Raw genomic sequence first — 72,089 nt, forward strand, 5'->3', positions numbered from 1 at the left:
TTGATTCTTTTAACCTTTGCTGATAACCTAAGGATCATCTTCATAATCTGATTCTGCTCTTTACAGCCGCACCCAATCTACAGTTATCCCCATGCAGGATTGGCCCTGCCTAAGCCGGCCAAGGCGGTCACCTTAGGCCTCAGATTTTAGAGGGACCCCCTGTTGTTTACAAAAACTATCTACTAACCCCCTCAAGTATAGAAACCATCATAATACCCCTAAATGTTTTTAAAAATATATCATATCACCCCCTTCCCGTTAGTTGACCATCTAAAATTAATGTCTTCTTATCACGTGACAGTCACGTGCACCATATACCCCAATATAATGACTAAATTACCCTTGTTATATGGAAATGACGAAATTACCCTTATATTTTGTTATCTAACCCACCTCCTCAGCTACATAACCTATCATTTAGTTAAGTTTTGTTATCTTCTTCCTATCTTTGTGTGAGGATTCCTCGATATCATAACAGTAAACGGTGGCAAGATCTCAGGTCTCTTCTCTTCCTTTCTTCTTATTGTTTGTCGTTTAAGTGGTATGAGGATTCCTCCATAGCAGCAGTAACAGAAGACATCTAATGGATTAAAAATCCCCCCAATTGATGGTTTGAAGCCATAATTTATCTATTGAAGTCCCCAATGAATGATTTGAAGCCCTAACTGATCTATTGAAATATCTTCATTGGTCTCTGAGTGTACAATGTCTTCATCGAATGTGTTCTTATACACATACATGGGAGATGTACTCAAATCTCTATACACGACACCCAAACTCTGATAAGCCAAGGTCAAGACTATCCTCCAAGACTCTTTCTGCAACAAAAAAAAAAAAAAAAGACACACACAATATGATTAGCAAAATCGAAATGGGTTTGTTCCAAAAAAAATCAAACTCCACAAAAATTAACACACACCCATCTCACCTTAACATGATTATGATAAAACCCACTTTCCAAATCCATGATGGGTTGTCTCATACCCCCAAAAAACCATTTTTTATCGTTAATTGAAGAGGGTCAACGAAGACTTATTTGTGAAAACACCCTCGGTAAACAACTTCAAAGAAATTCAACATTAATATACTAATAAAAGTATATCTCCAACTTGTATTTATTAGGAAATTAGATTGTTTACCGCAGATTATGTATATAGCAGTTCAACAACTACCAATTAAGAACAAACACGAAAAGCCACCACACCACAAAGTGCTTTAAAATGCACAGAGAAAGAGAGAGATGACTCAGAGGAGAGAGTGAGATGAGTTTCGTGGGGGTGATTTCTTCGTTTGCAGGTAATGGAGGATATGCATTCGATATATATATATATGTGTGTGTGTGTGTATATATGTGTATATATAATTCATATATAATTAAATAATTATAGTAATTATAATTACTATAATTATATTTAAATAAATATTAATATAATATCAAGGGCATTATTGTCATTTCGCAGACACTTAATGGTTTTGTAACGGAATGGGGACAATGTGATAGTTATGTTAGTTCAGGAGTTTTTTAATAATTGAGGGAGTTATATGTAGTTTTTGTAAACAACAAGCTTTTGTGATTTTAGCCCAAAAAAAAAAAAAAATACTCTATAATAAGTTAGGGCAAGTCTTTGTCGGCTTGGGCCTCAAATCTTAGAGGGCGTCAAAATTTAAGTTAGGGCAAGTTTCTCAGACGATATGATCTGCTTTGACACTCCGCCTCCGCTATTGCCTCAAGCTCAAGTGACATCGTGACAAAGTATGTTCATCCTTTCTCTCCTTTTGCATGAATCGATCTTTTTTGTTTCCTCTCCCCAAGTCCACTCTAGTCTCGCAACAGCAGCAACCATACCCCTATCCCTCGTAATTTTTTGCATTTTCATGTTCAATCCTACGAAAATTAAGCATCCCTTCTACAGGGCCGGCCCTGGCCCAAGGTGACCAAGGCTGTCGCCTTGGGCCTCAAATTTTAGAGGGCCTCAAATACCATAGAGGATGTAAAAAAAAAATTAAGTTCGGACAAGTCTTGGTCGCTTTGGGCCTCAAATTTTGAGGCCCAAATTTTGAGGCCCACAGGGGATGGGAAAAATATACGGAGTGTTAAGTAAGGGCACGTTTCAGAGGACACAAACTGCTTCGATACTCCGCAAGACGCAGCCTCCGCTATCGCCTCAGGTGACAAGGTATGTTCATCCTCTTTCTCTCTTTTTTCTCCTTTTGCATGAATCGATCTTTTATATATGTTTCTTTCTTTCGTTCATCTCATCATTTGATTTGTTCCAACTTTGGTTCGTTTGATTCGGGCCTTTACCTTTGTTCCAATAGTGAAAAGTAGCTTCCAAACTAGGGTTTTTTGTGTGTGTGTCACTGTGTGTGATGGCTATCAAAAGCTGAATGAATATATTATGGTTCTCTTAGTATTTTAATCAATGTGTGCCTTTCTACATGTGTCTTTCATGGCGATCGAGTCCATAATCTATGGCAGTCGACTTTTTTTTTTTTTTTTCCTCTCCCTAATTCCACTCCAATCTCACAACAGTAGCAATCATACCCCTTTTCCTCATAATTTTATGCATTTTCACATTCAATCCTACGAAAATTAAGGATCCCTTCTAGTGGGTTGAGCCGTTGAGGTCATAATTAACTTTTTCGATCTCTAAATTATGCTCATACTTAAAAGTGCCAAATTAAGGGTTTTTTTTTTTTTTTTTTTTAATTTTTTATATGAAGATACATACCACCATTATTGATGTTTTTTGAAGTTGACTCAGCTAGAATTTCAGTTAATAATACTGTCAAAGCACTTGCCATCAGAATGTACAAACACATGGAAATCAATAGCAGGCTTTAACAAAACAAAAGTTAATGGTTTTTTCTATTAATTTGCACAGGTCTTCTGTAGCAATGATCAATCAATCACTGCTACTAAAGTTGATTCCTCATCCTAAAATCAAGAAAGGGGTAATTGGCTCCCAAAAAAAACACACACAAAGTGTAGTTAATATAAAGAGTGAAAGACAAAACTATATATGATAGTGGATGCCACATATAACCTAAAAGTCCCACTACTTCTTCAACACTACAAGTTCAGTCTCCTATATATATATAGTCCCCTCATCTCCACATATTTTTGTCATCAGTAATCATCAAATTTTAGCAGCTATATAAACAATGAATGTAAAAAAGAAGCTGCAGTTTTCTGTTCCTCATTTCCACTTTTGGACTGTATTTTGGATACTCTGTTTTGTCTTCTCTTCTCTCCTCCAGATTCCAGTGAAAACTCCAGCCAGGAGATCATTCGACCAAGTAGCTGGATTTTAGATCTATATTTTTTATTATATTTATTGTATGATCGGCAATGCTTAGTTATTATTGTTTCTGTTTGATTCTCCATCTGTTTTATGTTCTCCATCCATTTTATGTTAATTGTGATCTTCTTTCACATGCTAGCAGGACAGTCTTCTTAGGATCTCGTGAGGTTATTTGCCTTGAACTTGAATCAAATCATTGCATATTGAGGTAATATATATTTTCTTTAAACCAAGCAAATTATTATTATTATTTTTTTGAAGTCTAGTTTTATGTTGATTATGGTTCCTGTTATTTAGATTTCAAGAGATTTCATTATGTCTACAAGAAAATTTGAATCTGGGCATGAAAAAAGAAAAAAAAAGAAGAAGAGAGAAGAATAATTGATTCAATCTCAAAAAGGAGATAATCTTAAGTTTTTGAGGGGCAATACACAAATAGAGAGTTTAGTTGAAGATTTGGTCAATGAACATGAAGATTTAATGAATGAAGATTATAATTATTAGTTAGTTGTCTTATGCACAATGCACATGTGCACAATTAAATTAGCTATAGAATTTGAAAACATCGTGTGAAAATTCCGCACTCTTATAATTTTTTTTTGCGTGTGTGAAACTTAAGGGCCTCACATTTGAAAGTTTGCCTCGGGCCTCTCAAAATATTTGGAATCTCAAGGCCGGCCCTGCCCTTCTAGTGGGTTGAGGATCTGAGGTAATAATTAACTTTTTCGATCTCTAAATTATGCTCATACTTAAAAGTGCCAAATTAAGGGGTTTTTATTTATTTATTTATTTTTTTATATGAAGATACGTACCACCATTATTGATGTTATTTGAAGTTGGCTCAGCTAGAATTTCAGTTAATAATATTGTCAGAGGCTTAAAGCACTTGCCATCAGAATGTACAAACACATGGAAATCAAGAGCAGGCTTTAACAATACAAAAGTTAATGGTTTTTTTTCTATTAATGGTTCATTCGACCAAACTGCTTGATTTTAGATTTTTTTTTTATATTATATTTATTGTATGAACAACAATGCTTTCCGTTTGATTTTCCATCCGTTTTATTTTGCTTTGATATAAAGTTGAATTTTGATATTTGTGACTAAGTTGTGTTGAATATTTGCTTTTAATATTTTTTTGATGTAAACTGGATCGTGCTCTTTTTAAAGCGCCAAGACCGGATTTTCTTTTGTGTGTTTTCAACATTAATGTATTTTATGTTCTTATCATCTCATTTTAATGAAAATTCCGCATTCTTATAAATTTTTTGTGCCATAGATTTATTGTTATTAGTTACCTATCTTATGCACACTGCATAGGCGCACAATTATATATTGGTGGTGATAGATTTATAGTTATTAGTTAATTGTTTTATGCAAACTACACAGGTGTGCAATTATTTATTGGTGGTGATAAAAATTTATAGTTATTAGTTAGTTGTCTTAAGCACAATGCAAAGGCGCACAATTATTTATTGGTGGTGATAGATTTATAGTAATTAGTTAGTTGTCTTATGCACACTGTACAGGCGCACAATTATTTGTTGGTGGTGATAAATTTATAGTTATTAGTTAATTGTGTTATGCACAATGCACAGGCGCACAATTATATTAGCTATAGAATTTGAAAACATCGTGTGAAAATTCCGAACTCGTATAATTTTTTTTTTGCGCGCGTGTGAAACTTAAGGGCCTCACATTAGAAAGTTCGCTTAGGGCTTCTCAAAATATTTGAAATCTCGGGGCCGACCCTGGCCCCATGCATTATTTGACAATGGCAGCGGAATGCAATAAATATTGGCTTGAATTTGCTCATTTCGCTATAGATTGGTTTCCAAAGTGTGCTTCAGTTCAGCTACCAGGATAGTGCCTTGCTCTTTATAAACAGGTGAGCCCTTCTAATGTTATTTTCTGTCCCCCCTTTTTGTGTTGAAAGTTCTATTTTACTTCCTTATTTTATTTATTTATATTAATTTTTTTTTTTTTTTTTTTGCCTATCATCAGTGTTTTGCAATCTTTGATGACCAAGTCAATGTTAAGAACAGTTCTTGCCTTTAAAGATGGAACCATTCCTCTTGTTCCTCCCAAATCAGAATGGCGTAGGGCACCCTATTTGGAGGATCATGATATGTTTTGGAACTCTATTGAACACTATTGTTTTGATCCTGATGTGGCAGAGAATCCTCTTCTAATGGGTCCTGAAGAAAAGTCGGACATTGTTAAAGTTGTTCCGAGCTCCATTCCTCGTCTATTGATCGAGCGGGGTGATTGTCCATACTCTTTTTTTGACCATGCAAGCCATGTGGTTACCAGTGTGGATTGGGAACTCTGGTGTAACCACATTTTAAAGAAACATTTGGCAACTCTGGCAAAGGCAGAAATTTTGCATGCTATAGTACTATTCTCTTTTTTATCTATTAAGCGAGATCTAGTAAGTTTGAATGTGCTATTTTCTCGCTGGTCTTCTGTGCATCATACTTTCTTGACACCCTGGGGAGAATTTTCACCGACAATAGAAGACGTGGCTGTACTATATCGACTTCCAATTTGTGGCTCTCAACCCATTGCGACCTTGGGTAGCTCTAAAGAGGATCAAGATATTACTGCTTACTTAGAAAAATGTGCGAAGGAAGCAATGAAGCAGGGCACTTGGTTTAAGGGCTCAACTCGTCTAAAAAAACAATCAAAAGTTGCGAGTCCAAAGTTGACTTACGCCTGTTGGTTTCGCTATTTTTATAAGGATTTAGAGAATGTGAAAAAAACTCGCATCAGTGGTCGATCCCGACAGAATGTTCATGGACCAGAGTATAACAAACAGTATGAACTGGCAGGATTTCTTGCTTATTGGTTGGATAGGTACATTTTTGAGGGACGTCCAGAGGATGGGTTATCACGTGAGGTATTTCCCTTGGCTGCAGTTCTATCTCGTGGTATTTCGCTGCCATTGGCTCCAATGTTTCTTGGTACTCTGTATGATCGTCTTGATACTGTTGTATCAGACTGTATTCGCTCAGTCGGTCGATATGATATCAGTACATTTGCGTCCTCTATGTTTTTATCGGTCTTTCTGTTTGAGAGATTTCCCAATTATGGGCCTTGTCCTTTAGAACTTAACGATACGGATAAAAATGGTTATCCTACTGACTATGGGCATGCGTCGCGATGGATGAATTTGGGTTCGATGAATAAAAACATTGGTGATTTCATTGACCAAGAAAATGAATTCATTTTTCGACCTTATACTACTGAGCGAAAGGGAATTAAGAGACCTTCTTTTTACTTTGAAGAATATCAAGTACTGACAAGGGATGAACAACTAACTCCTACACAACTTATGTTTGCTGTTATCGTAGCTGGGTTGCCATTGCCAGTATTTGGTGATTTGCCAATGCGAGTGACCTCTTATAGTCCTATGCGAGTTGCACGTCAATTGGGATTTGATCAAGGTATTCCTCGTAGTCCCATAAGTACTGAGGATGAGACTTTGTGTAATTTGGTGAACCGCTTTAAGGAGGACGGAGAACTGAAATTTGAGATCCCTTCAATGAGTCGGGTGGGAAAAATAACTTCATCCTATATGGGTTTTTTGGAAGAGACCCACATGCGGATTAAAGAATTTGTGCTAAGTGATCCTGTTATTTGTACCGAAGTAAAAGTGTTCAATAATGATGCTAGTCTGAAGTGTCCTGTACCTCGTGGTGTGCGTGGGAAGCCTTGTCGTTTTGCTAAAAGCGATGTCCCATGTAGTCGCAAACGGGCTGTTCATATTGACAATGTGGAGGAGCAAGAATTTGAAAGTTTTGCAAGTGATAATGAGTCTATTGCAAGAAGAGGATTAAGGGTAATAAAATATGTGTGTGTATATATATATATATGTATATTGTAAAAGTATGCTCTTCTGACAGAATGAATATTTCATTTACTTTTTCCAGGTGCGGGCAAAAACAGTTAATTATGCAGAAATTTCAGGAAGTGTGGAGGAGGAATCGGTGAGGAAAGGGTCCAAACCCATGTTTCTTTCTATTGAAGAAACACATGGTATTTGCACGGACAAAGCTGTTGATGAAGAGAGAACTGTTATGGAAGTCACAGAAACAGAGGCCCGTGGAGTGTCTCAACAAAATCATGTTGAAAGAGAAACAGAGGTATTAGAGATGGAGAGAACAACAGATGCGGCTGATGCAGTGTCAGTGTTGTTAACATTGCAATCATCGACCCATCACGAAAAAGAAATTACTCATGCAAAAGAGGTCAGAGAACAAGAAAAAAGCACACTTGAAAATATTGATGAAAATGTAAGGATTGAATATGTGGCACCGATTGATGGTGAAACCTTTAATATTCAAGATCAAGGTGTAGGCCATGACTTTGCATTGAATTTTTCCCAAGACAGTGGTTCAAATCTGATTGGTGAGCTTTGGTTTAGCAGTCCGGATTCAGAAACAAGGGCAATGATAAATGAATTTACCGTTGGTGGTGATGTAGCTACAGAATATCAAGCAGCTATGTCAGATGCTCCCAGACTTAATGTTCAAATTTTCGGTGGACCATCATCGCATGAACCAATGGAGACTTTGCCAGCGACATCGGTAGAATCGGTGCGGGTACAGGTTGAAGAGCCGAGCATTATCCATGTACAGACTCTTAGTGACAGTTCACATGATGTTGAAACATGCTTGAATCCTATAACCTGTAATCCTGGGGATACTGTGAAGTGGCAATCTTTTTTCTGCAGCTTCCGTAGTGTACAAATGTTGTCACGTATCCTTCAACTTCACCCCCAGACCTTTGTAAACTTCCATGTACAGGATCCAGAATTCCAGCGTGTGTTTCTAGATGCATTGGCAGACTTCCTAATTGTGCTGGATGGGAAAATTCTTGGTGATATTGATGAGAGCATTGTAAATAAAGTCAGAGGCCGAGTAGCAGACTGGCGGGGCATGGGGCTAGAGGTATCATGGTTAGAGAATCGTCTTGCTGATGTTCTATCCTCTTCAGAGGTCAGCAAAATGGAGAATTCATATGCACAACTCATGGCTAGACAGGAGTATGTTGACAGTGAGGTGAAAAAGGCACAAGTGTACCTGTCTGATTTAGAAAAAGAAAACACCCAATTGAAGGAAAAAATAGCTAAAATTTCCTTTGATTTGGTGCAAAGGAAGCGTGATCCACCTGTGCTTGCGTCAGACCTATTTTTCAAAACTATTCTATAAATTGAATAAGGTATCTTTAATTTAAATGACTGTAATACTTGAATCATTTTGTAAACGTTGCTTTTTGTGATCCTTCATTTGAAAACATATTTGCTGAATTTTATTCCATATGAAATTATGCACAGGTTGGCCTAATATACTCCTAGGATTGATGTGTGTATTTCACTTTACGTTTGTTTTGCCACGATCTTTTTTGCTGCTTCAACAAATTTCCCTGCTTTACCAGCACCGTTGCATCCCTTGTTTGCTTAACCTCAAACTCCAAGGGATGGTGAAATGTCGAAGCACCTTAGGAGTAATTAAACCTAGCAATTTTCTGTACTGTGGAAAGGGCAAAGGAAGGTAGCATTTGTTAATACTTCTGGCCTGTATATTTGTTCAAGTTTTTAGGAACTGCACCAATTTCAACATTTTTAACTTTGGATTCTACAAAAATGATAATTCTTTTGATATCTTATGGAATGCTCATCTTTTTGGGTATGGATTCAGGTTACATAATGTGTTTCCTTTAATTATGAAAAAAAAAAAGAAGTGTTTCCTTTACAATTTTCACCTTCTGTAGTATGGTAGTAGGCTCTATTGCTGACATGTTATGTAGATTCATTGCTTTGTTTAGCTTTGCATCTGAAATCTTTATATACAAACTTTTGCTGTGTATAATTTTTTATAGACTTGTGTGGCAAAACAATCATTCATTCTTCTCCCTTTTTGTGACCAGCATTAGCATTGTTCATCATAGAGTATCTGATTTTTCTATTGGTAGCAATTTTACAGTTTTGATTGCTGTGCGCTTTACTGTCAATTGCTTTGGCACCATCACTTTGATGTCAATGGTGTTCTTTCTATCTGAAATGTAGTGCCACTTCTTTTATGTATATTTATAGTTCTAAATTTCTAATATACCTCAGTGGCCTACATATCCCACAACCTCTTGTAATCGTAGCTGCATGGGAAAATTAACAAGAGGCAGCATAATATTTTTTATGTATGATTTAGGTGACCTACATTCATAGTTGTCGAAGCGCCGAAGGAGAGTAATATTCAATCTCAATTTTTTTTTATTCAACATTTTATTTTCCCAATTTAAGTGATTGGTCAAATAGGATTCCAAGTGAAAATTTAAAAAACAAAAAATTAGTTTTAAACTTAATCTTGTACCTAATTTGAACTACTTCATTAGAGTGAACTTTCAAATTATTTAATTGATTGGTCAAATATGTTGAATATTGCATTCAAGTAATTGATTTAGTTGACTTTTGCATCTTTATATATATTATTACATCTTTATTGGGTGGGTTCTTTTTTTTTTTTTCTTCAACGTGCGCCTTGCTTCAGTCGGGCGTGCGCCTCGCCTTGCGCCTCAGGCTCCAGGAGACCTTTGCGCTTTTGTGCGCCTTGAGCCTTTTACAACTATGACCTACATAGATAGTCAAATTTCTTTTTTATTTTGTATTACTTTTCACAATTAATATCACATTATATCAATATGAAATTTATATTGCTTCTCAATGCTTATTTAAATTCCTCTGAAGCAGCTGGGGATTTTCCCTTTTAGTTTATGACATTCAGTTTTTTCTGGAATTTCCTTAGGGGGTTCTGAGGTTGCATTATTTAACAGAGCTTTATTTAATGTGGTAAAATCATTTTTTTTTCCTTTTCTTTTTGCAGAATCTTGAGATTAAGAAAATCAATGATGAGAAGGTGGCCTCAATGGCAGCTCAGTTTGCAGCGGAAGCCACTCTTCGAAGGGTTCATGCTGCTCAAAAAGATGATGATATGCCTCCAATTGAAGCCATCCTTGCACCACTGGAGGCTGCGCTCAAGCTTGATTGGCAAGAGGTATTCTTTCTTTCCCGTCTTTGGACATAACGATGATCTTGTAGCTAAACAAAATTCCTTATAATTGATCAGGACCATTTATTCTATCATTGCTCTAATGTCTTGGTTGCCTCCAGATTGCAAAGCTGCAGGATGACAACAAAGCATTGGATCACCTCACAAAATCAAAAGAGGCTGCTTTAATTGAAGCTGAGAGGACAGTTCAGGTTGCCCTGGCTAAGGCTTCTATGGTTGATGATCTCCAGAATAAGAACCAAGAGTTGATGAAGCAGATAGAAATTTGCCAGGTGCTATGATAATGGTTGCAATTTCTCTTTTCAACACCATTAAATCTTTAGCCGTATAAGTTTCTGGTTAGTGTCTTATTAGCCTGGACTTGTACATCTAACATATGCATGTATCAGGAAGAAAATAAAATTTTGGATAAAATGCATCGCCAAATGGTTGCTGAGGTTGAGAAGCTTACCCAAACTGTACGTGAGCTTGAAGAGGCTGTACTTGCTGGTGGTGCAGCTGCAAATGCTGTGAGGGATTACCAGCGGAAAGTTCAAGAGATGAATGTAATGTGCCCTACACATTTGAAGCCTTAAGAGTTGTTTTCTTCTTACCTGTATTCGTCCTTTACTTGATATGGTTTGTAGATATAAGACAATCCTTAAAGTTGGAAGTATTTGTTTCTTTGTATTTTTAGGAGGAAAGAAAAACTCTTGACAGGGAGCTGGCTCGTGCAAAAGTAACAGCAAACAGGGTAGCGGTAGTGGTTGCTACTGAATGGAAAGATGCTAATGATAAAGTGATGCCTGTAAAACAATGGCTTGAAGAAAGAAGGTTCTTGCAGGCATATGCTAGTTTCTAATCAATTCTCATTTGAAACTTTTGAATTGATTTTGTTTTTCAGCAAAACTGTTTAGGTTTGGGTTCTCTTATTGCAGAAGTTTGTGAATGTAACCAAAACCTGCTGTTGCAGGGAGAGATGCAGCAACTCCGGGACAAGCTCTCTGTAGCTGAGCGAACTGCGAAATCCGAAGCACAGTTGAAAGTAATTATTTGGTTCTATAGCTGAGCTGTTTAATGATATCTTCTAGCCTGGTTTAATGTTATATTTTTTCTGTTTCACCTTCCAGGAAAAATACCAACTGCAGTTCAAAGTACTGGAAGAGACTTTGAGATCATCAAGCAATAACGGTCGGAGTAGGTTAGAAGGAAGAAGTGTAAGCAACGGTCGTCGCCAATCCGTGGGTGGAGCTGATAACATCTCCAAATTGACCTCCAGTGGCTTTTTACCTAAGAGATCACCATCCTTCCAGTTGAGATCTTCTCCGTCTTCTGGCACTAATTCAGTATTGAAGCATGCGAAAGGGACGTCAAAGTCATTTGATGGCGGCACACGCTCATTAGACCGGGGTAAAGTTCTCTTAAATGGGGTGGCTCCTAATTTCAATGACGGCCTGTCATGTGAGGGAACAAAGGACAGTGAGGTAAATACTACCTGGAAAGGTAGTCCAGATGAAAAACCCAATGAATTTTCAACAGTGGATGCAGAAGATATTGTTCCAGCGTTAATATATGACTTGCTACAAAAAGAGGTGATCTCTCTGAGGAAAGCTGGTCATGAGAAGGATCAATGCCTCAAAGACGAAGATGATGCTATTGAGGTTGATTTCTCGGCTTATTTGGTTAAATGTTTGATTATAAATATTAAATGTTTTGACTTATCAAAAAATAAATAAATAAATAAATGTTTGATTATGAATCTTGTTTTTAAGATGTTAGCGAAGAAGGTGGATACTTTGACAAAGGCAATGGAGGTTGAGGCCAAGAAGATGAGAAGGGAAGTAGCTGCCATGGAGGAGGAGGTAGCTGCGATGCGCGTGTAGAAAGAACATGAAAACAGGGCCAAACGATTTGGGAATACCAAGGGTCGCACGAACATTTCTCAGCTACTCATAGGAAGGTTTGTCTTCTTTTATCCTCTATCTGTTATATAGAAGCAGTAGTGCATACATGCATACTTGTACCTGTATCACTTGTACTGCAATGATTTGTCTTATATTGACCCCTGAGGATATCAATTTTGTTGCAAGTTTGCTTTATTAGTATTATTTGTTTATTGTTTTAAGTCTTCCCCCCCCCCACCCCTCCCTTTTTATTTTTTATTTTTTATTATTATTTTTTTAATCTATGCATCGGGGTTTCTCTTTGGTTTCCAATTCGCTGACATGATATCTATGTTTCCTTGACCCTTAATACTTGCATCAAATATGCTCCTTTTTATTTTCATTGCCATATGTTGAAAATTTCTTCCACTTTTGGTTTTAAAAACAGAAGCTTGCTGTACTTTGATTTGATGATCTCGTGCATGTCTTTGGCTTTTTATAAAACAAGTTTCTCTATGGAAAATGTAAGTGTGTATATACAAGGAAAATGTATTCCACCTTGTTAACGCAAGTCCAAATGCAGCCATCAAGTTTATGCAAACAATTAATTTATGGAGAATTATCCTTGTATGTTGACATATTGCTGTTATCATTTTTAAATACACTATATAAAGACTAAAATGCATGTATACGTCACATGCTCTTCACATGTTAAGATCATAATAAGTTAATGGTACTTGTAGCATTCATTGTATAATTATGTAGAAGTCTAGAAGAAGTTTGTGAACTTCATTTTCTAAGTTGTGCAATTTCTAAGATGACTTTAGGTACATGAATTTGTGGAGATATATATATATATATTGGGTAACAAATAATCAACCCATCTGGTAGCCTTTATTGTTTTTAAATATATATTATAAATAAGTTTCTACTCCTTTTTCACCTTTTAGATTTCCTTTTTTAATTAAAATTCTTTTCCAAGTGGAAACGTTCATATATGGTTTACAATTTTTCTTGATTGAAACTAGAAGAGAGAAGGGGGCGAAGCTAAGAGCAAAGCCAAGCAGGAGCACCATTGGGTGGTAGAAGAAAGAGTGGATCTCCACAAAAAAAAACGTCTATTTTTTTAATCTTACTAAATATCAGTGTTTTTTTCGTGTTTGAATCCTTCTGTATGTCTATTTTTTTACAATTTCTCTAAGTTGTTCCATCTTATTTAATAAATCTTACCATTAGTTATTTAAATTTTTTTATTATGTTTGTAAATTTTTAATGGGAATTACAGTTATTATGTAAACTGTAGGAACAGTAGGATGACATTGTGCATGTCAATAATTTTTACCATTTCTCTAAGTTATTTCATTTTATTTAATAAATCTTGTCGTTAGTTATTTACAGTTTTTTTGCATGTTTGAAAATTTTTAATGGGAATTTTAATTATTATGTAAATCAGGATGACTTTGACAATAGATGGTAACCAATGTGTTTTATTCAAAGTTTTAATCAATTTCAAATCTTCTTGTCCATGCATGGAGGTAAGAACGCTGAGATTTTAATGACGAAAATTACTTCAATATTTATTGATGAAAAAAAGTAACGATAAGGCTAAAGAAAACAAAAGGAAATTTTGTGGGTAGCATGGAATTGGTATTTTAAAATTGGAATTGCATAAAAATTAGTTTAAAGTAAACTCCTAGAAAAAAAAAAAAAAAAAAAAAAAAATTCTATGTTACCCAACATAACATCAATAATTATGTATAAAATGAAAATTATTGCAAATTTGCATATAGAAAAATGGTGATGACTGTTCACTTTTATGAAATTATATATATATATATATACTCTATTTAAAACTGTTTTTAAAAAATTAATTTTTGAAAATGCTTTATGTTTTATAATTTATTAAAAAAATTATTTTATTATTATTGATTTTACATTTGTCCTTATTTTTTGATTTTTTTTCCTTGCAGAATTTGATAGGATTAGGTTCGTCCAGTTTAGAGTAATCCTTGTGCATTTCAATTTTTTTACAATTTCTCTAAGTTGTTTGGTTTTACTTAGTAAATCTTATAGTTAGTTATTTATAGTTTTTTTTTTGCATGTTTGAAAATTCTTAATGGGAATTACAACTATTGTGTATATGCAAGATTTTATTGATTTTTCCTTCATCCTTATTTCTTTTTTTTTTTTTTTTTTTTTTTTTTTCTTGTAGAATTTGATGGATTAGGTTTGTCCAATTTAGGATTTTATATTAAATTCTTTTTTTTTTTTTTTTTTTTTTAATTATTGTTCTATTCTATTTGAGTATGAATATACATTTCTCTAAGTTGTTTAGTCTTATTTACTAAACCTTATTGTTAGATATTTATAGTTTTTTTTTTTTTTGCATGTTTGAAAATTCTTAATGGAAATTGCAATTATTATGTATATTATATGATTTTATTGATTTTACCTTTGTCCTTAATTCTTTAATTTTTTTCTTGTAGAATTTGATAAATTAGGTTAGTCCAGTTTGGGGTTTTTGATTAAGTTGTCCCCTTTTTTTTTTTTTTTCCTATCCTATTTGATTATGATTTATTGATTTTACTTTTGCCGTTATTTCTTGAAGTTTCAATTTAAAGAGAATTTTAGTTCTTTCTTATATTCTACTTGACTATGATTATATTTATTTTTTTATTTTTGAATTTGATGAAGGTTTTTAAGCAACTCAAAGATTAATATAATTACTATTCAAGAATTCATCGTTAAATTTTTTTGTTCCTTTTCTTATAGGTATGGTATATTCACGATCATGATTGAACCCAACCCATAAGTTCTCTGGTATTGTCCTTTTTCAATCACCCACGTAACAAAAAAAACTTTACAGTTTTATGTCTCAAAATTTCTAAAGCACTCTTTCTGGACATCTTATTAAAAGTTTTGATCATGCACGTGTCTTTTACTAGTGTGTGTGTGTCTATATATATATATATATATATAATGCATTTGCTGGCATAGTGGCATTTGCATATGTGGGCTCTTTAAGGGATAGCAACATTTCCAAAAGGCCAAGCCTGCAGCTTTCTCTCTATATAATTTATTATTATTATTAGTTGTAGATGGTAATGACGCTTTTTAATGATTTATTAGCACATTCTGAAGATCAATTTTAGTTAGTTCAGTTATACAACTTATACAGACTATGATTATTTTGAGATAAATGATAAATATGTGAATATAAATTCTTTAAAAATACAGTTTAACGTCTTTTTAAATCTCTCCCCTCTATATAACACATAGACATATTCATCAGTCCAATAAGATTTTATCATATTAATAATACTATTTGTACCTAAGTCTCAAACCTATTTTATCTGTTGCTTTTATGAAGTCCTCATTAACCTAACCCAAATATGTCTTCAAAAATAGTTCTATTCATAAAGAGAGATTAATGGGTCAAAGATGACAACAAAGCATTAGATTGCCTCACAAAATCAAAAGAGGCTGCTTTAATTGAAGCTGAGAGGACAGTTCAGGTTACCCTGTCTAAGGCTTCTATGGTTGATGATCTCCAGAATAAGAACCAAGAGTTGATGAAGCGGATAGAAATTTGCCAGGTACTATGACAATGGTTGCAATTTCTCTTTTCAACACCATTAAAGCTTTAGCCGTATAAGTTTCTGGTTAGTGTCTTGTTAGCCTGGACTTGTACATCTAAAATATGCATGTATCAGGAAGAAAATAAAATTTTGGATAAAAAGGTTGCTGAGGTTGAGAAGCTTCCCAAACTGTACGTGAGCTTGAGTACTTGCTGGTGGTGCTGCTACAAATGCTGTGAGGGATTACCAGCGGAAAGTTCAAGAGATGAATGTAATGTGCCCTACACATTTGAAGTCTTAAGAGTTGTTTTCTTCTTACCTGTATTCGTTCTTTACTTGATATGGTTTGTAGATATAAGACGATCCTCAAAGTTGGAAGTATTTGTTTCTTTGTATTTTTAGGAGGAAAGAAAAACTCTTGAGAGGGAGCTGGCTCGTGCAAAAGTAACAGCAAACAGGGTTGTGGTAGTGGTAGCTAATGAATGGAAAGATGCTAATGATAAAGTGATGCCTGTAAAACAATGGCTTGAAGAAAGAAGGTTCTTGCAGGTATATGCTAGTTTCTAATCAATTCTCATTTGAAACTTTTGAATTTGTTTTGTTTTTCACCAAAACTGTTTAGGTTTGGGTTCTCTTATTTCAGAAGTTAGTAAATGTAACCAATACCTGCTGTTGCAGGGAGAGATGCAGCAACTCCGGGACAAGCTCTCTGTAGCTGAGCGAACTGCAAAATCCGAAGCACAGTTGAAAGTAATTACTTGGTTCTATAGCTGAGCTGTTTAATGATATCTTCTAGCCTGGTTTAATGTTATATTTTTTCTGTTTCACCTTCCAGGAAAAATACCAACTGCAGCTCAAAGTACTAGAAGAGACTTTGAGATCATCAAGCAAGAACGGTCGGAGTATGTTAGAAGGAAGAAATGTAAGCAACGGTCGTCGCCAATCCCTGGGTGGAGCTGATAACATCTCCAAATTGACCTCCAATGGCTTTTTACCTAAGAGATCACCATCCTTCCAGTTGAGATCTTCTCCGTCTTCTGGCACTAATTCAGTATTGAAGCATGCGAAAGGGACGTCAAAGTCATTTGATGGCGGCACACGCTCATTAGACGGGTAAAGTTCTCTTAAATGGGGTGGCTCCTAATTTCAATGACGGCCTGCCATGTGAGGGAACAAAGGACAGTGAGGCAAGTACTACCTGGAAAGGTTGTCCAGATGATAAACCCAATGAATACTGTTGCAGCGTTAATATATGACTTTCTACAAAAAGAGGTAATCTCGCTGAGGAAAGCTGGTCATGAGAAGGATCAAAGCCTCAAAGACAAAGATGATGCTATTGAGGTTGATTTCTCGGCTTATTTGGTTAAATGTTTGATTGTGAATCTTAGATGTTTGATTATAAATATTATATGTTTTTACTTATCCAAAAAAAAAAAAAAAAAAAATTAAATGTTTGATTATGAATCTTGTTTTTAAGATGGTTAGCAAAGAAGGTAGATACTCTGACAAAGGCAATGGAGGTTGAGGCCAAGAAGATGAGAAGGGAAGTAGCTGCCATGGAGAAGGAGGTAGCTGCGATGCGCGTGGAGAAAGAACATGAAAACAGGGCCAAACGATTTGGGAATACCAAGGGTCCCACGAACAGTTCTCAGCTACTCATAGGAAGGTTTGTCTTCTTTTATCCTGTATATATTATATAGAAGCAGTAGTTCATACATGCACACTTGTACCTGTATCACTTGTACTGCAATGATTTGTCTTATATTGACCCTTGAGGATATCAATTTTGTTGCAAGTTTGCTTTATTGGTATTATTATTTCATTTTTCATCTTTAATGATGCATTTTGTTTATTGTTTTAAGTCCTCCACCCCACACCTCCCTTCTTTTTTTATTTTTAAATTCATGCATCGGGGTTTCTCTTTGGTTTCCAATTTGCTGACATGATATCTATGTTTCCTTGACCCTTAATACTTGCATCAAATATGCTCCTTTTTATTTTCATTGCGATATGTTGAAAATTTCTTCCACTTTTGGTTTTAAAAATAGATACTTGCTGTACTTTGATTTGATGATCTCTTGTGCATGTCTTTGGCTTTTTATAAAACAAGTTTCTCTATGGAAAATGTAAGTGTGTATATACAAGGAAATGTATGCCACCTTGTTCATGCAAGTCCAAATGCAGCCATCAAGTTTATGCAAACAATTAATTTATGGAGAGATGTTCTTATCCTTGTATGTTAAGGACATATTGCTGTTATCATTTTTAAATACACAATAAAAAGACTAAAATTCATGTATAAGACAAGCTAGATGCAATATGAGCAACATACTTATTAGAGTATTATGCGTCACATGCTCTTCACACGCTAAGATCATAATAAGTTAATGGTACTTGTAGCATTCATTGTATAATTATGTAGAAGTCTAGAAAAAGTTTGTGAACTTCATTTTCTAAGTTGTGCAATTTCTAAGATCACTTTAAGTGCATGAATTTGTGGATATATATATATATTGGGTATCAAAGAATCAGCCCACCTGGTAGCCACTTTGGACTTTTGGATAGTTTGCAAACTCCATATGCACGCAATCATCCGTAAACCACATGCATAGTCCTTACCTTCGGTGAGACTTGAATCAGAGACCTAAAGGGAGTGGGAGTACTCCCAAAGGTGCAGGCTAATTTGTGGATATGTTGACATGTCTTTGTTGTTGTTGTTGTTGTTGTTGGTTTTTATTTTTTTTTATTTTAAAATTTCGTGTCTGTGCATCCTCACGCTGGTTTGACTTTGAGAGCTGACGCTTAGTACAAAATAGAACCAAAGATTAGATCTGTGTCCAGTTCAGCTCTCTAGCAACCTTGTGTAGGTGGGATCAGTAGTGAATAATAGTATTTAATTGGGTGTGGTTTGTTGAAAATCTATATTATTAGCTGAGAAATCCATTTAAGAAATTTTTTTCTTACTTGACTGTTGAGCAATGACTGCAAGCAAAAACTTTAAATCCAGAGCCATGGTCAAAAAATATTTTTCAAGGAAAATGAGACATGCCTTGCACAAGTGCCTTTGCCAGTCTTTTGCTTGCGATTTTCATTACACAGCTTGATGGGTTATCCATTTGCGGTTTGTTTTTATTGGATAGGAGGCACACCAAATGGCAACCCACAGGCTGAGGCTGAGCTGGTGAATCAGGGTCATTTGCATTTTATTCTTCTGAGTTTCTATTTTATTATTATTATTATTATTTTTATTGAGGTATGTGTAACATTTGTCTTGGAATAGTAATATGCTGCTGAAGCAATTTCGAGTGCCGAAGTTCAGGATGTCGTTTAAGTTGGTTATTACTTGTATAAAGTTTCTCTGAATTAATGTATTCAAATGACTCCATTCATTCTCAAAGCTCGTGTACTGATCCATATAACTCCATTACATGGATTACTGCTTTTATTATTATTTTTACTGCTTTTGTTCAAACTCGTTAAATTTAAAACGTGAATTCTTTGTGCAGGAATGTAGCACGAAGTGGGATGACGCGCAGCACCCAGTAACAAGATGCCTCAGTTACAGCAGTTGTGAGTAATCTGCCTTGGCTCTGGCTTTGGTTCTTTTTCTTCCTCCCATCTATTCCTTATTTTCCACTTTTGTGGTTGAGTATAAGATTGTAACTAGCATGCTGATGATCGAATATTCTTCACTGAGTTTGTCAAGAAAGTAAAAAAGTCAAGGAAGAAAACTTGTGGACAAATTGGCATGCTTCTGACTTAGACTGTCCTTTATCCCTCTGCTTAGAATCAGCAATAAAGAAAATGGAGGATAAGTGAAGTTGAGCTAACCTTTTTTTGGCAGAATTTATTGGAGTGGCAGTGGTTGTGTTGTTGTATAGGTAGCTTGTTGGCATTCCCTTATGTTGCCTCTCATTTTACAGTCTATATTTGTTATCTGCAGCTAGTTTGATTGTCGTTGGTTCAGGTTTGTCAATATTCTTGTAATCATATAAAGATCATATTTGCAGAACACGAAAAAATAAAAAATATATTTTATCTAAAACAGAAACGTGGAAACAAACAAAGATTAAACCTAAATTGAGATCCAAGGTTGAATGAAGTATATGCAAATTAAATACTTTGGTTTTAATTTGAGTCAAAGATGTTAAAATAGTGAAGTTCGTCAATTCTTCTTACATTGCTATGATGTTGAGTCGGAGTCGGTAAAGTTGGACTCACATAAGATGTTGACGTGGATGATAGTAGAAGCAGCACGAAAGCTCTTTTAAACCCATTTCTTTTAATTCCTGCAACGACTTGGACTACGATCTATATTCTTTATCAAAAGAGAGGAGAGAGAAAGTAGAGAGAAGAGAAGAGTTATGGTAATGTTGATTCGGTCCGATATTCGTTCGGTGCTTTACATTGCGCCGTCCACTTTCCGTCACCCCCACCTCTCACTCCCACGCGGATTCGCCGCCGTCTTCCGGCCTCCGTTGTCGCCGAGGCTGACGGCGAAGTTCAGAGCTTTCTCTGAAAGTGGATTTAAAGGTGTTGTCGAGAAGGTACCGAACAAGCCTTCGATATGTACGGCCGATGAGCTTCATTACGTTTCCATCTCCAGCTCCAGCTCCAGCTCCAGCTCCGATTGGAGGCTCGCCCTCTGGCGATACACTCCTTGCCTTCAGGTTCTCTCTCTCTCGCACTTCTCTCTTACATAGATCCACATACTTGTACGTATGTATACATATGCACACACAAATGTGTGCTTGAGTGTGTAATTTATGGGAAAAAATATTGTGATTGTACTAATTTTGAACAAATAAATGTGTGCTTGAGTATGTAATTTATGGATAAAATTATTATAATTGTACTAATTTTGATTGAATGTTTAATTATAGGCTCCTCCGAGAAATCATCCCCTGTTGCTTTTGTCGGGTGTGGGAACTAATGCCATTGGATATGATCTCTCTCCCGAGGTTAGTTTACTTCTCTCTCCATATGTATACTTGTATCTATATAATTATATATGCACACACATGTAGTCCTGATAAAGGCTAGTTAGGCATAATGGGAGGAAGACTTTGGAACTTTGTATGAGTAACTTATCAAATTATTCATCAAACCAATTCTTCAAATACCGAAATCGAAAGGCAATAGTGATATGTGGGGACTCTTCTCTGTATTGTTGATTAACATATCGGAATCTGGTCTGCTATTTCATAGCTAGCTTTTAAATTGTATGATGATTTACTTTTTTGATACATATGTTGTCCTCTCTGCATATTAAGGGCATACATGTATGCATTTGATTACTCGTCTGCATTTTGTTTAATTATCGTGCCCTGATGGACATGTTTTTTGTGGAACCTGAGTTGTAGAGCTGTGTAATTTTCAATTTTCCACATGACTTCATCTTGCCCTTGAAAACTTCAGAGTTCAACTTTTGATAGGTCGGATAAAATCCTATGACTAGGCCCAAAAAAAAAAAAAAAGGTTTGACCAGGACCGCTTAATGTAGGCCTTTCATAAACTTATTCCCCCCAAAAAAAAAAAAAAACAAAACAACGCAGGTCTTTCATAGGATTACACGCCTTCAAATTGAAGCCTACATAAGAATACCTGTAAAGCTTCCCCAAGCTGTTCTCTAGTGCTCTGAATAGAGTCTTAGCTAAAAGAAGCCGTCCATTGATCTCGAGAATGGTGGCACATCTTTTTGTTGCATTCTTCTTTTTGATGCATAAGCTTCATTTGTATATGTGATTCTCCAATGTGACTTTCCAAAAGTCTCCTCATTACATAATCTAAATTCTAGCGTGCCACATGGGTCCATCAGAAGTGTGCTATCTGTCCCTTTTATTTTGAAAAGCTCCTGCTATCACATTTGGAGTTTGCTATAAACTTATCTAGTGAACTTGAAAATAGATTTTCTTTCCATAACAAAAATCCCTACAATGACTGTAAATTGCCAACGAGTAGTTCATAGGATAACTGGTTTTGCATGTTATCTTTTAATTGTTGTTTGACTGAAAACTGCTAGAACTTAGGTTGTAGAAGAACTGTATTGAGCACTTTTTCCTAATTGTCATCTTGCATTTCACAACATGATATTTCGACCATAAAAAATTGTAAGTATGTTATATTTGTCCGAATTAATTTGTGGGTCAATTGTATATTACTCCATATTCAATGGTATACTATGGCATCAAATTGTAACGTTGGCTGTAAAATTGATTTTCCCTATTGGGTTGCTAACGATTGATCTTTGTAGTCCTTGAGTAATAATACACAGAACTGAAGTTTGAATGAACTATATTTCTTTCATTCGTACTTCTACATAATTGTTCCTCATTCATATGCAATATTTCTGGAACTTGTCAATACACACACACCCACGCACATAATTTTAAATATTTTATTGTGTAATTTTCATGGACCAGTGAATATGTTGTTTTTCACTTTTTCTTATATATATATATATATATATATATTGCTTTTGAATAGTTTTGTATGTGTATATATATGTCCATTCATCATTCCTTATTAAAGGTTTGATTAATTATTTCAACACTTTCTAACATGTGATGTCCAAGCTAATCTTTGAAAATATCGAGATTCTGGTAGCAGTCGTGCATTTCCTTACTTTTAATTAAGCATGTTCATGTTTGATCAAACTTGGAAATTGTAACGATGTGATAGGATTGAGCTTGAAGAAGCTCAATCTTACAAATGTAAAGGTCAAACAGGAGATAACACCAATACATAGATGTAGTATGTCCTCAGAATACAAACTATATTTTAGCATGTTCAGCTTATTAAAGATAATTAAGTTATATTCATCTGGGTTTGGCTTGTGACTTTTAATAGTTGACTTAAAGTTCTTGTCATGATGACCAGATCTATTCCAATTCTTTTCATAGATCTTCTTGGCCCATGGTTCATCAATTGTTTCATTCCAATTCTCAATTATAGCTTATGTGATGCTTGCCTGTTGGGGCGTAATTGTACTATTTGTTTTGACTATATATGTTTTCAGTCTTCATTCGCCTGCTACATGTGTAGCCAAGGATTTGACACTTGGATTCTTGAAGTCCGAGGTGCTGGATTGAGGATGCAAGGAAATGGTTCCAAAGATATTGAGCAGTCTGCCTGTGCAATATCTGGGCAGATGGAAGCTGCTGCTGAAACTGCTACTTATGGAGCTTTTACTGAACAACAACAGCCAAACAATAGCGCCACTGCCTCAGTGTTATCTCAAGTTGTCAAAGGGGATCCAACAAGGATCCCAACACTATGGGATGAATCGAAACTGGTGATAAAATTGACAGAAACTTTTATGTGTCTGGCAGAAAGACTCTGTGGCTTTCTCAGTGAAGGTCAATTAAGGATTATATCTGCTCAATTATTTGATCAAATGTCGAGACTGTTAGAGGATTCTGATTTATATGATCGTTTTAATGAGATAAGGGGAAAGCTTTCCAGATTGTTGGAAGCAAGGCAAAACTCTGCTGCTGCTAGCTAAAATCAGAGATTTGAGTCAAAAGCTTGTAAATAGTATTGAAGAAGGTCAACGTTCTGTTTCACCTCAGTTGTCTGATCTGCAAGAGCGTTTTTCAACAATAGAAGATTTCCAGAAACAGCTGGACTTCATTGTCAAGTATGATTGGGACTTTGATCATTACTTAGAAGAGGACATTCCTGCTGTGGTGAGGTGACATTTATCCATGCTGGAAAAAAAGAAAAAAGAAAAAACAATAACTTTTATGTTACATAAACTGGTTATGCCCACCCTTCAAGTAATGTATTCATATCTTCAGTTTTTCATTACAGATTGAATATATAATGTCCCAAAGCAAACCAAAGGATGGCAAATTGCTTGCAATTGGACATTCCATGGGAGGCATCTTGCTGTATGCAATGTTGTCAAGATGTGGTAAGATGGCTTCATACCCCTATTAGATAATGGCATCACTTTCTATGTTTCATGATTCTGTGATTGTTTTTATTGATGACAGATAACATATATAGTTTGTTGTGCCTTTCAAAACAGTTATTTGTTCAGTAAGATTTGGGAATTTTATTTTCTCATTCTGGAAGCGTATGCTAGCTTCCTTGAGTTACTTAATTGATTGGTAGTATACTATGTCTGAAATCCGCTTTTTTCCGCCCTCCAATTTATTATTAGAATCGCTATAACCAGTTTCGGACCTGACAATTCATCTTTTTTTTCCCCTTCTTATATCATTGTTTGTTTTCTGATTGGTAGACAAATCTAGGAAGGGGCACCAAAGGGCTGCAATCAATAGACTGTTCCTCTCTCTGCCTCTCTCCCCTAAACATGCCCTTGCCTCGAATAAGATCCCCCAAATATACATACTAGAAGACTAATTGGATAGGTCTAAGCCTCTTTGGTCTTTCCACACATTACTGTCAGTACATTACACTATTCCATACAAAAGCTTGTGCTCACATTCAACAGCACCAATCAGCAGAAGATAAAACAACAACTAGATTAAAAACTAGAGTCAAAACTTCTGATAGATTGACAGCAAAAATATTGACTTTTTTAGCGCTAAGAATAAGAGATGCATCTAAATAGTGGTGTGACATCTAATCTAGCTCTGATGGATGCACTTGAGAAAAGAATAAAAAACAAAAAGAACTTGTGTTATGCAACCCATGAACATGTGATGTATGACCTTTTCCAATTCAAAATTGGTGACTACTTTGCCAATTCAAAATTGGTGACTTCACCCCTCTAACTAACTGGCTATTACATTCTCACTATATTTTTGAGTTGCATAGGTGAAAATCCAAAACTTCTTATTTGCCTAGACGTTGGGTTCTACCCTTACTATTTCGGGCTGGTTACATTAGTTTGCAATTTAGTTGTGTGTTGAAAACCTGAACGCATATCTTTGATTTGATCGGAGTGCGTCATATCTTCTCTGGCTACCTTGATGCACAATCTTTATGGTTTTCCTTCTCTTTCCATTAATCAGCTTGATTGTTGGTGGTGTTGTTGGTCTTCATTACACATCACCTGTCCATCTTAACCAAAGTTTCTCATCCTATATTCATGAAGGACACTTTTTTTTCCTTTTAAGTATATTTCACTAAAGACCCCAGAAAACAGGGATGTAATCTATCTACACATGAAGTATATAAAAGCTGTACACAAGATCAAGAGCAAAGGCTCATATTTTGTAAAATATATAAAATGATCTATTACTATGGGATACTACTCTACACTCTAGATGTACATTTTGTTTTCCGAAATGGATTTTATATTAAAAGAAAGTACAAGAGTACAATAGAGGGAAGGGAGCATACCTCTAAACTTAGCCTTGGAAATGGACTCCAGATGTACATTATTCTCAAAAGACTATGCTTCAATCCAGGAATTTGCATCTCAACCACTTCAGAGAAGTCCTATGTTTTCTTTATTTATTTATTTTTATTATTTTTTTCCCATTCAAATATGCCACATATGACAGAGCGCCATGTCCTGCACCTTGAAAAGTATTCGGTACCGTGGTAGTACCGAGAATGTAGTACCCGGCCAATGTGTTAGTTGCTATTTCCTATTATCAAGGGAAACAATGAATATTCATTAGCCGGGGGTACAACATAGTAGGTACCCCTGGGGTATTCAATATTTGAGAGAGAGATGTGATTGCTGAGAACATTTAATATAGGATTAGTGATGGAGCCGCTGTTAAATTATCTGATGACCCTTGGTGTGATGGTTCTACTCTGAAACAGAAGTTCGGCCACAAGTCAATTGTAATTATAGCCTCCATAAATGCAACCATGTTAGAATGCTACCTTTAGGATCTTTCTTGGACCATTTTGGTTGCTTTTCACCTGCCTGAATCTTTTATCCCTCCATGAAAGCTACCCCTTGAAGCAACTCAAGTAACTCTCTCACCAAATCAAACTCCAGTCCTGAAAAGCTCTCCTGAAAGTAGGGTTTCAAACCGCTCCATTCATATGGTAATAAACTTCGCTTTCATAATTCCCTTATCCATCTTATCTTGTAAAGATTTGGAAATCATTCCTTCAAAGACACTTTCCCATATGATTCACATTGAGTGTATTTAAAATACCATTGTCCATACCATAAAGTAAATCCATACCATTGTCCACCATAAAGTAAAGTACTTTTTTAGAGAATAGTTTTTTTATTTTATGTTATCTTTTTTCTTATTTTTTATTGAGAACTGGATACTGAAGATAAAGAGATACCAAAAGGTCAACATTTCCGCTAGTTATGCTCAATTATTCACAATGAAAAAGAAATTGGAGAGGATGTTAATCATAGAATCAAGACGAGATGGGTTAAATGGAGTGTATTTAAAATATTGTGTGATTATCATATTCATTTACAATTGAAAGGTAATTTTTATAAAGCAGCTATAAGACTGGCCATTCTTAATGGAACAGAATGTTGGACAGTTAAGAAGCTAAGCACAAAGTGAATGTAGCAGAAATGTGAATATTAAGATGGATGTGCAGCAAGACAAGAAAGGATAGAATTAGAGTTGAGCACATTCATAAGAAGGTGAAAAAGCACGCATTCCAAATAAAATGAGAGTAAATCAATTAACATGGTTTAGGCATGTGCAAAGAAGTCTACTAAATGCATCTGTTGGTAAGAGCGTCATGATTCACATTGAGTATAATGCTTGGGAAAGGGGAAGAACAAAGTGAATAGGAAAGATATGATAACTTGTGCTTTGACTGATGCTATGACCTTACAGTAGAATGGAAAAATAGGTCTCCTGTAGCTGACCTCAAGAAGTTGGAAAAAGGATTTGTTTGTTGTTGCTTGTTGTCTTTTGAGAATTAAAAAGTATAATACAGCTGAAAATTCGATTGGTTGGCAGTTTCTGTTTTTTTTTTTTTTTACAAAACTAAGTTAAAAAAAATGCCCTTTTTTTTTTTTGGGTGGGGGGGGGGGGGGGGGGGGGTCAACAATGGTGGTGTCGAGCCTCTTAGAGCACCCCCATAGTACATCTCCCCTCTGTACCACATGCACTAGGCAATTACCAGGAAATTCCTGGGGTGGCCCTAAGTGGATTGGAAAAGAAAAATGCCATGCTTTAGAGAAGAATCTTTATGTAGTTCTCATAAAAACAACTTTCTATCTTTAGGGTTCAATTCATTTGAGCAACAATTTTTTGAATGTTGTTCTATGAAAACTGAGTTAAACAAGGTTTTTTTCATAGACAAGTCTTTTAGTGTTTTCTGAAGACAGTTTTTTGTTTTCAGAGTTCATTTTATTTGTTTGATAGTTTTCTGAAAATTGAGTAAATAAAATGTCTAATTGCAAAGAAGTCTTTTTTGAGAAATATTTTCCAAGAACTAAACCAAACAAGCGCTTAGAGATCTCTTCCTATCCTTCATAAAACTCTTCCAAAGACCTGCCTCATAAGAGATACCCTCCTCTCTGGACACCCACCCACCCACCCAAAGGAACCCCCTACAGACGCACCACTATCTTATGCCACAAATTCTTCCTCTCCAGAGCAAAACTCTGCTTCTTCTACTCAATGACGTCGACTGTTGGCCAAAGGGCACACTTCATGTCTGAACAACTAAATCAAACTCTTCATTATGCCCTCTTCCGAAAGGCTCTATGTTCAAGCCTCTTTTTGGCCAATGTCTGAAATGCAAAAATGAACGTAAAGTAAACTGGGAGGCTCTATAATATACTCTTAATAAAGTTAACCTACCCCTTTTGGTAAAGACTACCTACCACTTGCATCCACAAACTTCCTTCGAAACCTTCAGGAAATGTATCCCAAACTGCTTTAGCCTTGAATGAGGAGCCCCCTAATTCCTAAATAGGAGGTTGAAAGCTAGCACACCTTACAACCATTATTTTGCTAAAGCTTAGTTTTGTTATTAATACATAGAAAATATTGGGAATGGATGTTGACTGTGGCAACACTACACGGTATTTTGGTAAGGGCTATGGCATCACTTAGATAAAACCATTGTCCCATCCTTAACGATAAACTGGTGCAGCTTTAGTGGGATCACATTCAACTATGGTAAACTGGCAAATTATATTGCTTGTAATGTCCTGATCTCATCAATGATGCCTTGCCTTTACATAATATAATCCTGCTATTTTGTAGAAAAAATGGTCAGCTGTTACAATTAGTTTTGCTACTATCAGAATTGAATTGAGATGTTTGTAAAATATGTTTATTTAAAATCCATTTCAGTTTTTTCATTTCATAGTTTCTTTCTTGTAATTGTGATTTTCCGTATTAACATATTGGATCTTTGAAGCTTATGAAGGAAGAGACCATAGATTGGCAGCTGTTGTTACTTTGGCATCATCACTTAACTACACATCTTCAGATTCATCACTCAAACTGCTCCTTCCCCTTGTAAGTAGATGAAAATCTAGTTGTCTGGATCTTTTCATTGTACTCTACCTCGATAATTTTATACGCGAATGAATTAACAAAAAAATATATAATTTTTACTTGAATGTATTAAGTTGAAGCCTTTTTTATGAAAGTAATTATAAAGCTATTATGATGCAGGCTGATCCAGCTCAGGCTCTGAATGTGCCTGTTGTTCGTTTAGGGGCATTGTTGGCACCATCTTATCCTCTTTCACCAAGTCCTCCTTATGTCTGGTCCTGGCTTAATAATCTGATATCAGCTGAGAACATGATGCAACCAGAGTTGTTGAAGAAGCTTGTACTTAACAACTTCTGTAAGTACAGATATTCCTCTGCCTTATGAATGAATTGCAAAATTATGGTGGTGGTGTATCACTTGTGCCACAATTTGGAATGCATGGACATATGCCTTTTGAAGTATATCCATGATTTTGTTTTGGGATATATCAGTATTTTGACTTCCATAATGAATTTTGAAGGTAATAATAGTGGGGAACCTAAAGTCTTATGTTGCGAATTCGGTGGCACATCAAATATTATACGTTGTCTTGATCATATGAAGGGACTAAAAACATGCTTGTCCAACAAAAAAACAAATAAATAATAATGAAAAAATTAAAGCATTGTGTTTATTTCTATACAAGTAATAAGTTGTGGAGATATTTAGAGTTGCTGTTGCACCACTAATCTTGATATCAACGTCTGGAGTCCTACTATGGAAAATATTGGGATAGATTGATTTAACAAAAAATAATATATTAAATCACAATGACATCAATTTGACTTTGTGTTACTGACATTAGCCGTGAATACTATTTCTTCTTCCTTTTCTTTCTTTTTTCTTTTTTTAAACTTTTATTAAGGTGGCTCCAAAAGGTTAGAAAGAAAACGAACGATTAAATTCTGAGATGATCTTTTTTTACTTGAACCAAATAATAATAATAAGAAAAGGAGAAATAGAGAGGTACCCTCTGGACTGCTCATTGATACAGAATGCTAGGCAGTTGGCAGTTACAAAACAAGTTTATAGAATGTTATTGGATTGAGGATGGTCAATAGAGTGGTGTAGGTATCTGACTTCCATGCTACACGTGTTGCCAAGGCAATGTAACTCACCCTGCCACAGGTGCAGAGTTGGCAACCTACTTGGTGTGGCACATTCAGCATAGTCCATGAATCATCCTTGAACTTGACGGGCTTCTTTCAGAGGAATGGCGTGAAGTCTTTCTCCATGAATGGAATATTCAAAGATCATGGTGTGTCAACTGCCATGTCGTCGAGGTTACTGGTCAGATGGAGGTATATTATACTGCATATCGCAAAATAAGCTGGACTGCAACAATTCCTTACCTTCTGATCCATCCTCCGCTTGCCTTTGCCTGCATATATATCAGTATTTTTATTGCTCAGTCTTCGGACTGCAAGATATCCTTGGCAAGCTCATCTCTAAAAGGACTTTCTTTCCCAACAGGCATAAGCACCACAACAGTTGTTATCTCTGTGCTCTCTACAGGTCTTGGGTTATCTTGAACAAAATTATCCAATGTGTCTTCATCAGCTTGTCATCTTATTTCTCCTTTACAGGGTTTTTGGGCCTAAACACTGGTGACGTGTTATTACCCTAATTCTTTCTTTCTTTTGTTTCCTTTTTTTTTTTGGAAAAGAAAAATCAGGGCCCTTATATCTGGTATGCGTACAGAAGGATGACAAGAGGCCTTCATTACATAGTTGATTTTTATTATTATCTTATTTATTTATTTATTTTTATGTTTTCCTAGCATAAAGATCCCGTTGGAGATCTTGGTTGCTGTTCTGTTTTCTGTATCAGATATTTTTCATGCAACTTCCTTTCTCCCTCCTTTCTTTCACTTTTTACTGACAGTCATGGTTCAATCAAAACTGACAGGTACTATACCCGCTAAACTTCTCTTGCAACTGACAACTGCTTTCCGAGAGGGCGGACTTCGTGATAGAAGTGGTAAATTTTTGTACAAGGATCATATACATAAAGGCAATGTCCCTGTCTTAGCAATTGCAGGAGAAAGGGACCTAATTTACCCACCTGAAGCCGTATATGGTACGTTTCAAGTAAAGATAACCTCTTATGCACCATTTGGCGGATTGTTTATTTTAATTTACATTTCTTGCTTGTTACCTAAAACAGAAACTGCAAAGCTCATTCCTGAGCACTTGGTCACCTATAAAGTATTTGGAGAACCTGATGGTCCACATTATGCTCATTATGATTTGGTAGGAGGACGTTTGGTATGTGTGCATATTCCTAATTTTTCCTTCTACAGTGAAATTTCATCTTTGATAACTTGCACTCACTAGGGGGAAAAAAAATCATACCACTGGTTGTGTAATGGTGTCAATTCTGTTTCTGTTAAAATACAGGCTGTGGACCAAATATATCCATGTATAATCCAATTTCTAAGTAGTCATGACCTGCCATGACTACGTGGGGGCATCAGAATTTTGTTACTTGCTATTCATTAGGGCAGCATACTTCATTGTGCACTGGGCATCAGGTTTCTCTAATCTCTCTCTCTCTCTCTCTCTATACACACACACACACACACACACACACACACACACGTGCGCGCATACGTGCATATGCAAACACGCACTTGTGCAAATTCACCTGCTGTTGCTATTATTTTGTTATCGTTATTGTGTTGTTACTTGCACGTGTACCCTCACGTTGCTGCTGCAGCTGTTATCGTGGTGTTTATTTTATTTTTTATTATTACTAGTGGCCTGTGAGCCTTTGCAGCATGAATGGCACTTTTTCATTCCTGCTTCTCAACAAATGAATAGTTGCCTCTTTTCCTATACAGGAAGGCTGTTGAATGGAGACGCACTGTCGAATCAAAGAACCCCAAAAGCTGAACTAGAAGTAATGCGTACAAGGGATTATTTTGTTTATATGTAACTAAGCTTTGTTTCCGTGTTAAATTAATTCGCTTTCCCCCCTATACATAGGGAGCATATTTTTTGTTGTCTCTCTCTGATTGCCGCAACAGAATCTCGATTACTTTGGAACACACCAGTTCCGGGGGCTTAGAAAAGGACTTTGAGTTTGTTCTGGTACAGCTTGGAGAGCTTATAATTTGAATGGGAAGAAAGCAGGAGCTTCCATCATTCACTGGTAGGAGCTTTGAAAAGGGCTCTGTTGTATCATTTCAATTCATGCCCTTCGAGCATTCTACTCCGAAACTTTGATAAAAGGATTGTCCTGCGCCCTTGCTAAAACAAGGTGCAGCGACTTAATTTGTTCAGAGTGATCTAGTGTGTGAGGGCTTTCATATATATTAACCCTCTACTTTTTATGGTGTACCGTTTTGTTGTTGTAGTACGCATTAATTTGTTCTCAGTGATATACTGAAGATTAATTTGTTCTCAATGATATGCTCAGCTTCTTGCAAATTAGGTCAAAATATGTCCAGTCTCAGTTATTTTCAATTCTCCACTAGTCTGTAGAACATATTGGGCCTGAAGATTAGCGGAGTTCCAGTTCCAATACTACATATTGAACTTCGAGGCCGTAGTGACGAAATTTTTTACATGGATCCAAAGTGAATTTAAATCATAAGACAAAGCTGTATGAACACTACAAATACCAACATTGAGATGGGTCAATGTTAATGGTAGAAAATGTTTTTCTCTTCATTCACTTGGAGATGAAGCCCAACCATGAAAAGCATTGATACAAATATCTCTTTGGATCATTTTTTGCCCATGAAAGAATTCATGGCATTGGTATTGGTGAGATGTTTAGCCTACAGATGGGCCCCAAATTGTTTAGTTAGATTCACTGAATAAATTAATACCTCTGTTTCCGCTACCAAACAAATCTCTCTTTTGACTTGTCGAATTTGCTGTATACTCTCTAGGTTAAAAAAGTGAGCTCGAGATCATTTGTTAACATAATTTTTTGTTTCTTCTCTGATTGGTTGAAAAACTAATCATAAAAGCTATAATTAATGTCTCTTTCTTAGTTTTATGGAACTTTAAAATTTATACTTTTAGGACCAAATTACTCTTAAAAAATTATGGATCTTTAAAACTTATACTTTTACTTAAGGTTGTAAATGAACTGAACGTTCAACAAAGAGCTTAAGCTCGACTCGATAAAGACTCGGTTCGTGTTCGTTTGATTAATAAAGGTACCAATCTCAAATAGATTTTTCAAGCTCGTTTCGTAAAGGAATCAATCTCAAATAATTATGAGTTTGGAATGTACCGCGAACAAGCTCGTTAGAACTGTGAAGAATAATACTATAGTCAAGTGAGTTTTTTTTTTTTTTTTTTTTTTAATTTTGTGGGTCAATTTAACATTACACGTAGTTAAAAAAACATTGTATATTTCAGCCCAAACCAGTCCAACCCAACTGTTAATTAATCCCTTTAAATTTAAAACAGCCTATGTCCATGCCCATAGCCCATCTAAGGCCCATTTTACAACTAGTTAATCCTATTCTTTTTCATCATTCTCTTCTTCGCCTGCGTGTACATATATCAGGTCTCTTCTTCGCCTCGTAACCATGACCTAACCTGAACATTCCCAACCAGCAAAATCGGCAACGACGAGGCAATTCCCACGACGCGCAAGACGAACCAATAACCACCTGTCGGCGACCAAATATCCGACACAATCGATTTCCATGTATGTTACTGTATATCTCTTCCTTTTCTTCTCTGTTTTTTCAAATTTCTCTTTCTATCTTCTCCCCCTTTTGCTCTTATATACATATACGCTATTGTATGCTTGTATATATCTTCCCGTTTCTGTGTTTCACAAATTTCTCTCTCTATCTTGCTGCTCTTATATATGTATGTATATACCTATGCTCGTAAACGAGCAATCGAGCTCGGCTTTGAACATTGTCAAACCGAGCTCGGTGAGAGCTCGAGCCGACCTTGGTTAGCCTCATTTGCAGCCCTTGTTAGTAGGTGAGACGACGAAACCCTAACCCACGTCTCACACAGAGTCATCATCTTCTTCTCCTTTTTTACAAACTAGTGTTGTAGTTGTGTTAAATTGGAAACCAATTATTTCTCAGTGATGATTTGGATGATTAATCAATATAATGGGGTAACTAATAAGATCCTGCACATAATTATATGTTTGGTTGTTTTTAATTAGTGTACTTTTGCATTCTATATTGTGTTTGGTAAACTGAAGTATGCTGTTAATGCAGACACCTTTGGAAAAAAAGTATTACTCCTCATTTATAAACTATTCACTGAGGACACACACACACAAACTAAATGAATTCGTCTTTCTTTTTTTTTTTTTTTTTTTTCTATCTACTTCGTGTAAATGAATTTCGTACTTTGTTTGAGTAGCTAATTGCATTCATATCAGATTTCTTTTGATCATGCGTTATTGATTGCCAATGGATGCTTTGTTTGGTGGGTTTTGACTTTTGATCGACAAAACACATGCCTACAATTCTCAATTTTAGTTTTTTGTTCTACTTATGAAGGTTGAAGGTGGGTTTTGAATTTTTTTGCTAATTTTATCTTTTTATATAGGGATAATGTGATCTTTTAACTAAATGGAACTTATTAAGAACAGAAGATGTTGTGAATTTAATGTATTTAAAGCAATAAAAAGAAATGGTAAAGTAATAACATTTAAGTTATTAAAAAATTTAAAATTATAAAAAGTTATTAAAAGTACTTTCCAGTTGCATTTCTAGAAACAAAGAGGTAAATGTTACATTGATCTTTGAAATTAGGATTTAGATAATAGAATATATACTACCCAGTGAAGTAATGAGTTATAATTGATTATCACCATGAAATCATTGTAATTGGAACAGGTCTCTTATTGAACAATTATGTGTCGACTCAACCAATTTCATTTTTTTGCCGACTTATATGTGCATAATTGATTATAAAAGCTGGCAATGCATTTACTTTATAACAATCGTTCCTGTATGCAATTCTTAAATGGTTTTCTGTTGTAAATTCATAAGTAGTTAAAATTATTTCCACAAATAAAGGCTTTTGGTTAAACAAATCTTCTAAGTTATATATTTATTCAAGCAAAATAATTCAATATTATTAGTAGGGAATCCTTGAAGACCGGAATGGATCACCAAATTAAGGTGGCACTTGCAATGTTCTATGAGCGAATAAATGATTTAAGAACAATCTAATAAACCATGGGAATGTTATATATAATCAATTGGACGTATGATCATAATCTATTTTTTATTTAGTATTTTCATTTCGTATGCCATCTTATAGATCAGCACCTCGCTCTCACATGATCCTTTCTTGCACTTTTGGATCAATGTATCATTCACCTCTTTGTTTCTAGAATTGCTATATTTGAAGTTAAAAATTGTATAGAAGTTCACTAACATATTTTAGTTTTGCCTATCATTAATCTTACAATTATAGGTGTACTTGTTGGGATGAAAGTTTACTGAAATGAGTGGAATCGGAAAAGAGGTTAGTAAATTATTTTGACATTTCCTTTTCAATTATAGTTTTATTTGATAAGATATATATATATATAGATATATATTTATTTATTTATTTTTTTTTATATTTATTTATTTTTCCCACTGTTAGAACATTGTTTCTTCAATTTTTTATTTTTATTATTATTATTATTATTATTATTATTATTATTATTTTTTTTTTTTTTTTTTTTTTTTTTTTTTTTTTTTTTTGATTGAAAATATGAAGATACAAATTTCAAAACTTACCACCTTTGTTTTTGATCTTGATTGCACGTGTGTAACTATAGGTTTGGTTGATTCAAATTTTAGTTGGATTTGGGATCAACCTAAATGCGAACTACGAGAGGAGTAGAGGACAGTGGCAAAGTAAGTTTGTTGTTACCTAATTATATATTTTGGCATCATCATACCGAGGTAGATATCTATGAGATTGCAAACTTTGTGCATAATTATGAATATAGATCACATACGTGCTTGTATCTGCATAGTGCTGTTCGTGCTTGCTACGGATAGGTATATGCAATGGTCATTTTTGGTTGATATATTTGGTGGTTTAGCAGTGTACTTTTGCATTCTATATTGTGTTTGGTATAATGGAATCATGCTTTGAAAGTGAAACTGGAGTATTTTGTTAATGCAGACACCTTTAGAAAAAGTATCACTTCTCATTTATAAACTATTCACTAAGGACACACACAAAAAAACTAAATGAATTGGTTTTGTTTTCTTCTCTATCTACTTTGTGTAAATGAAATTTCTTACTTTGTTTGACTAGCGAAATGCCTTATTAATTGCCAATGGATGCTTTGTTTGGTGGGTTTTTACTTTTGATTGACAGAACACATGCCTACAATTTAAAATACTGTGGAACTTTAAAACTTGTACTTTTAGTTAGGGCTATAAATGAGCCGAACGTTCGACAAACAGTTCGAGCTCGGCTCGATAAAAGCTCGGCTCGTGATACGTTCGCAAACAAGCTCGTTTAAAAGCTCAATAGAACTGTGAAGAATGATACTATAGTTAAGTGGGATTTTTTATTTTGTGGGTCAATTTAACATTACATATAAAAAAAATTATCTATTTCAGCCCAATTGTTAATTTATATATTTCAGCCCAACCCAAACCAGTCCAACCCAACTGTTAATTTATCCCTTTAAATTTAAAACAGTCTATATCAATGCCCATAGCCCATTTTGCAACTAGTTAACCCTATTCCTGAATCACTCTCTTCTTCAGACATAACCACGACCTAAGCTGAAGCAATTGGTTCCCATGTACGTTACTGTATATCTCTTCATTTTCGTCTCTGTTTTTTCAAATTTATCTATCTTCTCCCCTTTTTGCTCTTATATACATATATGCTATTTTATGCTTTGATACCATGAAACTTAATGTATATCTCTTCCCATGAAACTTAAGGAAAACAGAAAGAAGGTGCGGGGCAGAATCAAGGAGCTAAGAAAGAATGTCGCAACAGCTGAAAGATTGGCCGCCCAATATGGCCAGAAAAGGGATAGACACTGAGCCCCGCAGGAATAGAAAGAAAGATAATATTTGTTCGGAAATCCTAAGTTATTTAGGGAGAAAAAAGACCTGAACATGGGTAGTGGATGTGAGCTTAGTATCAAAATCCAAAGCGTGGATGCCCTCGTATGGAAGACTTTAGTTACTAGACTATACAATGCGAAAGTTAATGAAGACATGCTCGGTAGATTGAGGCGATTCGGGGAAAGATTCGGAGTGCATGTCCCAGATCCCGGAAGGAAGTGACGTATCTCCATCAACGCTGATGATGCTGTAGAAGAGTTTGAACAATGACTGCGCTGGGTTTGGTCGAGTGACTGGGATTATTAGGGACCTAAATAAAGGATCATTAGGGACCCAATTGATATGGCTATGATGGAATGTTGTTTATGATTATTCTCTCCACAATGCTTTGTGGTGGAATTCGTATGCATTGGGCATTGAGGTTGTGTCATCTTCAAGTTTCCGAATGATGGAAGCTTATAAAGCACTATGCTTGAAAATGAAGTGATTCGAAAAAGGAGCTTATGCTCGTAGTTGGCCAACATGTTTAACCTTGGTGAAGCTTCACTCCCCATCATATCATAGCTTGTACCTGTGGTACTGCGACTGCATCGATGTCATCTCTTACAAGTAATTTGGGTATCTGTCCTTTAAATGTTAGCCTTTTTTTATTGTTGTTGCCATTCTTTTTCTACTCAAATGAATATTTAAGACGAGTGTGCTGGAGGCGCTGTCCTTTAAATCTATTATATGGAGCAAACTACACAATCCACTCTGACATGGTGCATATTTTCCGTTTTTAAAGTTAATGTGGGGAAAGTTTCTAATGGTTTAGGGTAAATAGAAAATAATAAGATTAATTCTTCTAAATGATCGCATGAGAATCATTAAACTAGATTTATAAGTAGATGCAAAATAGTTTATATTTGGTAGCATATATTAAACTAGATTTATAAAGTGATACAAAATAGTTTATATTTGGTAGCATATATAAAACTGAGAAAACAAAATCTTCAATGGAAAGTTAAATTCGTGAAATAATAGTTAGAATGTGAAGGTAAAGAAAAACAAACTGATATAACAAAATCTTCAGTGGAAAGCCAATTTCGTGAAAGAATAGGTAGAATTTGAAGGTAAATTAAAAAAAACCAAGCAGAATGACATCTTAATTCATTATTGTTCGGATCAGTCTTGCAGGATTAATATATTGAAGTTTTAAGTTCAAGCCTTGATTTAAGCAAATATCAAATATATCCACCATTCATGGTTTGAGCCTTCTGCAAGGCTTTACACAATATAATAATCCTGGACGGATTTGGAAACTGATATGGATGTATCATGTACCATAGCTATCTTGTAAACAAGCATGTATATACGTGTGTGTACATATACTTGTACATATATACAAGTGCAAGCAATAATTCGCCGAATATAGATATTGAATCAAGACAAATATATGTTTTAGGAGAGGCACACAATTATCACACTAACATTATAACAAATTACCAAAATTATATAATATCATTGTCTAGCTTTATTTTTTTGAACTTTATTTTGTACTGATCCTTCTCCATCAACAACATACGAAAACCCACTGCTCACTCTGTCAGCGTCCACCTAAATCTCCCCTACTTCAACTGAATTTAAAACCTTGTGGCAAAAAGGAAAAGGAGAAAAAAATGAATTTGAGCCCCTGTGAAGGCTGTGATGAAAAGAACTACATACAATTATATGGCAGAAAATGTAAGTAGATGTAATCCTGGTTTAAAGTTACTTAATTAAGGTAATCTATATGATCCTTCCTTATGACCAAAGAAAACACATTTGATGTCTTTTAGTTCATATATACTACTTGGGTAGCTTCATTTCCCAGTAAGATTAAAACATTAAAACTGACATAAAGAAGAAATAATTAATTTATTCTTTATGCTAAGAATGAATGGTAATTGGTTATATATTCTCGATGCTCTGATTATAATTGAGAAAACCATGCATAGGCCAAGCGCTATGCTTAAGAATATTGCCATAATAACTTTCCATTTCCAATTTGTAATAAGAGAATATCTCAAAAGTTTCTATAGACAAAAACCATTTCCAGTAAGATTATATAGAGTTGTTCCGTTTCATGTTTAAACGTTGCTCTTTGTGATCCTTCCTTTGAAAACTTGCTGAATTTTATTCCATATTAAAGCTACACCTATTTCCTTATTGTCAACTTGGTACTTTATCCAAATTAGCTGAGAAAGTAACTTCAAAATTATAAGAAAATGAGAGAATAAGGTGTACTTTCATCTAATAACAAAAGGAAAGCAAAAGATGGTGAAACTCTTTCCTTCTTTCTGACCTGCACGTTACCATTGCCACAATGACACTATAACTGATTCTTATTTCTCATTTGCTTTCTTCAGTTCCTAGCAAGCGCACTAAGCAAGCTCGACTCAACTTTGTGAAGGAGGCTCCAGAAACCCAAGAAGTGGGTGCTTTGTGAGGGGCATTGTTCTTCTTCTGCCATGTGTTTTTGTTCGTTGTTTTGGTGCAAGTGCTCACAAGGAGAAGAGAGATGATTGAAGTACACTGGTTTTTCTATACTTCCGAAAAAACACAACTTTTTTAGGGTTGATTAATTTGTTCTAATGGTGTTTTTATCAATTTCTATATATTGTGTGTTGAGATTCTAGGAGATTAGGAGTATAGAATCGTTTGTGATTCTTTCCATTCTTGGATTGATTGCCTTGTAGTATATTAACTATGAAATCGTGCTTCATTATGGGCTGTAAATGTGTGATTGCTTGTATAGCCTAATTGTAGGAGATCATCCTCTATATATAGATTGTATATCGACAGACAAAAATATGAATGAAAATATACCATTCTTAATTCCCTATTTTCAAGTTGGTATTAGAGCAGGTTAATCCCTTCATTTTATTTTTTTCATTCATAATATCATTCATCACCTAGAAATTCAAATACTCGGAAATTCATCACCAAATAGCCATAAATTCGTCATCAAATTCTTACCCAGACTACTCAAAATTGCCCAAATACCCTATTTATTACTTGCCAGAATATCATCATCATGATAAACTGCCGCACCAAAGTATCGCCGCGTTCAGACAGAGAAAATCCATCACCAAACCGCTCCCTAGAGTCGTTTCGATCGACGAGAGAAGGTAAACCGCTGCATCATGCTTCTGCTCATCGCTGGAGTCGCTTGAGTCGTCCACCTTTACGCTGCCTGACGATTTCTCTTCTTAGCGTGTGTCTTTTCTATTTGCTTTTCTATGTTTTTTTGGCCTTATTGTATTGTTAATTGCATATCTCCCAAAATAAAAATAAAAAAATTGAGTGACAAAATTAATGAAACATCTGGATCATGTGAAATATAAATTTTGGGGAGATTGTGAAAAATATAGATTGTGAAAGAAGTCCTGGCAATCTTAGAACTTCAGTTTCCTTATTTATTCTGATTCTTTTTTGCACTAGATTTCCTTCCAAGTCCTATGCACAAAATTTTCTATATTTTTAGAGGGATTAGGACATTCTAAACTCTATATAAACCTTGTCATACACATAGGTTAATACACGGCTTTTGCATACAAAATTCAGATCCAATTGAAAGCAATCTTTGAGAGATATTTTTAATTCAGAAAATCAATCTGATTTTCTGATTTTATTTTTGAGAGCACACACAAAAACACAAGAGTGATTTAGTAGTGTTGTTCTCTATCTCATCGGAATTGGTGCATAATTGAAGATTCAGAAATTCCGAAAAAGTAGAATTCATTCATTCTTCATCAAATTCAGATCTAGAAGAAAAGGGGTGAAACGATCACACTTTGAAGGGGTCAGAGCATTCTTGGAGTGTTGTCTGGTTTACCTACAACTCTTCTACAGAGATCAAGAGTGAGCCTGAGGTCTAGAGCTATTGGACGGGGGAGTCGCAAAGCCAGGGATTGTCAACAATTGGTTTTTGGTAGAACGATAGGGTGTGAGACTGAGTCAAAATTCGATATACTTTGCTTCAAACATAGTGGATCGTTTATCTCAGGACTGCAAAGTCCGACGAGGTTTTTCCTGTTACAATTGGTCTATTATACCAATTGGGGTTTTCTAGATAAAATCCTGGTTTCATCTTTCAAACTTTATTTACTTTACTTGTACTTTATTTTTGCTTTGTGATTTGAATTTAGTTTTATTTCGGTAAAATTAAAATAAGTAAAAAATTGGATAAAAGAGAAAGTTAAATATATTTACCATCTCTCTAGATTATCTATCCATATTATATTCCACAACCATTCCGCTGCGCACAAATTCTCAACAAATCTAAATCCATACTTGTTGTTGTTCAGTTTGAAGGTGTCTTTAATGTTGGGATTACTCTCATGGAGACCAATTATGATACATGGTCTCAGTTGATAGAGATGCAGATTGCTGAAAGGGACAAGATCTCTTATATTCGCAGAAAAAAACCACCTACAGAATCAGATGAAGGGTTTGAAAAATGGTATGCTGAAAATCGAAAAGTCAAAAGGTGGCTATTAATGTCTATGTCACCGGAAATTATGAAGCGCTATTTACGCTTGCCCATTGCTTATGAAATTTGGGATGCTCTTTCAAAAGCATTCTATGATGGAACCAATGAATTATAGGTGTTCACTTTGAACCAAAAGGCCTTCATTGCCAAACAACAAGGGAAAACACTCTTTGTTTATTATGGGGAGCTCATAAAATATTCTAAGAATTGGACTATTGTGATAAGGTGGGTTATGAAGGATCCTAAAGATGTTGCAGCATACCGCAAATCCATTGAATGATTATGAGTTCACATATTCCTCGCTGGATTAGATGAGGAATTTGATTAAATCCGAAGAGAGATTTCGCGAAGTGATCCAGCTCCAGACCTGGAGGAGTGTTATTCTTTAATTCGACGAGAGGCTATTCGTTGTACTACACTGAAAGGTGTGTCTGGAACATCTGAAGCTTTTGCCATGGTGGCCCATAACCGCTCTAACCAGAATTGAACTCCCCAAAATAAGTAAGTTCGAGCACGACCCAACAATGGTAAAATGACCAACAGTATCGACAAGTCTAGTTATAAATGCACTCAATGCAATCGGACTGGTTATACCAAAAGTCGTTGTTTTCAGCTAATGGGATATCCGGACTGGTGGGATCGTAGTTTGTCAAAAAAGGATCAGAACAGAACATCCACTGTAGCAGTTGTTAAAGCAAAGACAGACGATGATGTAGCTGCAAAAGCCTCAACATTGGTAATAGCTGTAGATAATGGTGGTAAGGCTTTAAACAATTCTGCACCTGTTTTTAATGGTACATGGATAATTGATTCTGGTGCTACAGATCATATGACATTTGATTCTAGACAAGTCTCACCACTTAATCCCACCTCACAAATATTTGTTTCCATTGCCAATGGAACTTCAACCCCAGTTATTGGGGAAGGATCTTTAACCCTCACCGATACTCTAAATTTAGATTCTGTTTTAGTTGTTCCAACTTTAGATTGTAACCTGGTGTCAGTTTATCAAATAACAAAAACTTATCTTGTATTATAATTTTTTGGCCTGAATTTTGTGTGTTTAAGGACATTCGAACTAGGAAGACGATTGGTTGTGGTATTAGGTGGGGGAAGCTGTACTACTTGGACTTAGTGTCAACAACTTCCCACAAGTTACAACAAGTGCTGACGATGAATGGATCTGAGGGGGAGAAAAAGAAAAAGGAAATCTGGTTGTGGCATCGGTGTCTGGGGCATGCTTCATTTGGATATCTAAAAAAACAGTTTCCTAGTTTATTTGTAAAATTTGAAGTTTCTAGTTTCCAGTGTAATGTTTGTGAACTGGCAAAGAGTCATCGTGCTTCGTTCCCGTTACGATTGAATAAGAGTCCACTTCCTTTTATGATTATACATTCTGATGTCTGGGGTCCATCTAAAGTCACTACTTTGGGTGGATCACGTTGGTTTGTAATGTTTATTGATGATTGTACCAGGATGACATGGTTGTACTTGATGAAATCCAAAAGGTGAAGTGAACTCTTTATTTCAAAAGTTTCATAAAACGATTGTAACTCTATACAATGCCAAGATTCGGGTTCTTCATAGTGACAATGGTGGAGAATATCATAGTATTGAACTTCAATAGTATTTGAAGCACATAGAACAATCTATCAAACTACTTATTCCAACACACCTCAACATAATGGGATTGTAGAATGTAAAAACCGACACTTATTGGAGGTTGTTCGCGCTTCATTAATAAACGCTCATATATCGTTATCTTAGTGGGGAAAAGCACTTACTTCTACAGCCTATCTAATCAATCAGGTACCCTCTAACACTATTGATTTCCGAACACCGTTCCAAACTCTCACTGAAGCAATTGTTGCCCCAACCGTACCAAACTTACCTCATTGTGTCTTTGGTTATGTAATGTTTGTACACCTCTGCAAACACTAACGTAACAAGTTAACTCCTTGAGCATTGCGGTGTGTTTTTGTTGGGTATGCTACTTATCACAAGGGGTACCGATGGTATCATCCTCCCTCACAGTGAATGTTTATCACAATAGACGTTATTTTTCATAAAAAAACTCAATGTATTTTTCTGAGTTTGAACTTCAGGGGGAGTACCAAAAGGGAATTCAGACTTTGGATTATGATTTTTTAGCGTATGATTATCTCACTTCCGAGGAAGCTGAATCATCTAACCAGAATGTGGGCGATCTGGATTCAAGTGGTGATGACTCACAAGCTGGACCAGCAAATCAAGAAATGGGTGAATTGGATTTATGTGGTATAACATTGGATTAAAGTGGTGATGGACAACCAATAATAGAATAAATAAGTCCACCTCAAGAAGCAAGTCCGCCTCCGTCCGACATACTATACCAATCGATTTCTGAAGATGTTTCTAAGCCATACAAAAAACAATTGCCACAACGTCACACCAGAGGTATTCTTAAACCCACATATGAGCCCGAGCTTTCTAGTAAAGTCAAACATTCTATGAGTCATTATGTGTCTAACCATCATTTGTCTGAATCAAATATGTCATTTATGAATCAATTATCCAGTGTATCTATTCCTAACAGTGTGTAGAAAGCCTTAGTTAACCCCAGGTGGAAAACATCTATAAACGAGGAGATGAAATCCTTGCAGAAGAATGAAACTTGAGAACTTGTTGATCTCCCACCAGGAAAGAAAACTGTTGGATGTCGATGGATTTACACTGTAAAGTACAAAGCTAATGGCATAATTAAAGGCTTTAAAGCGAGACTGGTGGCTAAGGGGTACACTCAAACCTACGGGATCGATTACACAGAGACATTTGCATCAATAGCCAAAATCAACATAGTTCATGTTCTGTTGTATTTAGCTGCGAATTTGGATTGGCTATTGCAATAGTTCAATGTAAAGAATGCTTTTCTACATGGTGAATTATCTGAAGAAGTCTACATAGATCTCCCACCTAAGTGCATGATACCGAGAGCCATAGTCAGAAGGTGTGTAGACTAAAGAAGTCGTTGTATGGATTGAAGCAATCTCCGAGAGCTTGGTTTAGAAGGTTTATAAAGTCTATGACAGCATTTGGCTATCATCAAAGCAATTCAGATCATACTCTATTCCTAAAAAAAAAAAAAAAAATAGGGTAAAATCACTGCACTTATTGTATATGTAAATGATATGGTGGTTACTGGGAATGATTTTGAAGAAAGGAAGGCCTTACAGAATTATTTGTCTAGAGAATTTGAAATGAAAGATCTAAGCCCTCTAAAATATTTTCTTGGGATTGAAGTATCCCGACCAATAAAGGAATATTTCTATCCCAAAGAAAATATGCCTTGAATCTTTTACAAAAGACCGGCATATCAGCATGTCAACCAATTGATACACCAGTGGAGGAAGGTCTAAAGTTGTAATTTTGTGACATGGAAAAGTAAGAAACAGAGTGTTGTCGCTCGCTTAAGTGCAAAAGTTGAATTTAGAGGTATGGCTCTGGGACTTTGTGAAGCATTATGGCTAAAACTCCTTTTATGGGATTTGTGTTACCTATCTAAGAAACCAATGCAACTGTTTTGTGACAATAAAGCAGCATGTGACATTACTCATAATCCAGTACAACATGATCGTACAAAGCATGTCGAGGTGGACAGATTTTCATTAAGGAAAAGTTAGATGAAAAGATTGTGGAGTTGCCTAAAATAAAATCAAAAGATTAGCTGGCTAACATTCTTACCAAAGCAGTCTCCTATTGAGTATTCTCAACGTTTTTTGGCAAGTTGGGCATGTGTGATATCTATGCACCAACTGGAGGGGGGAGTGTTAAGATTCTAGACGATTAGGAGTATAGAATCATTTGTGATTCTTTCCATTCTTAGATTGATTGCTTTGTTGTATATTAGCTGTGAAATTGTGCTTTATTATGGGCTGTAAATGTCTGACTGATTGTATAGCCTAATTGTAGAAGATCATCCTCTATATATAAATTGTATACAGACAAAAATATAAATGAAAATATACCGTTCACCCTATTTTCAAGTTTGCGTGGATTATGGAGGTGCCTTGATTATTGAAATTTGAACATCATTGTATAGAATGCAAATTACTGTCCATACATTACATTTTCTTCATTTTAATATATTGTTATAGACTTTAAAAACAAGTGTCATTATTATGGATTGGGTTTATTTGGTTAGTAAATTTGGTTTATGAATGGATTAATGTTGATTATAAAAATTTGATTTTTTTTTAAAAAAATTGCTTCATTTAAATATATTGTTGTAACCCAAGTCACATAGAGTGGGAGCAAGAGTGAGAGCAAATTCGAGAGCGAGAGCGAGAGCGAGAGCGAGAGCGTAAGAAGTCATAAATAGTGAGAATTTGAGTTAAAGCGTGCGCGGAGGGTGAGAACGGGAGCGCGCTTGGAGTGTGAGATCAATACCCATTGAAAATGATTGTGTAACTTAGGTTATAACCTTTAGAGATAAGTGTCATTTTTCCCAGCATTTATATTTGTTGCCATATGTTTTTTCATTTATGGTAGCATATTTGCAGCCATGCCTATTGCGACACAGGTTATGACAGCAAATACAAATGCTGCCAAGTAGTTATGGTAGCATTTTTTAAAAACTTTTGATGGCAAATAAAAGAGCTGGTAGAGACCTTTATTGTGGTAGTGTACACACCGCCTCCAAATCCTTTGTCCCGTCGTCCTTGACATCATCCTGCCGTCATGGACGTCGATCTGCAGTCGACGTCGTCTCGTTGTCCCACCGTCCTCGGTCATCGACATCGGTTTGCAGTCGACGTGGGGTGTCATGGTCCCACCGTTCTCGACATCGTCCGCCGTCCTCGACATCATCCTACCATCATCGACATCGATCTGGTCCCTACGTCGTCCCGTTGTCCCACCGTCCTCCGTCATCGACATCGGTATGCAGTTGACGTGAGGTCTCGCTGTCCCGCCGTCCTCGACATCATCCTACTGTCATCGATCTTGTCCCGACGTCATCCCGTCATCCTCCATCATCGACATCGGTACTGTAGATTTTTATCGGTACTGTAGATTTTTTAATATTTATTTTTGGTTATTTCGAAAAACGTGAAATGAGCTTGCAAAGAAAAAAAAAAACATTTTGCTGAGATTTTTTATTTATTTTTGGTTATTTATTCAATGTAAGCAAAGAAAAAAAAAAATTGATATTTACACACACGGAAATGAGCTTTCAATTTACTTTATTTTACTTTTTCTTCACATACAGCTATGCTTTGTCAAAGAAAATTCAATTTTTCTTTGACTTCTTCAACATTAGATTCAGAGAGTATGGAAAGGGATACTAAAAATGAAAATGGCAAAAGACCAATTCGTGATGTGGTTAATGAAGTCATTAATGTCGTTGTTAGCTAACAAAATCCATTTCAAACAAATAAAGGAAAGAAAACATCTCCCATCTAAGAAGTAATTTTTTGTGAAATACTAATTAATTTTGAGAAGTAATTTTTTTAAAAAAAATTTAACGAGTCGAGCCCGAGCTTTTAAAATCTAAATGAGCCGAGCCCGAGCTCAAGTTTTTGAACTCATCACGAGCCAAGCCCAAGCCCGAGCCCGAGCAGATCCCATAAACAAATGAGCCGAGCCCGAGCAGAATCAAGCTCGGCTCGGCTCGGTTCATTTGCAACCCTAGGCAGGAGGGGAAACACATCTTCTGTAGGAACGTAATGACAAGACATGTCTGCCAAAGTAAGGAACATTTTCCCATATCACTTAGGGCTAGTTTGGTATGGAGGAATAGGAATGGAATTACCATTCCCATTCTCTCGTTTGGTTATGCATGACTTAAAAAAAAAAAAAAAAACTAATCTATATATATGTAAACCAAATAAATAAATAAATATATATTTTCGATGTAGATTTGGAAATTGAGGAGGGAATATCAATAAAAAGTTGACTTTTTTTGGATTTCGTAATCTATATATATGTAAACCAAATAAATAAATAAATATATATTTTCGATGTATATTTGGAAATTGAGGAGGGAATATCAAGAAAAAGTTGACTATATTGGATTTCGTTATTTGAGAAAAGTGTTTATTTTTACTCCGTATTATTTTAAGTGGGGAATGAAATGTCTATTCCTCTGGTTGGAAAGTGGAATAATTTTGATCGAATGATCATTCTCCAATTGTCATTCCATCTTTAAAATTACTTTTCAAACAAAAGAATAATGGTCATTCCATCTTTAAAATTACTTTCCAAACAAAAGAATGAAATTAAAAGCATTCCATTCCACTTTAGTTCATTCCATACCCACCTACCAAATTAGCCCTTAAAGAGTACAATATATTTCTTAAAGTGCCCTTGTCGCATGGCTACTTCAAAATTAGCAAACATATCAACTTCAGACACAATATGTTCACACCATTTTCCCAAATGTCATATATGAAGAAGAATAAGGCACTTCATAGTTCAGCCATGTCTACACGGGCACATCTTAAATTTTGAGGATTAGAAGAATCTAATACCAAGACACTGAAGGCTACAATGTTGAACCCCAAGCACAAAAATGAGAGGGAGTGTTTCCCGGTAAAACAGTATGAATCTAAAGTGTTCTCAAACCAACCTACATGGGATCGATTACTTGTCTTAACAAGCCATTCAATTGCAGTAATCAATAAAAATAGAGTCGTAAATCTTCCAAAAGTGAAAATAATATTACAGTACCATATATAAATTATTCAAATACAACAAAACAAAACATTTAAATAGTAGCACAGTAGTTCCTTAGCATAGAAATATATATATACATATATATATATATATATATATATATATATATAAATGAATTTAAAAAATAGAAATACAATAAGTATATATATAGTTATATATATATATATGTAATATATTAATATATAATTGGTAACGGATCGGATCGGTTTTTCAAGGTCTAATTCATTAACCGAACCGCGTTAAAAGCAAACCGAACCGCACAAATCGAATTGGGTCGGACCGAATTGACGAATTATTTGCTCACCCATAAGGGGCAGACAAGTGACCCAACAAGTTATAAACAAGAAATGAAAATGGAACATGATCCGATATTTATTAGGCAACAAACATATAATAAAGGCAGAAGGCGGCTAGCACTAGTCTCAAGCTGCAAGTAGGTCAAACAGGTCCAATATATAGAGATACAGTCTCAGTACTTACCCAACTGAGTAAGTGACGAACCCCTCAACATGCAAAAGTACAATTTACTTATACAAGGAGACATTACCGGCCATATTTAATGAGTTGTGACTCTAGAAAACTATTCGTAAAAATTTAACTGTCTAACTAGTCTATTTTTGTCTTGGTGGCATTGGGTCTTAGCTTTCTCGAGGGCAACGTGAAGATTTCAAGACTAGTAAAGAAAAGAAAGAAAAATAATTATATGTGTCAAGGGCAACAGAGCATGAGGCAATGCTAAATGTCTGCTGCGCAGCCAATGGCAACATGCCCTTCCTAACATGACAATTTGTAAAAAAGTACAGACTACAAACACTAACAAGCTGTGTAATATGCTTACAAGCACGTGAGAAGAAGAAAGTTGACACCAACGAGTTGGTTGGTTTGAGAACAGGCTGAAAATCCGAATCATCTGCCCCAAACGCTGCACCTACATCCTTCTGCATTAATGGAAGTAAAACTAGAGATTAAATCAATAACCAAATGCTCTGTTTAGCATCCGTGAAAATGGAGCCAAAACAAACTAAAGTTGGGATATTTTAAGATTCCCAAAACTACAGTATTAATTTCCTCAGTATTCTCAGCAAGGAGAAAGAAAAATTGAAAATTGACCTCAGTGACCATCCTCATTGAAGAAGCTGCTTCAGTTTCAGCATACCGATGACAAGCTGGTGTGGATGAACCGTACAACTCTCTATTTTACAAGCCCATTTCTCTTTTTTGGGTAAGTAAAATTTAGATAAACAAGAAAGAAGATAATTATTCGAACTATGAATGGCTATTTTGCTGTTCGGAATGTTTTTGAACCCAAGAGATATTTGGTCATTGTAGGGTTAGAAAAAGGGAAAAAATCACATAACCTTGTACTATCATTTTTAAAAAGTTCTCACTAAAATTAAACACTCCCCTCAACTATAAACCAGTGGCACATTGTTTCATTTAATATGTTAAGTTTGTATGAAATGTCAAATATACCCTTATAATATAATTTGAAATTTAAATACAAAATAATGGTTATTTTGCAGATTACAATTGTAACCTTGGGGAGGCAGCAAAACGACCAAAACACCCCTGACCCCTGATCTTCTTCTTCCTCTTCACTCTCTCTCTCTAGAATATTGAACATAATCATGATTCAATTACAAATAGTGACTGATTAACGCAGATGAGAAGGAAGACCAATGGTGAGAGAGGAGGATGTTGAATGAATAAGGAGTTATGTCCCCCTCTCTCTCTCTATATATATAGCTTGTGTAATTCTTCAATTACAGATTGTGGGACAATCCAAGAGTTTTCAGAACAAGTGTTCACCGGAGAAGAAATAAATTGACGATAACTGATTCGGCAAACGCGCTCCCAGTTTTAAATCTTATGATTGTCGTTGATCACTTCCCAGAAAAAGAAAAAAAAAAAAATTTGTGTCTCAAATCCTATGTTTCATTACTCATTTGTTTGGTCTCCTCTGTTTTCTTAGGATTTGTCGATTCACAGTCACAATAAATCATCATGTAGTTTCCAAAACCAAGCAAAGATCAGAGAGGCGGTCATTAAAAAATGGACATCATGTATCTTCTTAAATTTGGAGGTTGAACCAAAAATCACTCCCTACATCATTATAGAAGTCATATGGATTTATGTGTTCTTGGTACCATACTTGAGAAATTGGAACTACATGTTCTGGATCAACATATGTCGCCTGGAGATCTTCCGTGTACAAATCTTCCATCGAATATGGCTGTGCTCAAAATCTTAAAAGTTCTTCAAATGTTTCTGATGAACCAATCAGGTCTATGGTATTGTAGGAATCAATTTGAACAGCAGGATGAGCGTGTGATGAGGAGTAACTACCTGTGGACGAGAGTGGTGAAATTGGGATGTTCATGATGCCTTCTGGCTTTGAAGATTCTGTGAGACTAGAAAATGGAAGATTGGTTCCCGAGAGAAAGCATTGCAGTAAGATTCTCATCCTCTTTTTGCGAAAGAATCAACGTCAGCGACGGCGCAACGAACGACTTCGATTTGATGTTCTTCAATGGTGGGGTTTCGATTTGGAGGATCTATTGAGTGTTTCGACGAATTAACATAGAGAGCAATTTGAGAGAAAAACAGGAAAACCTCACGATCTAGTTTCAACATCGTTAAACTCCATGGACGCCGGCGAGAGCTCAACTACCAATTTCTATTCATTTAAGTGACCCAACTGATTGGTGCACCCTCATCATCCAGCGGTAAATCGAAAAACTTTAGTCCAGCGAGCCTTTTAGAGAAATAAAGCATCAAAATCCACCAGAGAAATAGATCAATCAAAGCACTTAGATCACAACAGAGAGCCAAAAAGTTGACTATGCATTCAAATTGACACCAAAAAAATTAAAGCCTAGTAAATCGCAAGACTAGTACAAGATCCTGAGACCTAATAAAGTGACTCAAGCTGATCAAAGTGGCACAAAATCAACAATTTACAATACAAGAATGACAAATATCTATTAAGTACAAAGCCTATCTCTGAACCCAAAGTGGAGAGAAGAAGGGTATAAAGTGAAATGAACCAAACTTTTTTGTTGGGCAAAAATCAGAACGCCTCTGGATTCAGAGAAAAAGGAATTGGATCAAAGATGGATCCTTGCACACACACGCTTATATATATATATATATATATATATATATATATATATATAAAGAGAGACTAAAAGGGAAGGGCCGGCGAGGTGGGGGTATTTCAGGTAAAAAAAAATTGTGAATAGCACATGTTAGTCAAACGCTCCCCAAACGGCATTTTAACGGATTGTGGGGCAATGTGACAACGGTTTATAGTTGAAGGGGTATTTAACTTTAGTAAGGACTTTTTAAACGAATATAATAATATAGGGGGTTATGCGATTTTTCCCCTTAGAAAAACATCCACTTTACCCTATTATGAACTGTAACATTTAGGACAACCCATCAGATTAATTAATATTCCTTGCGGAGGCAAGCATGCGTCCAATATTCCTTGTGAAGGAATAAACAGCATCTTTGTTGATTAGATGTCAATTGAAAATTTTGATTGCCTCAACAGTCCTCTTTAATTTAAACCAAATCTAGTTAATTTCAACTTCATATGTAAATAGCTAAGATCATCTCCAATGCTAAAAGTCATTTTCGGATGTCAAATCTATATTTTGACATGTGCTATAATGTCAAAATACTACAACTTAGCAATTATGCTCTAATGATGCATTTCATGCAAAATACTATTTTTTGACACAACCACTATTCTTTTTCAACTATCATTCCCACCATTCATATTTGCATCAATATTAGGTACATTCCAAGTCAAGTTGTAGACATTAAAAAGAAACTATAATTAAACCTAATTTAAAAGAAACAAAAAAATAAAATATCTAGTCAAAAAAGGAAAAAACAAAAAAACAAAAAAAAGGGAGATAAAACAAAATAATATAAAAGAAAATCAAAAAATCAAAACTCATATCTTTTTATATATATTATATATTATATGTATATTATATATATTTAATTATATTATATATATATATATATATATATATATATATATTTAAGGCAAATCATTTCAGCCTCCCCAATCGCCTCCATCTCTATTCTTGTTCTCAACCCTGAAATTGCCCCCCTCTCTCTCTGTGCAACTGTAAACTACAAAATCAACAAGAATCAGAAGTTCAACTCTCAAGCTTGCCTCCCCCTCTCTCTCTACAACTACTAACTTGTATGTATGGGTTTTGATTTTATTTTATTTTTCCTAAATCAACTAATCAAGCTCTGTAATTCTCTGTAATTATTTTCTAAATCAACTAATCCATGGCAGGGGTGGCCTCTGCTCTCTTCCTTCTTGACATCAAAGGTCGTGTTCGCCTATGACACTGTCGCTAGGTCTCTCCGCGGCCTTAAGGCCAGATTGTTGAATCCGCAGCCGAAGTTCAGTAAACTTGTGGTTGACAGTAGATATCGCGATGCCGGATCGTGGGTTGTCCTTTTGTCTTTCTGTGTGTAAATTGGATGCTTAAACTCTCTCTATTTATCTCTTTATATATTTTGTTGGGAAATGTGTAAGATTTTACAAACTTTTGAGGGATTTGCAATCATAGATCTTGATTCATCACATAGAGACAAGTTTTATGAAAAACAAATAAAAAATGATGTATCATTCAATAAACAGATTGAATACTTATATCAAAGGTCTAAGTAAACCTTTTAACCTTTCCTTTAAAGTGAATATTCTCACTTATTGTAGATCCCTTTAGTAAGATCCTTTCTCCTTCTCCTTGATTATGATCTTCCCTTTAGGAATCACCAATATGCCTTGATGAATGACCTTGGAATCAAGGCTTGTGGTAGCCTCCTTTAGAAGAGAAAACAAACCCTAAAATCTAGAGAGAAAAAGTGTATTTTTTTTTTTCTTGTTCTCAAAGTCACCCCTAAAATATACATGGACCCATGTATATATAGGCAAAATAAAAATAAGAATAAGGAAACAATAAATCATTCTCCATCTCTAAATCATATTTCTCAATTATAATAGGACTCCAATATCAACTTGGGCTATTGGTGAGAATCCTTTGGGCTTACTATTTTCTTAGCTCCTATAAATTAATAATTGGTCCGGTCCATCAAACCATGGACCCAATTCAATTAATTCATAAATTAATTTCTACTCCATTAAAAGAAATTAATTGCACTCCAATTAAATAGTAAATAACATCTAAGTCAATGTTGCACTTTGACCCCTCTATGCATAATTATTTATCGGATAATTAAAGCCATCAATCCGATAACATAATTCATATAATTATTTTGTTAGCTTTGATTATTTCCGGCTCGATCACAATAAAATATTTATTTGACAAAAATAATAATTTACTAAATAAATATGTAGAAAACATTTGTCTAAAACATACGAAGGCCTTCGAATTTAATTTGTGATCAACCATAATCAAAACTAAATAAATACAAAAAGCACTGATGCAAATTTTGAGAATATAGACCTCTAACTATTAATTACATAACTAACTAAAGTGCCGATCTAAGGATCCCGAGGTATCCGCCGAACAAATCAAAGTAATTATTAATTAATAAAAGAGTCTATAATTCTCTCATACTTGAGAGTCAAAAGCCATGACCGTGATAGAGAGCAATTCCATACGACAGCTCTCGCAATATATCTCAAACTATCGTGGACTCGGTTCAAGTCTTAATTAATTAAATGTCCATCCATAATTACCGACTTTGAACCATTTATGATTACTAATTTATAACTTAGTATTAATTGCCATTACATACATATATAAATTTATCTTGTAATCAAGTGGACACAATCAATTCGATAATGAATCGAAAAATAATACATTCCATTCACCAATTGTATAATGCTTTAATAATAATATTTAGATAAGGAACCATGACTTTTACAATCCAAAATAATAATTTGCTATGCTAGGGCACACATATCCCAACATATGTATATATTTGTTATGTGAATACTGAATATTGGTTACAGATGAGAGGGAGAGAAAGACGACAGTTGCAGATGAGAGGGAGAGGGAGACAACAAAGATCACAATAGATAGGAAGAAACGACGTCGTAGGGCATTAAAAGAGACTTGCCAAAAAATTTGGCAGCTCCTACATTTGAGAGAAAATTTAAGATTTTCAAATTTTGAGAGGCCAAATAAAAGAAATTGGAGAGCTCCTTTTTGACCCATCTCTCAAATTATGAGTTTGAGAGCCCAAAATGAGAGAGCATTGGAATTGCTCTAATACATCCTTTCTTGAAGGGCATCGTATATAAAAGATGGTGTTTTGCAGAAAACGAACTTGATTATGTAAATACCAAATATTAGGATGATGCTTAAAAGAAAAAAAAATAAAAATAAATATTGAGATGATAATTATTCGATCTATATATGCTCATCAATTAAACTCAATTTAATAAAATTTAAAGAAAAAAGAAAAGAAAGATCTCTAATTTAAAAGAATTGCTATCAAATAAAAAAAGATTTGAACTAAAAAAAACCATCGATCCTAAAATACTCCTAGTAATTAAATCAACATCATAATGATCCGATGAGAAAGGCAGGTAGTAATTATGGACTTGCTGATCCTGAGTGGGGCCAAGCGATGGTGATACCAGATTGTTAAAAATACATTAATGCCATGTTCATTGTGCATTTTTCGTTTATTCATGTATCTGTTATTGTACATGTATCAAGCGGGTGCATGTATCAAGTGTGTGGTTGAGAATTGTCTTGAAAAGTTTAAAGGCCTATTGGAGAATAGTATATATAGTGTAAGGAATTTGTTGTTAAGATATATCAACACAACAAAGAATTCAATACAATACAGAAAAATATTTGTTTCTTCATTCTTCTCCTCTCTTCACTTAGAAATTATTTAGTTGGTTGAAACTACAGCCAAAATAAGTGGTATCAGAGCTTGATTTCAATCAAGAGCAAACTGGGTGTGAAGCTTATTGACAGGAAAACAAACCCCGAAGAAAATCAATCGTGATGGCGACTACATGTAATTAAAACCAAGGTGCCCATCAATCAGCACTTCCCATATTTTTGATGGGGAAAATTATGATTTTTGGTACGTGAAGATGAAGACCATTTTTCTCTCATATGATTTATGGGATTATGTTGAAGATGAGTATGATGAACCAGAGGATACAACAACTTTGATGAATGCCCAAAGACAACAATTGAAAGATCATAAGAAGTAAGATGCAAAAGCTTTAGGCTTGATTCAACAAGGAGTTGATGATACAATTTTTCCAGAATTATCAATGCTTCTAAAGAAAATGAGGCATGGAATATCCTCGAGAAAGAGTATAGAGGCAGCACGAAAGTAAGAACTGTAAAACTCCAATCTTTGAGAAGAGATTTTGAAAATATGAAGATGAAAGAAATGGAGTTGTTGAAAGATTATTTTTCTAAACTTATGGAGGTGGTAAAACAAATGAAGACCTATGGGGAAGATATTTATAATCAAAGAATTGTTGAAAAAATTCTAATTAGTTTGCCAGAAAAATATGACCCTATTGTTGCTGTTATTGAAGAGACTAAAGATCTTGAAAACTTGAGTGTTGAAGAATTGATGGGTTCCATAAAAGCATTTGAGCAAAGGTTGAGTAGGTGCTCCGAAAAGACAATTGAAAGTGCTTTTTTATCCAAGCTCAATGTTAGTTCCAAAAATTAAGAAAAATACCCATCAAGTTTTGATCGATCCGAAGGTGAATCTTCTAGAGGTGGAAGACACGGAAGAGGAAGAGGAAGAAATTCAAAAGGAAGAGGAAGAAATAATTTTGAGAAAAGTGGAAATATAGTGTCCACTCAACAAAATTATGGAATTTACAAGAGAAGTAGCCATGTTGACAAAGATTGTTGGTTTCGGGGAAAACCTCAATGTTTCAATTACAAGAAATTGGGACATGTTCAAAAAGATTGTCAGTTGAAAACAAATTAGCAAGCTAATTTTTCTGAAGAGCAAAAAGGTGAAGCGAGCATGTTTTATGCTTGTCACACGACATCGGAACAAAAGAATGATGTGTGGTTTTTTGATAATGGGTGTAGTAACCATATGACCGGAGATAAAAATATATTCTTGGAGATTGATTCTTCATCAAATTCTCAAGTAAGGATGGGAAACGGTGCCTTGGTCCAAGCAAAGGGAAAGGGTACTATTGCCATAGAGACAAAAAAAGGAAGAAAGCATATTCGGGATGTGTTACTTGTTCCCGATTTGGAGCAAAATTTGTTAAGTGTTGGACAGCTTGTAGAGCATAGGTACTCCATTCATTTTGATGAGGATTTTTGCAAAATTTATGATAAGGGAGGACAAAATCATATTGTGGCAAAAATCAAAATGGGGAAAATAGAAGCTTTCCTCTCACTTTTTCATATTAAAAAAATATGGTCTTGAAGATGGATGTTGTGGACAAGTCATGGCTTTGGCTTAGAAGACTTGGGCATTCAAAGCTTAAAGAATTGACAACAAAATAACATGGTGTATGGGTTGCTAACAATCAAGAAATTAAAGAAGTTTGTGAAGGTTGTGCTCGTGGCAAACATTACCGAGAGTCATTTCTGAAAGAGAAAGCATGGAGGGCTAAAGCACCATTGGAGCTTGTTCATACCGATGTGTGTGGACCGGGGGTAACAAGTATTTTATTATTTTCATTGATGATTTTTCAAGAATGACATGAATTTCTTTCATGAGACAAAAATCAGATGTATTCTCCATTTTCAAAAAATTTCAAAAGCTTGCTGAAAGGCAAAGTGGCCATCTTATCAAAGCATTAAGAAGTGATAGAGGTGGAGAGTACAACTCAAATGAGTTTGAAAAGTTTTGTGAAGATATTAGCTTAGAGAGGCAATTAACGGTTGGGTACACTCCACAACAAAATGGAGTGGCAGAAAGAAAAAATATATAGAACAATTATTGAGATGAGAAAATCCATGCTTCATGAGAAGGGGCTACCTAAATCGTTTTGGGTGAAGCCGTGTATACGCTGTTTACTTGATGAATAGGAGTCCAACAAAAACGGTGGAGAATAAAACTCCATTTGAAGCATGGAGTGGAAGGAAGCCATCATTGAACCACTTGAAAGTTTTTGGGTGTATTTGTTTTGCTTATGTTCCAAGAGAAGTGAGGCACAAACTTGATGAAGCTAGTGAAAAATGCATCTTTATGGGTTATAGCTCAAAATCAAAGGGTTATAGACTCTTTAATTTGAAGAAGAATAAATTGATTATTTGTAGAAATGTTCTCCTTGATGAGAAGGCTGCTTGGGATTGGAAAGAGAAGAAAGTTTAAGATCAAATCTCCATTTTCAATGAAGAATCGGGAAATTAAGAAAATAAAAATGAAGATTTTCTTGAAGTTTCAGAAGAAATGTCTCCTGTATTTAGCTTACAATCATTCTCAACTTCTCCATCAAACTCAAATTCCTCATCTCCAAGTTCAACTCCAAGAAGAATGATAAGTTTTAGTGATGTGTATGCAAGTTGCAATTTTTGTGTTGTTAAACTGAAAAACTTTGAAGAAGCAATTAAACAAGAGGTATGGAAGAACGCTATGGAAGATAAAATTTATGTGATTGAGAAGAACAAGACTTAGGAGTTAGTAGAGAAGCCGGAAGACAAAGATGTGACTGGTGTGAAATGGATTTTTAAAACAAAATTCAATCCGGATGGCTCCATTCAAAAGAACAAAGCAAGACTTGTAGCAAAAGGGTATTCACAACAGCCCGAAATTGATTTTCAAGAAACTTTTTTACTCATGGCCCATCTTGACACAATTAGAGTACTCATTGCCTTGGCGGCTCAAAATGGTTGGTCCTTGTATCAATTTGATGTAAAATCAGCCTTCTTGAATGGTGTTTTGAAAGAGGATGTTTATGTAGAACAACCTCAAGGCTTTGTTGCAAAAGGAGAAGAAGAGAAAGTTTATAAATTAAAGAAGCTTTATATGGCCTAAAACAAGCACCCTTGACATGGTATAGTGATATTGATTCTTACTTCCTCAAAAAAGGCTTTCAAAGGAGCAAAAGTGAGCCAACCTTGTACTACAAGACACAAGGTAAAAGTGGAATTCTTATTGTTTCTCTTTATGTTGATGATTTGGTATTTACCGGTAGTGATGAAAAAATAATTGATGATTTCAAAAGAGAGATGATGAAAAAATATGAAATGAGTGATTTGGGTTTGTTGCATTACTTTTTGGTATTGAAATTTATCAAAAAGAAGGAGGAGTTTTTATTTGTCAAAAGAAGTATGCAAAAACTCTTCTTGAAAAATTCAAAATGTTGAATTGCAAATCTGTTTGCACTCCATTGGTTGTGAATGAAAAATTGATGAAAGAAGATGGAAATAAAGAAGCGGATTCATCTCTCTATAGAAGCTTGGTTGGAAGTCTATTATATTTGACATCTTCAAGACCCAACATCATGTATGCTACAAGCTTATTATCTCGGTTTATGCACAATCCAAGTCAAATTCATGTTGGGGCTGCAAAGAGGTTGTTGAGATATATACAAGGTACACTTGATTTTGGCATCTTGTATGATAAAAATGTTAATGCAAAGTTGTTTGGTTTTTGTGATAGTGATTGGGCCGGATGTGTTAATGATATGAGAAGTACTTCCGGTTATGCATTCTCTTTTGGTTCGGGTGTATTTTTATGGGCATCTAAAAAGCAAGAAATAGTGGCGCAATCTTCTGCCGAGGTTGAGTATATTTCAGCATCATTGGCAGTGTCACTAGTAATATGGCTAAGGAGAATTTTTGAAGATGTTGGTGAGAAGTAAAGAGAAGCTACTCCAATTTTATGTGACAACAAATCCGCAATTGCTATGACAAAGAATCCTATTTTCGATAGTCGCACAAGACACATTGCAATCAAGTATCACTTCATTAGAGAAGCTGTGGAGGATGAAGAGATTCAACTCAAGTATTGTAAGTCTGAAGACCAAGTTGTGGACATTTTTACCAAAGCACTTCTAAAAAATAAGTTTGAATACTTTAGAGAATTATTGGGTGTCACAACATGGCATTAAGGGAGGTGTGTTAAAAATAAATTAATGCCATGTTCATTATGCATTTTGGGTTTATTCATGTATCTGTTATTGTACATGTATCAAGCGGGTACATGTATTAAGTGTGTACCTGTATCAAGTGGGTGCATATATCAAGTATGTGGTCGTGAATTGTCTTGAAAAGTTCAAAGGTCTATGGGAGAATAGTATATATAGTGTAAGGAATTTGTTGTTAAGATATATCAATACAACAAAGAACTCAATACAATATAGAAAAATATTTGTTTCTTGATTCTTCTCATCTCTTCACTTAGAAATTATTTAGTTGGTTGAAACTATAACCAACACAGATTCTTCCCCTCTTTTATGGTGGGCAACTCCGTCAACGGCGGTAGCCCCACCAAATCAGAGGCGGTGAGCAACATGTTGGGCACGATGTGGAACCTCAAATTACGAAGGTAAAAATTGAAAATACAAGATTTGTGGGGGAAGCATCATCGAGAGCGAACAATGTCATATTGTGAAGGCCCACTACTTGATTGTACTCCACCTGCAACACTACACTCTGCCTGCCAAAACCGCCCGCTTGCAGACGCACCATCGCATCATTTAACATCATCGCCATGGATGAAAGGAATGTCTCTGGGTACTGCTCAATATTGGGTCGCGGCTGCGGATAAGGTACCAAAAACCACGAGCACTATCTGCATGGGACCATGAATCCTTCTGTGATTGAGATCGAGATCATGAAGAAAAAGACGGACGCTATTGAAACAGCTCTAGCCATGGTTATATGACTCTGATAAGCTTACTTATTCTCTATTATAGTTTGCTTTTAAGAACTCTTCCACTTTTGGTAACTGTTTGAATATATTCTATAATACGTTGTTAGAATATATTATCATTGTCATGTATATAACATTACCTTATATACTAGTCGTTATTCCCGACACTGGTATTACACCTCTAATACATATCAATACAATATAGAATTCTATACTCTCTCTTTCATATTTAAGAGTAACAAATATGTTCTCAATTCTACTTTTTATTTATTTTTTTACATGTATATTTATATATATGTACTAATATTAGTTCTATAAAGAGTTTCAAATCGATCATATGAGAATTTCATGTTGAAGATGCAAGAAATTCAATCACCTTTCTCTCTCTAGAATTCTTACACTTCAACAGAATGAAAACTAAAAAATCCTCCCTCCTCTCTATTCGTATTGCCTATTTATAGACCATTACAAATGCTCTAACCAACTTATTACATAGGGCTCTTATTCTTGGGCTCTCTTCCTTTTGGGCCTGATGGGCTGAGTTCAACTGTTCGGTTCGATCCTTCTTTCGTGGGTGTTGGGCTCATTATGCTACCCTTTTTGCTTGGGCTCGGACCTTCCATTCAACCTGATGATCTACTCGCGGGTCAGGTCTGGTCCAATCCATCTTTGACATCCTCAATTGCCCCCATAATTACCCCCTTATTTATTATCGGCGGCCAATCATGATTTTGATGGCTCAAGAAGATCTCGTGGGAAAATAGATGGTCAGATCTAAAACTGATGCTTCGAGATTCCAAAGAAACTCCTCGTTTTCCTGACGCTTCGACCTTCGGGCCCATTCTGTCCTTATAAGTATCAGAGACGTTCCCTTAATCCTTTTTTACTGTCTCCATCTTGTATCACTATTAGCCAAATCTTCGCTTGCTTTTTTTTTTTTTTTTTTAAATCAAATCAAATCTCCTCCGGCGAGCCTCTGCGAAAGCTCCTTTTCCCAGCGATCTTGCAGTACTCTTTGACATTTTCTCCCTCTGAGGTTAGTTTTGTTTGCCTTTTTCTTTTGGAAGATCTCTTTTTCTCCCTTAAATCCCCATTCATCTTCGCCATGCCTGTAGATCTAGATGTTCTTCGCATGAAACTTCATCTCCTTGTCGATATAGAAATTAGAAACTGCCCTAAAGATGTGGATATCAGGACTGGTGTTGGCCTTCTCCCCGGCAAAGTCTTGTTTACCCATCTTCAGTTGAATATCATTAGGTTCCCTTTGCATCCTTTCTTTAACTATGTTTTCAACAAACTAGGGATCTCTCCTCTGCAGGTAAATCCAAATTTTTTTAGGATCCTATCCGTTCTGCTACTATGACTCGTGACAGAGGTCTAAATCTTGATATCATAGATCTTCTTCTCTGTTATAAGGTTAGTAAGATCTGACTTAAGGAACCATTCTACCACCTCTATCCGATTGAAAAGATGTCCATATGTAAAGACACAATCGAGTCTGAAAAGGGTTGGAGAAACAACATAATAGGGGTTAGGGGGGCCTAGTCTTCCCAGCTGCAGAGGATTATCCAATCCCGAGCGCCTTTGGTGTGTGTTCTGTCTCTTCATATAAGAAATTCAAAACACATAAGAACGATTGTGCTTGCGAAATTTGTGTTCCTCGCTTTTGTACTTTCTTGTGCTGTTCTTTAGGCATTCCTTGTGATGACTTGAGCTACAGTGTTTACAGGGATAGGGATAATTACTTGAAGAAGTACATTCTGAACGACGTTCCTTCTTGCTCAGACCTCCTTACCTCAGACAACCTTCTCGTAATTTCAGCCCTCGGCAGCACAATGAGCCAACTCCAGATTCCTTCCTTCGGCAGGAGGAAAAACACTCCCCGAGTCACTGTTGCTGCTGCTGTGGCAACCTTTTCTCCTGCCTTGGCCTCTTCTTCGGCCACTATTTCTGGCACCATTCTGAACGTAGTGGCTGCTGATCCTGCCGTTAGCGTTCCTTCTACCAATCCGAACGCCTCTCCTCCGGTCAATACTACTTCTGCTGTTATTGTGGGTGCTCAGGATAAAGAGCGAGGCAAAAGGCCTTATCCCGATAGTGCAGCCAACCCTGATGACGTAACTCTTACAAGGAGGATCCGAATCTCTGGGCCGAGTACACTCTTGCATCACCCAGTCAGTTCTCCTGCCCCCTCTGGACCCGTTACAGTTGTTGCTTATGCTTCAGCTTCTGCTTCTGCCTCTGTTTCTGTAACAGCGTCATCAACTCCTCGATTTGTCCGAACGGATGGGACATTCGTGAAGCCGAACGAGACCATGTTCAAGGATGGTCAGACCGCTATGGCATATTACAGGAACATGTGGACTCCTAAGGACATTGAGGCAGCCAAAGGTCTGTCGCAGAAGGAGGTGTTCAGCCGCTTTCCCTTATCTGCCATGGAGGTAATTTTTATCTCTCAGTTTGCAAATCTTCACATAATCTTTATGCTTGACCTCTCCTGACCATGCGATCGATTTAACCAGTGTTCATGCATATCTCTGCAGACCTTGTTCGGTATGATAGCCATACAGAAGCAGGTGGAAATGGGGAACGCCAAGGCTCGTAAGTTCTCTGACAGCCTCGAGGTAGCCCATAAGGAAAATAATATCCTTGCCACCAAAAACACCGAGCTGTTGGTCAAGCTTGGCAAAGTTAAAAAAGAGAGCAACGCCCTGAAAAATGAAACTGACTCCCTTCAGGATGAAAAGGATGCCCTTCAACTTGAGAAGAGCGTTTGGCAAACAAGCAGAACTCCAGCGCCTTCTGGCTGATGGCCTTTGAGAAGAGAGCCCTAGATGAGTGTGATGCTTTGCTCAATACCATCAGTAAGGTGAACGGTGGCATGCTGGCTCTTCACGCTCGGTTTTCAAGGGTTGGGGCTCTCAGGTATGCTCAGAGGTACCGAGAGGGTTTCTCCGACCGTGTTCCTGCCGAAGGACAGACCGGTTCCACTCTGGACGAAGTTGATAAGGATCTAGAATTTGATCCTCCAGGAGTCTATGTTGATCCAGACTCCACTCCTGCTGAACACATTTTTGATGAGTGTCAGGAGATTGCTTCCTCCAGGGTCACTCTAGCTCCCTCTGTCGTTCAGCCTCTGGATGTTCTTCCTGTGTCCAATATGGTCCCTTCCTCAACTGCTACTAAGGTTGGGCCTCAACAGAACGACTCAGTTATTCATCTCGACTCCCCTCCTTATGAAGATGGGACGACCAATGATGGTGAAGAGACGAGTCAACGCAATCAGGAGGCTAACAGAACAAAGGCAGCTAGCTAGGACTCTTCTAATACTTTAATTTCCTGTTTCTTTATAATTATGTCATCTGTATATTTTATCTTTTGTAACCTCAAAACATATCATGAATGAGATGACAAAAACATTGACTTTATCTGTGCATGGGTGGTAACAACCAGCTTCACATTTATCTATAGCAAATGTTTGGCGTTCGGCTCATAGTGCCAGCCGCCACTTACTTTGCTCAATTGCCTGGCGCTCGGCTAGAATGCCACTTGGTACTTGGCTTTTTATTTCTTAGCAAGTGTTTGGCGTTCGACTCATAGTGCCAGTTGCCACTTACTTTGCTTAAGTGCCTGGCGCTCGGCTAGAATGCCACTTGCCACTTGGCTTTTTATTTCTTAGGAAGTGTTTGGCTTTCGGCTCATAGTGCCAGCTGCCACTTACTTTCCTTAAGTGCCTGGCGCTCAGCTAGAATGCCACTTGCCACTTGGCTTTTTATTTCTTAGCAAGTGTTTGGCGTTCGGTTCATAGTGCCAGCTGCCACTTACTTTGCTATTTTTACTTAATCAATCTCTTGAAGAGGAATATTACTTTTATAAATCTCAGAAACTTGTACACTTGCCTGTATTCAATTGAAAATGAACAGAATTCAAAATTGAAACTCAACTTTTTATTGATAATACCTCTTTAGAGACGTAGCATTCCAAAGCTTGTTAACCAGCCTTCCGGCCATGGTCTCTAAGGTATATACCCCCTTTCCTATAACTTCTGCAATTCTATATGGGCCTTCCCAAGGTGCCACCATTTTCTTAACCATTCTTACCTTCTTCTTTAGAACCAGATCACCTGGTGTAAAGTCTCTGTGCTTTACCTTTTTGTTATGGCTATTCATAAGTGTCTGCTGGTAGGATGCAAGCCTTACTGCCGCTGCATCTCTCTTTTCCTCCAGCATATCGAGGTTAAACCTCAACATACTGTCGTTATGCTCTCGGCTCCATGCCAAGCTTCGAACAGTCGGAACCAAGTATTCAACCGGTATGACTGCCTCGGTACTATACGCCATGGCGAATGGGCTTTCTCCGGTCGGTCGCCTTGGGGTCGTTCTATAAGCCCACAAGACGTTTGGCAGTTTATCTAACCATTTCCCCTTCTTCTCTTTAAGCTTCTTCTTGATGTAAGCAAAGATTATTCTATTTGTGATCTCTACTTGTCCATTGGCCTGGGGGTGACTTACTGCTGACAGCTTTTGATTAATTCCATATTCCTCCAACAACTCTCTTACTTGCTTGCTGTCAAGGTTGGTCCCATTATCCATGACGATTGACCTCGGAACACCAAAACGGCAAATAATATTACTCCAAATGAACCGTCTCACATGAGTCTAAGTCACGCTTGGATACGGCTTTGCTTCCACCCACTTAGTAAAGTAATCTGTAGCCAGCAGCACATACTTGTTCTGAGCTCTTGCAGTTGGCAGAGGTCCAACCACATCCATCCCCCATTGTGCGAAAGGCCATGGTGTGGCCGTTACGTGCAAGTCCTCAGGTGGTTGGTGGATCAGTGGGCCGAACCTTTGGCACCTATCGCACCTTCTGGATAATTCTTCCGCATCCCGTGACATGTTTGGCCAGAAGTACCCTTGTGTCATTGCTTTGTGCGCTAAAGACCTTCCCCCTGAATGGTTTCCACATACACCCTCATGAATAGCTCGTAGTATCTGCCGAGCCTCTGTGGGAGTGATGCACTTTAAGTACGGCCCAGAAAAAGAACTCCTGTATAACTGGTTATGCACTATGGCGTACTTTGCAGCATTCGATTTGATTTTCCTAGCCTCATCTCTTTGCTCAAGCAGAGTGTCATCCCGTATGTAAGTTATGATCGGATCAACCCAACTTGGCTCATATGGAATAACATTCACTTGCCAAGGAACTATGCCCGAAGGTTCTTCAAAAATGGATGGCTGGTTTAATATTCCTACTGGAATCACCCTTGCCAACGTTTCTCCAGAACCTGAGGCACTACATGCTAGCCAATCGGTATCTTCGTTATGCTCTCTTGGTAATTGGATGAATTCAATTTTCTGAAAGCCTTTGACCTCATGCAGAATGGCAGAACGATATGCTTCCATCATTTCGTCCTTGGTTTCGTACTCACCATTTACCTGCCGAACAATCAACTGTGAGTCACTAAAAGCAGTTAGGTTTTTGACCTTCAGCTCTTTGGTTAACTTTAATCCATTCAGTAACGCCTCGTATTCTGCTTCATTATTAGTGGCTCGGAACTCAAGTCTGAACGATTGACTCAAAGATGTGCCCTCTAGCGTTTGCAATTTGATCCCGATGCCTGCCCCCATCTGATTGGAAGAGCCATCTACATAAAGTTTCCATGAGCAACGTCTAAGGTCTTCTTCCGTATCTTCTGAATCACACTCCAGTAAAAAATCAGCTACTGCTTGTCCTTTGACAACTGTTCTGGGCTCGTATGTTATGTCAAATGAGCTTAACTTTATGGCCCATTTCGTCATTCTCCCAGAGAGATCTGGTTTGTGGATGAGTACTCTGATTGAAAAGTTGTCAGAACGACTATAGGATGGGACTCGAAATAATGCCTCAACCTTCTCTTTGCATTGACGAGTGAAAGTATCACTCGTTCGGCTTTTGAATATCTTCGTTCAGCCTCGGTCATTGTTTTACTAACATAAAACACTGGGTATTGCACTCCTTCCTTACAGAGAATCAGAACGGCACTCGTCGCAACACTGGATACTCCAAGATATAAAAATAACTTTTCTCCCGGATTCAGAGCTGACAAGACTGGTGGATTCTGCATATATTACTTTATATGAGTCAGTGCTTGTCGTTGTTCATCCCCCCAAACCTATTTTCCATGACTCCGTATTGTGTCAAAAAATGGCTTGCAGCGATCTGACAGTTTAGAGATGAACCGGCTTAGTACAGCTATTCGACCCGTGAGGGCTTGTACTTCTTTGATTGTCTTCGGTTCCGCATTTTTGGTCAGAGCTTCTGCTTGAGTTGGGCTAGCTTCTATTCCTCTGTGATGAACCACATGTCCCAGGAATTGTCCAGAGCTTACGCCAAATGAACACTTGGTTGGATTAAGCCTCATTCCATACCTTCTCAGCACATCAAACACATCTTAAAGGTGCTTCAGATGGTCAACTTTGCTCTTAATTTTCACCACCATGTCATCAATGTAGGCTTCCACGGTCTTCCCTATTTGATCCTTAAAAATTTTGCTGATAAGCCTTTGATAAGTTGCTCCGACATTTTTCAGTCTGAAAGGCATAACTTTGTAGCAATAAGTCCCTCGCTCGGTAACGAAAGAAGTTTTTTCTTCATCTGCAGGGTCCATGGGGATTTGATTATAACCTGAGTAAGCATCCAGGAAGGTTAAACGCTCGTATCCTGTGGTGGCATCTACCATTTGATCAATCTTTGGCAGCGAGAAGTTATCCTTCGGACAGGCTTTATTTAAATTGGTGAAGTCAATGCACACTCGCCACTTCCCATTCTTCTTCTGCACAACAGTAACGTTTGACAACCAATCGGGACAGTGCACTTCTCTTATGAATCCCACATCAAGTAGCCTATCAATCTCCTCGGCTATGATCTGGTTACGCTCTGGTGCAAACCTTCGTTGCTTCTGCTTTACAGGTTTGACATTGGGATTGACGTTCAATGAATGACAGGATACCGAATGACTAATTCCAGGCATGTCTAGGTGACTCCATGCAAAAACATCGACATTAATAGACAAGAAATCAATTAATTCCTGCTTCTCCCCCTCGGTAAGTCTTATTCCCACTTTGGTGGTTCACTCTGGCTCAGACCGGTTGATCTGCACATCAACCAGGGGTTCTTTAGTCAAGTCCACTGGCTCCTCTTCCCTATTCTGCATGGGGGGAGGTTATTGTAATTGCTATCTAGGGCTTGCCGAATAGATGGGTGCTTTCCCTTTTTCAGCATACTTCAGCGTTACTGAATAACATTTCTTAGCTGCAACCTGGTCCGTAAGAATGTCGATCACCTTGGCTCCATCTGGCCCCAGGCATCTCATTACTTGATGCAGAGTGGAAGTAACACCTTGAACTCTGTGGATCCACCCTCTGCCCATCAGAAGGTTGTAAGAGGGATGAATCTCGACAACCACAAAGGTCTCCATCAGAACCCTCTCTGCAGCATGTACTGCTACCTCTACCGTTCCGATGGGCTCCACTTGTTTTCCATCAAACCCTAGTAAAGGATTCCCAGTGGATTTGAGCCGATCCGGCTTGATCTCGAGCAGATCAAATGTGTCCCTCGGCATGACGTTCGCACTACTTCCAGGATCAATCAGAAGTCTGCGTACCAAACATTCAGCCACTGTCAAACTGATGACCAGCGGGTCCTCATGAGGGATCTGAACACGCAATAGATCTGTTCTGTTAAACTTTATCTGTGTTGATGCATTCTGTTGGTGTAGAAGGTTTACACTGCCTATCCTCCTCTTCATCTGTGCCTGGCGAAGGCGTGTTCGAAGCAGTTCATCGGACTCCTCAATAGGCTCAGGCTTACCGTGAATTGCATTGATTATTCGAACCGGTTGCGTATTGTGAGAGTTCGACTTCTGATTCCTCTTCACGTGCTCCATTAGTCGGTTCTGTTCCACCGTCGGGCCTTGAATATAACTCGCGAACTCCCCTCTGGCTATTAGCATCTCTACCTATCTCCTTAAATTCCTGTATTCATTAGTCTGATGGCCAAAGTCAGAATGAAAGGCACAATGCTTAGACTGATCCCTTTGTTCAAGGGGTTGTCTGATTGGTAAAGGAGATCAGAACTTATCTTTATTTTCCTGGTACAGCCTTACTAAGGTAACTTTTAATGGAGTAACTAGCTCTTCCTCCCTGGGCCTCTTCTTAGATTCCCACGAGGTCTAACGTTGTGGCTAAACCTGCTTTTGTCTGATCTTTGCTTTGGTTTTTTCCTCTGTTGATATGACGGATGTCTTCCGAGCGTTGGCTGCCTCTTCTTCTTCCAAGCGCACAAATCCATCAGCTCTTTCATTAAGTTCATCCATAGTCTTCGGCGTGTTCACTACCAAGCTTGTGTGGAATGGAGTGCCACGAGTCATGGCCAGTATAAACGCTTGAACCACCGTAGAAGGGTGACATTCAATCACCATACTCTTTGTAAGGTTAAACCTGGTTAGGAAAGCTTGGAGACGCTCATCCTCATGCTGCTTCATTGTGAATAGGCTCGAGATATCCTTTGTTGGACGCTTATTTTCATAATATTGGCTTATGAACCGATCACACAAGCTTCGGAAGCTATCCACTGAGCCCCTCGGCAGGTTCTTGAACCAATTGAGCGCTGGTCCAGCTAGACTCGTAGGGAAGCACTTGCATATCAAGGAATCATTCTCAGTGTTTAGAGCCATTTTCAATTGGATGTGATACACATGATCAATCGGATCGGTCGTTTCGTCAAACAGAATGAAAACGGGCATGGAAAATTTCCTCGGACTCAGAGCATTCAGAATTTCATCGGTGAACGGTGAATCAACCATTCGAGTTGCTGAACGGAAGGCTTCATTTTCCCTTTGGAACCATTCGATTGCTCTCTGATCTACAGATCTCTTCTCAAAGCTGCGATAGTCGAACGTCGTCATGGAAGGCCGATAAGTTGGATCAAATGATCTGTCCTCAACAAACTCTTTGTGCCACGGCGGTATAGCTTTGTGACGATCAAACTCTATTACCTCTCCTCGGCTGAGTGTTCTTGATGTGGATCGGAAGTCATGGCTTCGTTTTGCCTGATCTATTTACGCCGTGGATCTATATGAGTTGATCCTTCACGATCATCAACACGACGAAGATTCGGCGGCAAATCGTTTGGCCGGACCTCCTCGCGGTGAAGATTTGTCTGATTGTTCCCTACCTCCTCGCCGTGATGTGCCGCATCGGTACGTGCAACTTCTTCTCCGGCCAGAAGCGGTCGCGGCATCACCGGAGCTTCGTGACGCTGCATTTCAGTCCTTAGGTCGGCATTCTCTCTTCTGAGAGCTTCGATCATGCTCATCAACGCATCAAGTTTCCTTTGCTGGACATTTTCTACCGCGTTGGAGTTCTCACCCACAGTCATCATTCCAGAACAGAGCAAAGGCATGAATCGCAAACTCTAAGTTAGATCTGAGTCTCGCCGACGCAAATCACGTCAGATCTGAACTTAAATTTTACGAGTTCTGTTCGCCTTTCAATAGATCAGAGCTTTTCCGGCATCTGAGCTTGCCGGATCGAGCCACAATAAAATGAATCATAGCTGCGTAAACCTAACGCCAATTCCTCAGAATCAATCAAGAATCCAGAATCTCTCAAGAGCAAACCGCAATCTCTTAGATCTGGACTAAACTGCTAGAAATCAAGCTTCGTCGTCATCAATCAATCTGAAACAACATGACGTTAATCAGATAAGAATCAACCTTCAACGTTTCCCACAGACGGCGCCAATTGAAGATGCAAGAAATTTAATCACCTTTCTCTCTCTATAATTCTTAGACTTCAACAGAATGAAAACTCAAAAATCCTCCCTCCTCTTTATTCGTATTGCCTATTTATAGACCATTACAAATGCTCTAACCAACTTATTACATAGGGCTCTTATTCTTGGGCTCTCTTCCTTTTGGGCCTGATGGGCTGAGTTCAACTGTTCGGTCCGATCCTTCTTTCGTGGGTGTTGGGCTCATTATGCTACCTTTTTTGCTTGGGCTCGGACCTTCCATTCAACCTGATGATCTACTAGTGGGTCGGGTCTGGTCCAATCCATCTTTGACATCCTCACATGTTATATCTATAATGAGTTTCAAATCCTTTCTTATTCTAATACTCTTAAATTTTGGTATAACCTAAATAACTATAAATTCAAATAAATTAATTTTTAAAAATTGGGAACATTTTTGTTACCAATAAAAAATTATTGCCCACTCTCGGACTAACATAAACTCCCTCCCACTCCATGCCTAACGCATTGAATAGTTGAAGAGGATTATCCTTCAAAACATTGAGTAGTTGAAGAGAATTATCCTTCAATACATAGATTAAATGATATATTTTTGTGAAAAAATGGAGGGAAGATGTGGGAGGAAGCACATGCCCCTTTGGCTTGTTTTTATTATTTCTTGTCAAATGATCGACATGATCCGGACACTAATATAGTACTATGTATATTTTACACATTACCTAATAAATAATAATTAAAATAATAAAAAAATTAATTTGAATGTGTCAGTGTCGATTATTTGGAGACAAGTTGTTCATATTTATCTGATATGGGTGTGGATTGGCTTTTTATTGCTTATAAAAGTCTGAATATTTTTCAACACAAGGCCAATCCTAAAAGAATTCAAATTAAAAAATGTTTAAATAGAGTTGGAGATAATTTTAAAAAATTTAAATAGATTTCAACACAAGCTAATCCCACGATTCTATGTATTATTCACTAAATATTTCTGTAACACTAAAAAAAAAAAGTAACCGTGGAACCAAATCGATTTTTCATGGTTTGGTTTGATTCCTTTGGTCAAATGGTTCAGTTTGATTCAAGAATTTTTGAAATCATTAGAATCGGATTGGTTCCAAAAAATTCTCAAACCGAACCGACTCCATTACTTTTATTTTTTATTGATTTTTTTTTTTTTGGTAAATAATTCAAAACCAAATAAAAAGATGTGCGATGTGAGGACTTTTCAAGGGTCACTCATTCTAGTTCTATTCCTTTATTGTTATTGGGGTAAAATGCAAAAAATCCCCCTGAACTATGGGGAAAACTGCAACCAACTCCCTGAACTACTAAAAATGCAAGAAACCTCCTGAACTATGCAAAAATGTTGCAAATCACCCCCTTTGGCTGCCGGCCATCCAAAAATGAGCACGTGAGATTCACGCGACAGAGAAACTGAATTTTTTGGACAATAATGCCCTTCCATATATGAAAATATCAAATTATCCTATAGCCACCAACCACCACCACCGTCTGCGACCACTACCACCACCGTCTGCGACCCCAATCGAACAAGTACAACTGCCACCACCCCAATCCTGCCACCACCATCACCCAGAGATACACACAGACATATACATATATATATATGCACGTGTATATATATATATATATATATATATATATATATATATATATATATTATACACAACACCACCAACATTGGCGAGTACGTCGGCCCAAGAGACGATAACGGGGCAGGCGCAGGAGACGACGGCAGCGATGACGATGATTTGGGCTATTCTAATTTTCTTGTTCGATCTCGAAGTCCACCGCCAAAGCTCGAATCTCCCTCCCAACATTCTCGCCGACGATTTGGGTTTCACAAATCCCTCTATGCAACTCCAATTCCTAAACATTCTCTCATTATATATGTGTATGTATATTTGGCTTTCCCAAATCAAGCGCTGCAGTGGTAAAATTCCCTTTCTTGATTACTCTAATTGAGTTCAATTAGAGTAAATTTATAACCTACCCGCACACCGAACACCACGTCTCTTCTCTTTGTCGTTTCTCACACTCTCACTCTCTATCTATACACACACACACACATATATATATATATATCGTATCTCAGTCCTCATTGAACCTCTCTCTCACTATTTATATATACACACACACATCCATCTCTGTAACTTATTCGACCAAAAAAATTTGGGTTTCACAGATCTCTCTATGCAACTCCAATTCCCAATCTCCCTCTCAATATTCTTTCACTGTATATACATATGTATATTTGGCTTCCCCAAATCAAGCACCGCAGTCCATGGTGAGTCGAAAACAGGTGAGGGTAGCCGATCTGCGTCGTCGGTGGTGGCGTCGTTCGCTTGACTCTGACCTTATTGCTTTGAGCGACAACAATTTCTTCATTGTTAATTTGATCATCAACGTTGGTGCAGGAGACCGGTCTAATTTGATCATCAGCGTTGGTGCAGGAGACGAAGGCTGGTGTAAAACAGAAGAGAGAGAGAAAAAAAAAGTCTCATCTCTTGGGTGAGTTGTCATAAGGGCAAATTAGACTTTTTATTTTTCCGGTTAAGTCGGTTGTCGGAATGGACCGAAATGTAACAAATTCATAGTTTAGGGTTTTTTTTTATTTATAATTTAGGGGATTTGTTGCAATTTGTCCATAGTTCAGGGAAATTTTTTACATTTTACCCTTGTTATTATTGTTAGTTAGAAACTAAAATCTTTTAATTTTTTATTTATTTATTTTGCTTCCGTTTTTTGAGGTGATAAAGTTAAATCACTTATTAGTTATTAAAGCCCCTTCTAGTAAATACTACATTTCTATTAAATTAACTTAAATTTATTAGTTAATAATTTTGTGCAATGATAGAAAAGTTCACTTTGCTTATAACAATCAGATCTCTATTGAATTCAGTATCGGAATATGTTTTTAAATCATTAAACAGTTGGCTCTTGATTATTGACTGCATACTTACTCCACC

At 36.5% G+C, this 72,089-nt stretch overlaps 4 protein-coding genes, 1 long non-coding RNA gene and 1 pseudogene across 13 annotated transcripts; 5 read left to right on the forward strand and 1 right to left on the reverse strand.

The window, feature by feature from the left end:
- The first annotated feature begins 2,117 nt into the window (after window positions 1–2,117).
- On the forward strand, window positions 2,118–16,084 carry LOC132302424 (microtubule-associated protein 70-1-like). Of its 9 annotated transcripts, none has more exons than XM_059799284.1 (12): window positions 2,118–2,177; window positions 3,448–3,513; window positions 3,925–4,014; window positions 10,187–10,357; window positions 10,474–10,644; window positions 10,762–10,917; window positions 11,049–11,195; window positions 11,325–11,396; window positions 11,482–12,012; window positions 12,124–12,311; window positions 15,643–15,830; window positions 15,948–16,084. In XM_059799284.1, exons 4-10 carry the CDS (start codon window positions 10,229–10,231, stop codon window positions 12,232–12,234), a joined length of 1,317 nt encoding a protein of 438 aa, XP_059655267.1. In that variant the 5' UTR covers window positions 2,118–2,177; window positions 3,448–3,513; window positions 3,925–4,014; window positions 10,187–10,228; the 3' UTR covers window positions 12,235–12,311; window positions 15,643–15,830; window positions 15,948–16,084. The 9 variants fall into 9 exon arrangements, with proteins under 9 accessions (XP_059655267.1, XP_059655269.1, XP_059655268.1 ...); XM_059799286.1 differs by having other exon boundaries at window positions 15,789–15,830; XM_059799285.1 differs by lacking the exons at window positions 15,643–15,830; window positions 15,948–16,084 and adding an exon at window positions 13,263–13,348.
- LOC132304586 (microtubule-associated protein 70-2-like) lies at window positions 15,771–16,929 on the forward strand. The gene is made up of 5 exons (XM_059802340.1): window positions 15,771–15,830; window positions 15,948–16,133; window positions 16,215–16,361; window positions 16,491–16,562; window positions 16,648–16,929. Exons 1-5 carry the CDS (start codon window positions 15,771–15,773, stop codon window positions 16,927–16,929), a joined length of 747 nt encoding a protein of 248 aa, XP_059658323.1.
- On the forward strand, window positions 16,786–31,658 carry LOC132302426 (uncharacterized; annotated as a pseudogene).
- A 1,040-nt stretch (window positions 31,659–32,698) lies between these two features.
- On the forward strand, window positions 32,699–37,005 carry LOC132302427 (uncharacterized). Its single transcript, XR_009480826.1, has 4 exons — window positions 32,699–32,887; window positions 34,636–34,686; window positions 34,988–35,066; window positions 36,120–37,005. It is a non-coding gene; the product is annotated as an uncharacterized LOC132302427 (long non-coding RNA).
- Window positions 37,006–57,787: 20,782 nt separating this feature from the next.
- LOC132304587 (secreted RxLR effector protein 161-like) lies at window positions 57,788–58,291 on the forward strand. The gene has a single exon (XM_059802341.1). It carries the CDS (start codon window positions 57,788–57,790, stop codon window positions 58,289–58,291), a length of 504 nt encoding a protein of 167 aa, XP_059658324.1.
- Window positions 58,292–66,520: 8,229 nt separating this feature from the next.
- LOC132304588 (uncharacterized) lies at window positions 66,521–67,297 on the reverse strand. The gene has a single exon (XM_059802342.1). The coding sequence runs from the start codon at window positions 67,295–67,297 to the stop codon at window positions 66,521–66,523; it is 777 nt and encodes a 258-aa protein (XP_059658325.1).
- Window positions 67,298–72,089: the final 4,792 nt, after the last annotated feature.

Source organism: Cornus florida, unplaced genomic scaffold, assembly GCF_030987335.1.
Source record: "Cornus florida cultivar Cherokee Brave unplaced genomic scaffold, ASM3098733v1 CherokeeBrave_3.0.0_Hap2_Chr04, whole genome shotgun sequence".
In the NCBI taxonomy this organism is placed as follows: Eukaryota; Viridiplantae; Streptophyta; class Magnoliopsida; order Cornales; family Cornaceae; genus Cornus; species Cornus florida.

What these genes read in the sequence shown, in the direction of transcription:
- LOC132302424 (XM_059799279.1), top strand. Translation starts at nt 5,326, where the DNA reads ATGACCAAGTCAATGTTAAGAACAGTTCTTGCCTTTAAAGATGGAACC. An exon ending in TTGCAAGAAGAGGATTAAGG is followed by an intron (nt 7,147 to 7,237) that starts GTAATAAAATAT and finishes TACTTTTTCCAG; the next exon opens with GTGCGGGCAAAAACAGTTAA.
- LOC132304586 (XM_059802340.1), top strand. Translation starts at nt 15,771, where the DNA reads ATGGTTGATGATCTCCAGAATAAGAACCAAGAGTTGATGAAGCGGATA. An exon ending in AAGAAAGAAGGTTCTTGCAG is followed by an intron (nt 16,362 to 16,490) that starts GTATATGCTAGT and finishes CTGCTGTTGCAG; the next exon opens with GGAGAGATGCAGCAACTCCG. An exon ending in AATCCGAAGCACAGTTGAAA is followed by an intron (nt 16,563 to 16,647) that starts GTAATTACTTGG and finishes TTCACCTTCCAG; the next exon opens with GAAAAATACCAACTGCAGCT.
- LOC132304587 (XM_059802341.1), top strand. Translation starts at nt 57,788, where the DNA reads ATGTTGAATTGCAAATCTGTTTGCACTCCATTGGTTGTGAATGAAAAA.
- LOC132304588 (XM_059802342.1), bottom strand. Translation starts at nt 67,297, where the DNA reads ATGCTAATAGCCAGAGGGGAGTTCGCGAGTTATATTCAAGGCCCGACG.